The following is a 72,089-nucleotide window of genomic DNA, read 5'->3' as shown; positions in this document are numbered from 1 at the left end:
GATGTTATTAAACATCATAGAGTGGTCTCTATGACAAAATATGAGAGGGCTCTCACACAAAATAATCAGTCCCAAATGTTAATACTGAGAAACCCAGCAAAATAACTAAGACTCTAATGGGAGAAAGAATGTAAACTAGTTGACTTGCACTTTGTTTTTGCCTAGAAAATGATTCTTCTGGAAGGAAGGGAGAAAGGATGGATATGAAAACAAAACTTAAAAAAAAAAACATGAGGGCCAGAGCAGTGGAGCAAGTGGCAAGGCGTTTGCCTTGCACGTGCTGACCTAGGACGGAATGTGGTTCTATCCCTCGGTGGTCCATATGGTCCCCCAAGCCAGGAATGATTTCTGAGCACATAGCCAGGAATGACCCCTGAGTGTCACTGGGTGTGTCCTAAAAACCAAAAAATGAACGAAAGAATAAGGAAGGAAGGAAGGAAGGAAGGAAGGAAGGAAGGAAGGAAGGAAGGAAGGAAGGAAGGAAGGAAGGAAGGAAGGAAGGAAGGAAGGAAGGAAGGAAGGAAGGAAGGAAGGAAGATAAAGTGAAATGCAGTTTTTTTTTTCCCCTTCATTCTATGCTTTCCAACAAGATATTAGGGTGTCAGTTTGCCTCATCTAGGCTGATGAAACCATAAAGAAATGAGGATTTTTTTATCCATGAGGGCCAGTGTTGGAAGATGAGATGAGTTTACAAACACCTGTTTGGTATCATTTTCATGCCCCTGGGCACAGGCACCACCCTCAAAGGATGAGTAGTTCAGCTTTATTAGCTCCAGGTAAGCTTCCCTGTAGAAAGGGATATTAGCCGAGGCAGTGGCATTAGAGATAAGGTGTCTGCCTTGCAAGCACTAGCCTATGATGGACCACGGTTCGATTCCCTGGAGTCCCATATGGTCCCCCCCAAGCCAGGAGTGATTTCTGAGCTCATTGCCAAGAGTAACTCCTGATTGTCAACAGATGTGGCCCCAAAACTAAAACAAACACACAAACAAAAAACAAAAGAAAGGGATATTGGCTTTTGTTGTATAAAACTTGCATATCTGATACTGAATTCTCAGTGGGAGTATGTGACAATTTGAAGCTCTATTCTGAGTCAACAAAATATATTTTGATTTATATAAGTTTAATAATTCAACTAAGAAAGACATTACTTTATATTTTGTTGCAATGAATCAGTAGAGAGATTGCTAAACATTTTAAAGTCTGGTTGCACTTAATTTTTTTTTTAATTTAAATCATTGTGATTTAAAGAGTTACCCATACTTGGGTTTTTAGACTTACAGTGTTTCAGGACCAATAGCACCTACAGAGTCAACCTCCTTGCACCAATGTCCATGCCACCACTCCTGGCCTACTACCATAAGCATCTTTTTTAAGTGTAGTTGTTACAGTTTGGACCTATCGATTTAATTGCTGTTGACTCTGGCTTGGATTTTTAGTTCTACCCTTTCTTAATACCAGCAATGCAACTGAGACCCCATACCTCATTTCATATGTGTATTTCTTCTCCTCCACTCAATTTATTTTTTTCTCCTAACTACTCTGGGTTTCAGGGGTCTCAAACTCAATTTACCTGGGGGCCGCAGGAGGCAAAGTCGGGGGTGATCCTTGAGTGCAAAGTCAGTAGTAAGCCTTGAACATTGGGGGTGTGTGACCCAAACAACTAAAACAAAACAAAACAAAAAAAAGATTCTTCTAGGGCAGGGCCACAAAATGTTGTATGGAGGGCTGTGAGTTTGAGACCCCTTCTTGACAGCCCCCATTTAACCACTGCATTTCTTCATGCAATTATTCTGAATAGCACATATAAGTGATATAATCTTGTATTTCTCCTTCTTCTGGCTTACTTCATTTAACATAATATTTTTCAGTTCCATTTATCTTGCAGCAAATTACACAATTGCATCACTCCTTACAGCTATGTCATATTCCATTGTGTATATGAACCACATCTTCATGATCCAGTTGTCTGCTGTTGGATATCTAGGTTGATTCCAACCTTTAGCTATAATACTGAGTGCTGTGATGAGTGGTGTGTAAACAGCTTTTGGGATGAGTGATTTTTTATCTGGGGATAAATACCAAAATTGGGTTTTCTGATTCATATGGCAGTTCAATTCTGAGTTTACTGAGAACCTTCCATAGTATTTTTTATAGGGGTGGATAAGACAGCATTCCCACTAGCAGTGGATGAGAGTTTCTTTCCACCACATTCCACCAACAGAGATTGTTTCCATTACATTTGATATGTGCCATCCTCACTGGTGTAAGATTATATCTCATTGTCATCTTGATTTGGATATTCCTACTGATAAATGATAATGAGCATTTTTTTCATGTGCCTGTTGGACATCTGTTGCTCTTCCTCAGAAGGGTTGCTATTTATTTCTTCTCATCATTTTAAATGATTTTTTAGATTTTGCTGGGTTAACTTTTGTGAGAACTTTGCATATTCTATCTATATTTATCTGATGTGCTGAATGAAAATATTTTTCCAACTCAGCTGTCTTTTAACTTTAACCTATTTTTCTTTTGCCATACTGAAACTTTTTAGTTTGATGTAATCCCATTTATTAAGAATCGATTCCATAGCCCCTGCCATTTGTACTATATCATTGACTGCTCCTTTGAGGTGTAGGTGTTAGAATGCTCTACCTATGTTTTCCTGTATGTGCTTTATGAATTCAAGACCTTGATTTCAAGGTCTTTTGGTCCATTTTGAGTTGAATTTTGTGTAAGGTATAATATATGTATCTTACAAATATTTCTTACATGTGGTTATCCAATTTTCTTACATATGGTTATCCAATTGTCCCAACACATTTTGTTGAAGAGGCTCTCTATTTCATTATGATATTGGTATTACATTAAACATATCTGAGTTTGATTCTGTGATTTTCATTTTCTTCCATTGACAAAAGTATTTTATAATTTTACTTCTGATTTTGTTTAGGGTTCAGAGACATATACAAAGTTAGTTATATGGGTTTTAAATGATGCTTAATATTATATTCAACTTTGTTCTGTCACATTTAATTTATAAAATTACTATAATTTTAGAAGACTTTAGTTTAAAAATTATTATTTGGTGTGGCAATTATAATATGAAGGCATTTAATTTGGCTTTTCTTAATAAAAAAAGTAATGCAAGATGATGTAACTCTGTCACAGAATCTCCTGTTAACTGATGTCAATATTATCTTTCAATGGTGTCCCAGTTCTATTGATCTGAGTCATTACTCAGAAACTTAGGAAATTTACCCAACTATCTATCAAGGATTCTGGACACCAATATCAAAGGAAAGGACATGTGTTGGCAAAAGACATATTCTCATCAGCTGCCAGCCAAGGCAACAATCCAATGTTTGAGCACTAACCCTGATCATCAGGAAGGCTGAGTTCCAATAGGGCATGTATGACATTGACCCTCTGGGTGTGAGCCTATCTGCTTAACAATTTCATGTAAATTCTGAGTATCATTTGGTGTTCTTGCTTCTCTTTATTGAGTAAATATTAAGAAGAGAACCTAGAAATGCTCCATCTTGAGGACAATTACTTCTTCAAGACAATTTATAATATTAGCCAGAGCAATAAGAAGACTTCAGGATATCTGGCACTGACATTCTAGAAAGCTTTCAACAAACCTGCACTTGGATGAAATCTTCCTCCAAAGCCTCCTTGCTTGCTGCTGCAATTCTTCATTTCTCAGAGGCTTCAATTTACTTCTTGATATATTATACAAAGTAAATAAATAAGAACATTATCTTGATATAAAAGTATCTCTTAAGTTCAGTAACAATTTTAATGAGAGCTCAAAGATAAAAAAATAAACATGTCTAATCTACAAGTCAATCTCCTCTACCGATTATATTTTGCCTTCCTACACAGTCTAAAATTACTGGAAAATTGCCATATTTACTTCTCTTCGTGGACTACATACAAATTGCTTTACTCTTTATTCTGGAACCTCATTCCCATCTTTGACATATGGCATTAAAATTAAAACGAGTGCTCATCTGCTCAGAACTTTAGGTAGCATTGCTTCTGGATCTGACAGAAATCTTCTAGCCAAGTGGGAGTCACTATTGTTTGACAAATTTATAAAAACTTATGATGAATAAGATATTCATGACTTTTTCTTTGTGGAAAACACTATACCAACATGGAGAAACCAATATCAGTAATAATAGTTGATAGCAGAAGAAAGTTGTGGAAGAATTTTAATGTGAAACACCCATAAGTTTGAACCACTAATAAATGAATAGTATTTACTAATGATTTTGGATAACAGATTTACTCCTTGGTCTTCATATAAAATAGGCAATAGTGCAATGATGTTTCTATGTTAAAGATAAAACATATTAATTCATTAAGCATAAAAATTACCTTGAAACAAAACCCCCTAAATTTATTTTCTTTGAAAACTTTGTACTTTGATTATTTTCAAAGGCTAATTACAGTTTTCAATTTTCATTGATTTGTCATTGATTGACAATATCACATACTTTAATGGATATAGTGTTGTATCTCTATATGGCTATACATTTCCTGATTCCCATCATCAAAGTTCCAGCCATCCTACTACCCAAAATAATTCTAACTCATTCCTTCCAACCCTATTCTATTTTCACCCAGAAATAACTAAATTTTTATTAAGTCTAGAGGCTAGTTTTACTGACTTTTCCAATTTTTTTGCTCTATTAATTAATATTAATAATGAATTTAATCATTTGATAATTGCGTTCCAGACTGTAATCTCTAGCTGCCATTTTAATAAACCCAGAACCATGTACTTCTCTTCTTGATCTCCCATCTTTTCAATAATCTTTCAGCAGATATCTCTGGGCCATTTTGGGAATATAAAAACATACATAGTTTCATTATATCTCTACTCATCAAATTTCATACTAGTCACAGTTTTATTTCCTATAACTAGCTTTAAAAATTCAAACTCTAATTCAAAATCCTAATTCAATCAACAGTCCTATGATATTCTAACCTTGAATAATATTACCATTACCTAAAACTTAACATTAACTGTGCTCCTAAATTGCATTATCTCTCTATACCACAGATTAACCTAACACTAGCCCATTTAATATTAACCATGGGACTAAAGTATTCTATATATAATTATAAATATAACCCTATACCTAACCCTAAATATACACTAAATTTTAACAATAACCCAGGTCTGACCAAGAGCAATAACCCATACTTGCTTTATAATAATGTTACCAATTATATTAGCCCTTGATTTAAATTTCATTCACAATATCAACTATAGCTATTTCTCACCATAGCCCTAACCTAACCATAAATATAATATTATTTTAATAAAGACCCAAGCCATATTACTGACTTGAAAAAACACTGCAAATTATATAAAACTTAACTTTAATTTCATGGTATATTAAATATTTTTAATTAAATAATTTTTATTTTGACCAAGGTAAATTACAAATCTTTCACAGTAATATTTTAGGCACATAGTGACATTGAATCAGGGGCATTCCCACCACCAGTGTTGTCCTCCCTCTACTCCTGTTCCCAGCATGCATCCTATATCCCCCTCCTTTGACCTCCGGGCTGCTAGTATAAGTGATCCCCTCTGTGTCTAGCTTGTTGTAGATTGGGTTTCTATATTGTTGTCATTGGCTTTGGATTTCGTGTTTAAGTCTGATCATTTTTTATTTCTACTCAATGTTCATACACCTATTTGGTCTTGGTACCCTCCATTATTTCCCCCTCAATTTGTGAGACAGAACAAGTTCAAGTTCAAGTTATGTGGTTCTGTTTGGAGGGGAAGAAAAAAGAAAGAGAAAAAGGGGGGTAAAAATCAAACAAGAAAGAAATGGGAGGAGTCCTTCTAGAGGCTACAAGGATCAATTTAAGAAAAAAGGGAAAAAAGAAGAAAAACATAAAAACTATACAAAAAAATCAACCAAAAGAACCCGAAAAGCACCACAGCAATAAAGACAACCAAACAATACCCACAGTCTTGAAATAAAAAACAAAACAAAGCACACAAAAAGAGAAACAACAACAATAAAAACAACAACAGAAACAAAAAATAATTAATTGTGCTTTTTTTTTTTTTTTTTTTTTTTGCATAGGCGCAGTAAATATTGGGGAGATTAGAAAGGGAATTCCCTTGGCCTAAGAAATAAAGGGTTTCTCTGCCCTTGAAGAATACTGTCATGGGAATAACTGTAGGCTTCATACATGCTCTTTTTTTCTTCCCTAGATCCTTTTGTGCTGTCTGGAAACTTTCTGCTCAGTCGTGGATGATAAAATCAGGCCTCAGTAGCTAGAGATCTTGTATTTGCTCAGGTCATTGGATATATTGAATCTTAATATCAAGCTTTGAGTAACATCAATCTTAATTCTTAACCTTATCCCTAGCCCAAACCTCATCCCTAGTTGTAATAATAATGCAAATTCAATCAAGAGATCTAAACCATAGTTTTGCTTTGGAATAAACTTACCATCCATGAAGATTAACACAGTCATCCTATATTGCATTATCAAAATCAAACTTTACCCTAACCCTAACAAGAAACATAATTGTATCCCACACCCTAATTCTAGAGGAGTAAACCATGCCTCAGAATAACATTACAAATTACAGAGAAGTTCACATTCACATTTATAATTTCCTTTTTAATATTAACCAAGGCTAAACCTCACCACAATGGTAAGCATAAGCTTAACACTAACCCTATCCCTAACTCTAATCTGAATGCAATTAAACCACTAAATTAGGATATCTAAACTAGAATAGTCCTTAACATTATTAAATAGATAAAAATTAACAATCACCTTCATCCTATACTTTATTCTGAATATCAACCATTAACTGATCCTTGTCTTAACTCTAGCCCTTATCATAATCCAAAGTCTAATTATCGAATTATATCAATAATATTAACTCAAACAAGAGGATTACATCATGCCATAAACTTGGAATAACATTAGCAAATACATGAAATTTACCACTTACCTTCTTCCTAAATTTTACTCTCAATATAAATCATTGGCTAACCCTCATCCTTAAATCCTAACCCTTAAACTAGCCTTAATTGCTACCTTAACCCTAATTTAATCAAGAGGCTCAAACTATACTTTTACCTTGGAATAACATTACCCATTACATGAAATGCAACAATCACCCTCATCATATATTTAAGTCTCACTATAAAATATGAGGTTAACCTCATCACAACTCAAATAACCATCAGAATTCTAATGCAATGACTAGTTGTAACAGTAACCCTACTTCAGTCAAGAGGATTAAACCAGAGCCTAGACTCAGAATAACATTAACAATTGCTTAAAAATTAACATTCATTCATATCCTATATTTGATTCTCAATATAATCCATGGGCTAAATATCACCCTACCTATAACTATAATCATAACCCTAACCCTAATTGTTAATACTAATCCTGAAATAATTCAAGAAGACTAAACCATACTATAACTTTGGACTATCATTACTAACTACAGCAAACTTAATATTCAACACAATTATAACTTTTATTCTTAACATTAATTGCTTTCTCACCATCTTAATCCTAAATTTAAACATAATCCCAGCCTAAACCCTAATGTAATATTAATAATAATTCATTAACCTCACCATAAACCTTAAACTAACCATAAACTTAAACCTTATTGCAATCCTAGCATTAATGTAGTCAAGAGGCCCAAACCACACACTTACCTTGGAATAACATTACCAATTATCTGAAACTTAAAAATTAAATTCATCCCATATTTCTATCTCAATATCAAATACATTGCAGCCATATCTCCAAAGCTAATAATCACCCTAACTCTTTGTTAAATTTTAAAATTAGCCTTACTCAATCAACAGCACTAAACAATACTCTTTTATCATTCGATTATTACCAAATTTTTGTTTTGTTTTGTTTTGTTTGGGGCTACACACGTTGACACTCAGGAGTTACTATGGACTATGTGCTCAGAAATCGCTCCTGGATTGGGGGGGTGCATATGGGACACAGGGGATCAAACCACAGTTCACCTTAGGCTAGCACTTGCAAGGCACACACCTTACCTCTAGTGCCACCGCTCCGGCTCCAGATTATTACCAAACTTAACATATCTCATCCTAAATTTAATTTTCCATATCAACCTAACCATAATTCTAACCCTAAACCTAATTTAACCAAGAGTCTAAAAACATATTCTTGTTTTGGAATAACATTACCAAAAGCATATAACATAGTATTTTTCTTAATTCTATATTTCTATTTTGATATCCAACATGTTTTTATTGTCAGATAACCTTATCTATCCACCTAATTCTAACCCTCATCCTACTTGTAATAGTATAACAATTCTAATTCAATTAAAATGACAAAATCACCTTGCCTCAAAATATGTTAGCAATTAAATAAAAATAATCTTTCAATCACGTATTATATTTTTTCTCAATATCAATCAATGTTCACTCTAAATATGTCTCTAATCCTAATCTAACCCAAATCTGATACTTAAACTAACTCTACTTCTAAACCTAAACCAATGTAACAAGAGGCCTGTTTAGGCACTGTCTTGCCTTGGAATAATATTACTAATGACATTAAACTTAACATTCACTTTCATCCTATAGATCATTCTTAGATAAACCATTTCTGCCTGTTATCCTTTCCCTAACCAAAATCTGAAACTTAACCCTAACCCAAATAAATTAATTTTCTTAACTCAAACAAGAGGAAAAAACCATAATACTGCTTTGTAATACAATTATCATTACACATGCTTAACATTTGATCTCATTTTATCATTCAAAAAGGAAATCACGAGCTAACTCTAATCCTAACTGTAACCATAACCCTCACCATAACTATAACCATAACCATAATCCTAATCCTAATTCAACCCTCACCTAACTTTTATCCTAATTTAATCAAGAGGAATAAGCCATATTAATTTTGGAATAGCATTACCTATACTATGAAGCTAAATAAATAGCACTCTTCTCAAATTAATTCTTGATATTAAAAAAGAGATAACCTTAAAACTAACCACAACCATAATCTTAATCCTAAACCTCATTGAAACACTACCCCTAATTCAATGATTTCATCTCTTTGCCTTGGAATAGCATTTCAAATTACATAAAAATCTCATCTTATATTAAATTCTCAATAGCCACATTAGAAAACTATCATATTAACTCTAAATTTAATCCTAACTATAATCTGAATCATAGTCCTAAATATAATAATCTCCTAATTAAATCAAGAAGTCTAAGTGTACGGTTACCTTGTAATAACATTACCATTAGATAAAATTTAACTTTTACTCTCATCCTAAATTTTATTCTCAATAGCAAGCCAGTTCTAAACCTCACAATGAACCAAACCCTAACCATAAGCCTAAACTTAATTGTATGTAACCCAAACATTAAATCAATCAAGAGAACTAAACCATACTATAGCCATGAAACAACATTAAAATTAAACAAAATTTAACATTATCTCTCATATTACATTTCATTCTCAATATAAATGGATAAAACTTACACTCATCTTCATTCTATTTCTTGCCATAATTTAACCTAAACCCTAATTAAATTGAGAGGCTTAAACTATATGTTTCCTTGGAATAACATTATCAAAGACATAAACTTAGTACTCAACCTCATCTTACATTTCATTCTGAATATAAACCATGGACAAACAGTAATTCTAACCTTAAATCTTACTCTATCCTTAAACCTAACCCTAACTCTAACTCAATTCTTATTGCTAACCAATTGTAACCCTCAACATAATCTAATCAAGAATACTAGATCATAATATACCCTTGGAATAACATCACCATTTCCAAAAAAACAACATTCATATTCATCCTAAATTTGACTCACAATATAAATCATAGAAAAACCCTCATCCTGACCCTACTTCAACCTAAATCTTTCAATTTTGCCCTACAATTAAATATAACCCTAATTCATTCAAGAAGCCAAATTCATACTCATTCATTGGATGAATTTACCACTAACATTAGACTTAACATTCACCCTCATTCTACATTTTCATATCAGTACCAACCATCAACTAACCCTCTTCCTATCCTCAATGTTAATCTAACTCCAACCCTAACTCTATTGTAGTAATAGCCCTAAATCAATCAAGATGCCTAAACTTCACTCTTGCCTTGCAGTGTCATTACCAATACACAAAATTTAACACTCACTATTACACTAAATTTTATTTTGAGTATAAACAATGGGCTAACACCCTCAACCTCACAAAAATCTATCACTAGCTGCAGCTCTAACACCAATTCAATAAAGAAACTAAACCAGATTTTCCTTGAAATAACAGAACAGTCATCATGAAATTTAAATTTTAATAGCATAATATATTTCACTCTCAAACTCAAGCATGCATTAAACCTGATCCCAATCCTATACCTATACTAACCTTAATCCTAACTCTAACATGACCCTATTTTTTTTTATTTTTTTTTTATTCAGGCCACACCTGGCAATGCTCAGGATCCGGCTATTCTAGAAATTACTCCTTGTCAACTTGGGTACCATATAGAATGCCAGGTGTGGGTGTACCTATTTAAGACCCTAGACCCACCCATTTCAGGGAGGGGTCTTGGAAACCGGATAGTAGGTGTAACTTTACCTGCGAGCCCCTCCCATTCCTGGGAGGGGTCTGGGAAAAGGTAGATAAGGCATGGACCAAGGGAATTCGGCTTTTTGGCTCTTGGCCCTTTCTGCGCTCCTGGGCGCTCTGAGGAAGATGGCTGAAAGGAGTTTAGATGCAGGGCCAAGAATAACTAGTGCTTAAAAGGTTATGAGATAGGCCACACACATGTGGTGAATAGGGTATGAATAAAGTTAATGCTTCCTGAAGCCTGACTGTGAGTGAGTGATTTCACCTGGGCCTGGAACTCGCCGGCTGGATGGGGAATGAAGCCACGTGGCTGGGGCCTAAGCACAAAGGCCTCCATCCATCGCCATCCAGCCCCATCGCTAATTATTTAATGCAACAGCCAGGGATAGAAACTGGGTCCACTACATGCAAGACAAACACCCTACTCACTTTACTATCGCTCCAGTCCCAGTGACCCTAATCATAATGATAACAATAATCTTAGTTCAATCAGTATACCTAAAATCGTCTTTCTTGGAAAAAACACTACACAAAATTAGCATTTTTACCTTATTGTATCATTTTAAATATCAACCATGGGCTCAGCGTCACCATAACATTAACAGTAATCCTAATTCTTATCCTAATACTAATGTCACTTTCACTCTCATTCAATCTAGACAACTAAGTCACACTATTGTTTTGAATATTACAAGTTACACAAAATTTAAGATTAATCATGATCCTAAATTTCATTCTCAATATCTGCCACAGGCACAAACACACACTACTCATAACCCTAACCTTTACATACACTAAATCTAACTCTAATTGCAAATCATAACACAAAATAAATCAACAAACTGCCTATAACTTTGCTTTGGAATAACATTGCCAATCACACAACTTTTAATATTCAACCTCATTCTATTTTCACTCAGTATCAACTATAAGATAATCCTAGTTGATATTAAAGTTAATCACCTAACAATTCTAGCCCTTTTGTCAATCTAATCCTAACTCAATCAAGAAAATGAAACCAGCCAGAGCAATAGCGCAGCAGTAGGGTGTTTGCCTTGCACTCAATAACCTAGGTCGGATCCCCTGGCATCTCATATGGTCCCCCAAGCCAGGAGCGATTTCTGAGCACATAGCCAGGAGTAACCCCTGAGCATCACGGGGCGTGGCCAAAAATACAAAAACAAAAAGACATTTTGGACAGGAATGGGAGGGGCATTGGTGGTGGGAATGTTGCACTGGTGAAGGGGTGGGGTATTCTGTTTATGACTGAAACCCATCTACGAACATGTTTGTAATCATGGTGCTTAAATATAAAAAAAATGAAACCATAATCTTGCCTTGTATTTGTATGTCCAATTACAAGAAAATTGATATTTATGTTGACATTATATTTTATTTTCAATATAAAGCATTAGCTTACTATAATTTTGACTCTAAACTTAACCTTAATTGTAACAATAACCATAATTCCATCAAGCGACTTACTTGTATGCTTTGGAACTACATTGCCATGATACAAAAATTAACATTATCCTCAAATTTACTTTCTCAATATCATGATGGTGATATATACAACTTAAACTTTACCTTTTAAAATGTCTTTTATTGTTTCTCTTAGTTGTTATCTATTACTTATATGCCCATTAATTGTATGCTCTTCCTTTTCTTGGTTCCATGATAAATCTAGCCCATCCTGAGAGCAATTGATAATGTTTGTTTTCCATAAAAAATTATTTTATTTCAGGCACTCTACAAAAGGTTAATCTCATGTATTGAAACTCATCGATATAAACTCATCTTAATTACAAGAAAACTGAGGTTTAGTAATTATAAAACATTTTATGGTAAGTTTTTGGGTCTGAAAAAGGAGAATCATGCTAATGGATAGGTAATTATATCATGACTAATTAACAGGAGAAATTTCAGCTTAAATTAATAGAAAATAAGGTCAATAACATGAAGTTATTTCCTATCATGTGTTCATTTGTAATAACCTTCGGGATTTCTGTTTTTCTTAAAGTTTGCAATTAAGAAGTCAAAAAGATAGTACAGCCAGTAATGTACTTGCCTTGAAAATAAATAGCCAAGCCAGGTTCTTTCCCCAGTATCCCATATGGTCCCTTGAGAATTTCCAGGACCAATTCCTGGGCAATTTGTAGAGCTAGGAATAATCCTTGAGCATCACTGGTAGTGTCCCCAAACAGAACAAAATAAAAATAAATTAATAAATCTCTCAATAGTGTAACCTACTCTTTTTTGACACCAGTGAAAATATTCTTCTCACTTATTTGATTTTTGGTAAAAATACGATTTCCATATATCTGAGTCCTGCCTTGGAAACAAGTGATGCCAACCTCATGTGAAAGGTTTTCTTTACCTACTTCCTATTTATTTAGAAAAACAAAATGATACTAAATTTTGTTCATAGAATAGAAAAGTTTATTTTGTGGTATAGATCCCAGTAGGTCCCCTTGAAAAATTTGAAAGAATTCACTAGTAAATTCACCTGGGCCTGGGCTTTTGTTTTGGGGAAGACTTTTGATTATCATTTAATTTCCTCAATAGTGATAGATATGTTCAGACATTTCAGATCATCTTGGTTCACCTTAGGAGGTTGTAGGACTTATATATTTTGTGTTATTTAGTTATATTTTTTCTTTTGACAAATGATGACCTGACATAATTCTTACTTAACCTCGAAAAAAGAGAGAAATTTATTACTTCTCATCTGTAAGTGTTGAGGAATGACTATTTGGACTGCTCTATAGTTGTATGATAACTTAGCCACTCTCAAATTTTCACTCACTTTTTTTGTGATAGCATTTTCTTGGAGTTCTAGAAAACTTATATATTCATATACAATAGAAAGCAGCATTCTCATGGAATTTAAGGCTAGAAGTCTGGGATCTGTTTTAGTGGAGCCAACCCAAGAGGACTGTCTGTGCTCTCTGCAGAAGTTGTTGGGAAAATTCATCTCTTTTTATGAAACATCCTATGAGGTGGACACTGTCTTATGGTGACTCCAATCTTTTCCTGCTTTGTCAGTATATTTAGATTCTTCTTTCTAGAGCAAATCTACTCCCACATTTTCCTATTAGGACATATGTGTGATTGTATTTAGAGTCCACATGAATAATGCAATAAAATCTCCCATACTAAAGATCCTTATCTTAGTCACAATAAAAAGTTCCAGTTTACTATGTAAGTAATACGCACAGGTTTTTGAGAGTAGGATTACTAACTGTATATATATATTCTGTTCTGAGAAAAAAATGAATAAAGGAGAGAAGGAAGGACATACCCACACCCATATAAGAACATGTTTCAAAAATTACACATACAATTTATTTTTATATTCTACTTGCTGTAATTTAGTTATATGGGCACATTTAATTATGAATTAAATTGTGGGTTAATGTTCTTATAATTGATCACAATCTGTGTTGCTAAGAAGGAATGCTAAGACAATAATTATTTTTATATTTAAAAAATTTAAACACTGTGATTATAAGATTGCTCATAATATAGTATATTTCTACAGATAAAGTTGTTATTCTTTGATTTACAATCATACAATCTTCAACAATCTTCACCAGTTACCCTCTCTCCCTCCCTGATTTCCTCTTCCCTCCCACTCACCTTACCCCACCATCTCTGGGCAGGCATTTTACTTCTCTCTCACTTTTTCTCTCTCTCTCTCACTTCTTTTCAACACTATGGTTTACACTACTGTTAATGAAGGGTGTCATGCATGCCACTTTATTCCCTTTTAGTATCCAGTACTTTTCTAGAGTGATCAGTTTCAACTAGCACTTTCATAATAAACCCTTCTCTATTTTAACCACACTCCCAGCTCTTTGTGGCAAGCTTCCTACCATGGACTAGTCCTCCTAATCCTCATCTCTCTTGATTTTGGATATCATCCCCATAATATTTTATTTTCCTTATATTTCATAGATGAGTGAGATTATCCTAATTTATCTCTCACCCTCTGACTCATTTATCTCACAATAATAATCTCCATGTCCATCCATACACATCCAAATTTTATGACTTTATTTTCCCTATTTGCTGCATAATATTCCATTGTGTAGATATACCACAGTTTCTTTAGCCACTCATCTGTTTTCTGGCACCTGGGTTGCTTACAGATTCTGGCTATTGTAAATAGTGCTGAAATAAACGTAGGAGTGCAGAGGGCAGTTTTGTATTGTGTTTGTTTGTTCCTAACAGTATATCCCTAAGAGTGATATTGCTGAATAATAAGGAAAGGCAAAGACAATATACATAGATTATGAAGGATCATTAATCTCTGCCACTTTGGCTACTCATATCTGTATTTCTTAACAAGCCCTTTTTAGTCTTTTTTTTTTTTTAAAGACAGAAATCTATAAATCCACCAATGTTGGATTTCTGAGTTGATGGGCAGTCATTCCTACCAGATACAATCATGGCCCAATGAAGTCCAGTTATGTGTCCCAATTCAGTGTATCTCAGTGTCAAAAATGTGCAGAAAAACAAGCATCTTAACATAGCTTTCAAGACTCAAGACACATCGGTCTTTTGCATCTTGCCTTTGGGTTCTGTGTATTTCTCTCATGTTGTAGCTTGGCTCACAAAATGACTTTTATAACAATGAACTGGGGTGGGAGATAGCAGTCTTCATCTGATCTTGGCCATCAAGCTGGCTCCCATTGTCTGGCAGAGAACACTTAATCTTCAGTGAAGCCTCTTACCTTCTTATCTTCTGTGAGACCATTTTATCTTCTGTGAATCCTGTCCCATTACAGCCTTTACTCAGAAATGCCTCAGTGTATGGTACAAAAGCAATTAGCTGTTTTCAATCCCTAACGCCCCAATTACCAACTGTTTATTATAGCAGTTAGAAATACAGACTTTGGACCCAGAGTGCTTCTTGCAAGCCATATTCTTGTCTCTTACAAGACGTTTAATGGGAATGATACTTGACCTTTGATCCTCCTCTGTAAGATGGGACTAAACACATTCTCTGCTTTATTGTAATTTTTGAGGATGGCTACTTTGAAAAAGAAAGTAGTAGAATAGTACCTGACCATAAATTGTACCACATACTTTGTATTTAGTATTGATTTATTAATATCAGCTTCTGACCTCTTGGTCAGCATGCATTTCAGAATACTTTCTGCTGCCACATTTGAGTTGGTCTCTATTGTAGATTATGCCTAAGCAACAAGAATGGTCAACCATCTGGAATTTTTTTAAATTTCTCCTATCACTGGATCCATAGCTGTAGGTCTGTTTTTTTTTTGTTTGTTTGTTTTTTGTTTTTTGTTTGTTTGTTTATTTTTTGGTTTTTGGGCCACACCCAGTGACGCTCAGGGGTTACTCCTGGCTATGCGCTCAGAAGTCACTCCTGGCTTGGGGGACCATACGGGACGCCGGGGGATCGAACCGCGGTCCATCCAAGGCTAGTACAGGCAAGGCAGGCACCTTACCTCTAGCGCCACTGCCCGGCCCCTGTAGATCTGTTTTTAAGGTACCATAATAAATATTAAATTGGATGTTTTATAACAGGATTTTTTTAGTCCTTTTTTTCCACATCTGAACCCTCAGAATCTACATGTTAGGTGCTGTCATGGATAACACTCTACTTTCATGCCTCAATTTTTGAATTTACATCTGTCTGTTCATGGGAGAGACCTTACATATCTAAAGCATAGACATGCTGCATAGTCAAACCTTTTGCACAAAGTATCAGGCATTGAGGGGTGTTAGCATCCTTTTCTCATTCCCTTTCTCTGTTGTTGTGCAGTAACTGGTGCTCACATACAACCTTGTTTAGAGGGTTTACATTCAACCTCATATTTGACAGTGAGTAAAACACTTTTGTTGTAATGCCTGCATACTCCTGGCTATGTGTTGGAGATTGCATATGTTGTGTTGGTTCCAGAAGTCTCCCAGAAAACAAAGCCACATGGACAACACTGGTGATCAAACTTGGTCTTTGGTCTCTCAGCCACCTAGGGCCCTTATGGTACATGTTGCTTCCTAGTTTCCAAGCTACTATCTTATCCATACAGTTATCACACACACTTCCAAGCAATAGGAAAGAGTGAGGGAAGAAGTAAAAAATATTAAAAATGATAAACAAACTTTTCCAAAGATGATCATGAGGCTACATCTAACAAGGAGTTTGAGAAATATGGTGTTGTTTCCAGTAGTAAAGTGCCAAACCCCAAATTGGGTTTTCTGTCTCAGAGGAGAGAGTGAGAACAAGTTCTCTGGAAATCACTGGAGACCTTGGCCACATGTACTAAAAATGGTTGTTTCTGTAACTCAACACGCAGTCTGTTAAAAAATGCATAACACATGATCCATTCAATATCTATCTCTTTATTCTTCACTACAAAACACTATAAAAAGCAGTGGGTGCATATGTATTCAATAAAATATAAAATAAAATTCAATAGCTTATATCAAATGACAGTTCTATCCTGGAATAGTTTATAGTTTTCCCTTAAGAAATAATTGCATTTTCTAAAATTGGAATTGACTTGCATTAGTATTTTTGAAAATAAAGATAAAAATATTTGCATATTCATAAAACATATGATTGGTAGTTTATTTTATTTATAGAAAGCAAACTTCTATCTTAATTCCTATATGCAGCAAAATCATATTTTACAAAGTATAATGCCCAAGATAATTTGACTTGAAATTAAAGGCATTATATTTCAATACATATATACATTTAAAGAGTATGTAAAATACTAACCATCTCCTTAGTCATTCTTTTTTGAAACTTACCCTTAGGAGGCAAAAAGAGGATTATTTTTTGCTTAACCTTAGGAAGCAAAAACTAAAACTTTGGGTCCTATAATTGCCACAAAATTTCCAACTTAAAAAGAACTCTTTTGTCCAAGTTCATAAGGAGCAAGATAGCACAATGAGTAGGGCAATTGCCTTGCACTTGATCAACCTGGGTTTGATTCCCAGTATACCATACGGTTCCCTGAGCTTGCCAGGTAAAATTTCTGAGCTCAGAGCCAGGAAAATCTCCCGTGAGCAGTTGATGTGGTCTGAAAGAAAAAGAAAGAAAAAAGAAAAAAGAGGAAAGAAAGAAAGAGAGAGAGAGAAAGAAAGAAAGAAAGAAAGAAAGAAAGAGAGAGAGAGAAAGAAAAAAAGAAAGAAAGAGAGAGAAAGAAAGGGAGAGAAAGAAAGAAAGAAAGAAAGAAAGAAGAAAGAAAGAAAGAAAGAAAGAAAAGAAAGAGAGAGAAAGAAAGAAAGAAAGAAAGAAAGAAAGAAAGAAAGAAAGAGAGAGAGAGAAAGAAAGAAAGAAAGAAAGAAAGAAAGAAAGAAAGAAAGAAAGAAAGGAAGGAAGGAAGGAAGGAAGGAAGAAAGAACGAAAGAAAGAAAGAAAGAAGAAAGAAAGAAGAAAGAAAACAAGAATGTATATGTGGTTAATTTTATTTATTTATTTATTTTATTAACTTAAAGAAAATGCATCACATAGTTGACATAGTTGATCATAATACATTTGTTTCCAGATGATTGGAAGAGAAAAAAAGATAGAAAAAAAATGAAAAAACAAAGTAGCAAGTTCATTTTTGACAATTAATGTATTACCAATGAAGTCATCAATACATTGGCTGAAGTTTTAGTAGGTTCTTGTATATGTTGAGTCTGATAAATTGGTATTCCTTTAGGGATGACAGCATCAAACAAATGAAGTTGTCCAGAAATTCAAAGCTACAATACTACAAATTGAAGTGGTTTATATTCAGCTGCAGTGCCTCCTGAAGAAGGCCTGTTTCAAACCTAGTGACTGCATTTGTGGATGTGGTAACAGCTGCCAAGTTTCCCAGAATAAGGAAGATATGGGGGAGGGTGCCTGCACTTGTTTTAAAAAAGCCTTGGTGTTATCAGTCCAACATAAGGCATTTAAATATGGTCAGATCAATGTACCCGCAGGGAATCTGAGAGAGTCAGTGTTGAGGCAGACCATCAGGGAAATAGTGATTCTGCGTGATAGAGACAGCAAACATGACTTCGGCAGGGTGGGGGCTTGGTTCATGTTCTCCTTTGGAGATGACCAACTTTGTGCTATATGGGCCAGTGTAGCCATAAACTTTCATGACTCCACTTACATACCATTAGAGAGAAGAGTAAGTCTATGGAGCTGGTCCGTTTCTAACATGGCAGCTACATTTGTGGGTGTGGTTACAGCTGCCAGGCTTTCCTAGAAGAAGCTGATTTTTCCCCATTCCCCCCGCCCCGATTTTATTTCTTTTTCTTTTTGGTTTTTGGGCCACACCCGGCAGTGCTCAGGGGTCACTCCTGGCTGTCTGCTCAGAAATAGCTCCTGGCAGGCACGGGGGACCATATGGGACACCGGGATTCGAACCAACCACTTTAGGTCCTGGATCTGCTGCTTGCAAGGCAAACACCGCTGTGCTATCTCTCCGGGCCCCCGATTTTATTTCTTAATCAAACATTATTCAACCTGGGCCGAGGCTTCTGTCATTGGTGGTTTTGTTTTATTTTAGGTGATGTAGAGCATTTTGTGTCCTGATAAGAATTGCACTAACTATAAAACAAAATGAAAACACTGAAACCAAGCTGAGCTAATGGCTGAACCAGGAAGATATGTGTATGCACTGCCCTGATTACTGAAAATTTTCTTGTGCCATTATGATCCAGATGTCTATCCATCAAATATCACAAAAGAGACATAGTCTGTAAGGGTTCTGGAAACTTTTAATAATATGTATATTTAATGGAAGGAATTAAGGCAACATTTTACAAGCCCACTAAGCAACTCTAAGACATTTTGCACAGCTGCCCACTTTAGGGGCATGAAAGTGGAAGCAGGACCCAGCCTGTGAAAGCATCTGCTTAGACATGTCACTGGAGATAAAGTGCTTTGCTGCAGCCAGGAGGCATTAACCATTTCCATTTGCAGTCAGCCCAGTTCATAAATAGAGTAACAGCTAATTTATTTTTCTCCTGCATCTTTAGAATACTGAAGTGGGCAACAGATATTCAGAGTTCATTAGTGTAATGTATTTTAGAGCAATAAAGGGAATTCCTCCAAGTTTCTGTAAGTCCGAAATGAGACGTGATCCATTTGGGCTAGTTAATTCTTATTTACATCTGACTTAACCTTGACCTGAAAGGATTCCTGATAACAGACTAGAACTTTCCATTTAACTTTATAGCCCTTACCCCCACCCTCCACCCCATGCCGGAGATTTAGATATCCATGAAATGGAACCTTTTCTAGGCAGGTTTTGATTTTTTGCCAATATGAAAAGGAATAGACCCTTGTGGACTTTGTTTTGAAGACTTCTAAGATTCTCCTTCATTCACAGTCATGTTGTTCAGTGTGATGTGTAATTTCTTGCTATTCTCTCCTCCTCCTGCAGCTAAGTTTCATTTTTCCTGGTAGTATATGACAAGTCACAAGCAACTTTGTGAAATAAGATATCTCTAACATGTTATATTTTATTTATTTACTTTCTTTTGTTTCTGTTTTTATGGAGAACTCATCTCTCCTGCTAGTGGCACTTAGGGGTCCAAAGGACTACCCTGGTGATAGTCTATCAGCCGAAAGACAGTTTAATACTTGAGCCAACAGGATGAAATGCTTCTTAAACCCAGAAGTCCCAGCACCACCAAGAATAACCTGGTGTTGTTCAAGGCATGGGAAGAGAAAGGGGGTTCTAATACCTTAGCAGCAATGTTCAGGAGACCATCTCATACCAAAATCTAACTCTGAGAGCTTCGCATGCAAATTGACTGTGTAACTATTTTCTGAACTTCATTTCTTTTATTTATTTTTACTTTTTAAACCACACACTGCCAGCTGTACTTGAAGAACACTAGGTGTTGAGAATTGAACCCAAGAATTCTACATAAAAACATGCACTGAAGAATATTTTAATGAAAATAAAGAAGCTCCACATGGAAATAAAATACCAATAATAGTCAAATGGGCTTTAACCAGTGGTCATCAAACTATGGCCCGCGGGCCACATATTGTATTTGTATTTGTTTTTTTTCTTCATTGCAAAATAAGATATATGCAGTGTGCATAAGAATTCGTTCATAAGTTTTGTTTTTACTATAGTCAGACCCTCCAATGGTCTGAGGGACAGTGAACTGGCCCCCTGTTTAAAAAGTTTGAGGACCCCTGATATAGACCGATTTATCATTTTGCTACTCTTCGTGTACACTAAAATATTACATTGACTTTTAGAAACGTTTTTTATTTGAATTATTTATTTTGTAATTTATTTGACATATTCTTGATTTGTAAAATTATTTTTACAGTTATGTAGAAAATACTTGAATAGCTGAAATTAATTATAGTTGGATATAATAAAGCACAAATGGCATTATCTCATTTTTTGGGGGGTGCGATACCCAGAGGCTTTCAGGGGTTACTCCTGGATCTGCGCTCAGAAATCGCCCCTGGCAGGCTCAGGAGACCATATGGGATGCTGGGAATCAAACCACCATTGGTCCTGGGTCAGCTGGTGCAAGGCAAACACCCTATTGCTGTGCTCTTTCTCCAGCCTCCGTATGATCTCATTTGACAAAATCAATAATATATGAGGATGTATAGAAATCATATATAAGTACCTAGAAGATATACACCAAAGTATTGTGTATGTGTGTGTGTATTTTGTTTTGAGGAGGAGGCTACACCCAGCAGAGCTCAGGGCTTATTAATGGCTCTGTGCTGAGGGATCAATCCTGGAGGTTCAGGGAACACTATAAAGTACAAGGGATAGAATCCGGATTAATATATGAAGCAGACCTCTACCTGCTGCTCTAACCCCTCAACAAGATTTAACATTTATTTTGCCATAAAGAGGGTTTAAAAGACTAACGTCTTTGAATATAGAAGGCCCAGGTACTACCCCAGCACTGAATAGTGTTTTGGGCCCATCATGACATACTACCTACACAGAGCTGAGAGTGGCACTGCTATGTAAGAGCCTCCTTCTAACAACACTCAAATTAGCAGTTCTCTAGGAAGAGGGAGAACGATTGTATTTCTTGTGTTTACTCCTCCCTCGAGAGGTAATAATTCAGTGAATTAAAATAATAGAAAAACTAATTATGCAGTATTAATTTTTATTGGTTGAGACTTTACTGTTTGTGTGTGGGGAAAAATGGTAGCTTTTATTTTAAAATGGTCTGTATTAATAATCAATGATTCTGCCAGAGAGACATTTTAAATGCTATTTTATAAAAAAATCAAATAGGAATTAAAAGACAGTAAATTCAAGTTCAGGGCCATTTGTGACTATGTCCAGACATGAAATTTTCATACAGCCCCACTATGTTCCTAAATAGTCAGCACACATCTTGTTGCTTAATATTTAAGTTGGGACTTCTTATTACAGATAGCTCCAGGAATAAATACAAGGCTGGGTATGCTTTTAAATGATTTTTAAAGTAATTTTTCAACCAGTTTAGAGACAAGTTATCTACTATTATCTGGTGTCTGTAGGTCTTTATTTGACATCCTTTGGACAACCTAACTTTATTTTCTTCAAATGGGTCAAAGGAGGATTTAAATCTTGATCTTTGCCTATGTCTGAACTCTGTTTAGGATCTGCTTAGGAACTTATATGAATTTTCAACATCCTGACTCCCCAAATGCTTCCATTTCTCCCCTGAAGATGAGGAGCAGTTAATTGCACCGTTTTCACTAATCCCAAATACTTAACTGTTATGAAACAGGCATTGGTCCATCAAAACAGAGCCAGTGTGGTAGTAGTCCCTGAGCACAGAGGTTGAATATCTATTACTGAAAAGACAACTTTGTGTAATATCCTACACAGGTACCTAAGTTTCCAGGCGACAGGAGCAAACTGGTATTTATTTATGGTTTAGTTTTGTGGTGTCAGAGCTTAAACCCAGGGTACCACACATGAAGGACATACATTCTGAGTCACAATCCTGACCATTGATATTTAAGTTATCATCATACCATATGTTGTCTGCTAGAATTAGCAAAGCATATGGAGCAAGGATCAGGCATAGACACTTCTTTCTTTGAACTAGAATACTCAGGAAACTCTTATCCATGATAAAATATGTGGTGATTTATAGAAAAGGTATTTTGGCTGCCTGCCTGGTTTCTCCAGATCTGGAAAAAGAGCAGAATGTATCATTAGTGTTTCCTAAATGTAGGCTTCTTTGAAAAGGGGTCTAAGTGGGAATCTGAAAATTAAATGGTCATGGAACCCTAAAAGCAAAAGTGCCATGTCCAATCTGGCAGTCAGAGCTGACATCTCAACTTGGCCAGGCATGAGTAGGAGAGTGGTTTGAGGTGAATATGACCAAGTCCCATTGCAACACCCTTTCCTTCACTCTGGAATATTTGGACTCAGATGAAAGGTATTAAAAAGGATACTAAACAAGACAAAGACAAAACAAATTGTGTGCACTATGGATCCAAACATTTCTTAGTAAGATCACACCTCTCTCAAAGTCAATGGAGCCTCCAACTTGAGGAGAGGGAACCACCAAGATTCAAGGTCAGTAGAAAGAAGTTCAGAGCACAGGCAAAGGCCAAGATCCAAATAGTCTTTTACTGCATTTGGAGAATATGAAGCAGTCTAAGTTAAGTCATCTAAAGGATGCTAAATAAAGAATCAGATGACAGTAGGTAACTTGTCTCTAAAGTAAATCAGTTAAAGTTATTTTATAGCCTCTAGTCAATCAGGAATAAATTATAAATGTATGAAGTTGTTTACTCAAATAAACAATGTTCTAGGAGCATTGAGAATCAAATTCCCCAAGGGTAAGTGAGGACTATCAGAGAGCTACTGCATTATAGATCTATAACTAGTATAACAATTTCCTGTAAGCTGGGTGACTTAAAATAATATGGTTTTTTTTTTTTTTTATAGTTCTGCAAGAAAGAAGTCTGACTTAATACTCACTGCTTAAAACCAAGCTGCAGGAGCTAGTGAATTTTGTTACTTTGTCTTTACTTGCTGCACATTCTAGAGTCTACCATGACCCCTTTCTAAAGCCAGCAATGGTGGGTTAACTATGTCATCCCTTGCATCACTCTGTCACTCTGACTGTTTTTGCCTCCTTCTTCCATTTAAAGACTCCCATGATGACATTGGCCATCTGGAAATTCAGATTAATCTTTTGCAAAGGGTCAATTGATTATCCATCTTAATTATATCCTTAACCTAAAGTCTCTTTTGTCCTATACCACAGCATAGTCATAGGTTTGAAAGGATTAGATCGTGGACATGTTTGAAGGCATATTATCCTACCTGTCACACATGACTCAGCAAATTATACTCAAAAGGGTAAGCACAATAAGAGCATGGGGAAGAATTTTGCTCTGCTGAGCCTGGCTGGGGCACAAGTACAGAAGAGGTCAGAGGAACATCAGACAATGAAGCCGAGGGAAAGCAGCAAACAAGCAATGAGAGCAGCAATGAGGGAATAAGGTTGTGAAACATTGGCATATGACGTGACTCCAGGTGAACAACTCATTTATCCTCTTCATGCCACCACCACCACACACACAGGATTCCAGAATTTAGACAAGAAAGGCTGCAACCTTGTATTCTAATACTTGGAAATTAATCCAATGGATCTGTGGACAACTGGAAATTATTCTTACCAATAACCTAAATATTGGTAATGACTCTACAATAAATACTTCCAGGGCTGAAAAATATGATTTAAAGAAATTTCTTGGTAATAGCTTGCTAAATGAACAAATAAATAAAAGATCTAATCTCAAGGCAGAATTTGGCAGAATGGATAAATTGTTTTTGCATGAGATTATAAATGTAATTCTGAAATCAGATTTCTATAAAGACTAAGTTTCTCTAGTTTTGTAAATTAATCTCCTTTGGCACATTCACTTTTTCCAAAATTATTTCATGTTAGGAAACAAAATTTAATTACATTTATAATTTCTTCCTGATTGACTAGGTTAGAATTTTTTAAGAATGAGTTAACAATTTAGCCTATGAAATAGAATAGAAAAGAACAACTGTTATACACAAAAAAATAGGAAACAATTTTTGATTTTATAGCTTTATCAATTTTATTCACTGAAATGAATTTAATCAAAAAATGAACTTCAGTAAAGCTAATAATATATAACCTAAGTAAGCCTCTTTTTAATTTTAATTTTTGGGTCACACCCAGAGGTGCTCAAGGCACTGTGCTTTAGGAATTAAACCCTGGTCAGCCTGATGCAAGGCAAGAACCTTTCCGTTGTGCTACCTCTTCAGTCCTGATCAATTTAGTAATTTTAAACCTAATGTCATATCACAAAAAAATCTTGTAATTGAGCATTAAATAATAAATTATATAAAACTCTATGGAGGATATTTTTTCTCAATTGTGGATTATGAGACAATTCATCTCTTTCTCAAAACTAAAAAATCTAATAATCTTTGGAACTAAGTGATATTTCTTTGTAATTCAGGCCTATCTCTTGCAATTTCTTCACTGTTAACCTTTGTCAAGGTGAATTGTAAGTGTTCTCAGCAGCAGGACAGTGAGATGAATAGTTAAATGCATTTATTCTATTTTAGACAGGTTAGTATTCACTTGTTCTGAGATATTTACACAAGGATTAATATAATAAAGAGCAATATATGCAAACAGAAATTGGTGTCATTCAATTCATGGATCCAAAAATATTTTTTATTTTTATACTGGTAATTTTCTTGGTTGAGGTAGACTATTTATGTTCTTTCTTTTCCCATAAAAAGCTCACATTCAAGGAGAGAACACAGGTATAGGTTTATACATTACACAAAGCAAAGAGAGCATAGTTTTCTCAAGCAATTCATGATTGCACAATTTGGATCTAACTTTAAATAAGCTTTGCTTTACCAACAGTCTAATTTGATAAGTAGCCCTGTGAGAGGAACTTAATATGAGCTAAGATTTGCCCATGAAAAAAAAATTAGGGACAGGGAAGTAAGTTCTTTATGAATCTAATCTTTTACAAATAAGTTTAAATTCATCTGCTCATTTTCTGATCGTACAGAGATAGTACAGTGGGTTGGCTTTTGTCTGGCATGCAGTTATTCTGAGTTTTATCCTGGGCATCTCACATATTCACCTAAGTACTGCCAGGAGTAGTTCCTGAGTGCAGAGCCAGGAGTAAATCCTAATTGCTAGGCATGGACTAAAAAAAAAATATATGTGATATATACATATACACATATACAGCTATGAGAAAAGATGAGATCGTACAGGTTTCTGCAACTTGGAAGAAACTGAAGGAAGTCTTTCTAAGTGAAATGAGTCAGAAAGAAAAAGACAACTATCTAATGATCTCACTCATATGCTGAGTATCAAGAAACAAAGCAGGGATTAGATAATCCTGAACAGAAACAAACACTGAGATACAGCCAATAGAACTGTGATCTGAGGGTGTGAAGAGTGTTGGGGAGGGAGGGCCTGTTCTAATGATGGAAGGATTCAGACACTTTGTGGGTGTTATGTAATAGCATATATGTATAAAGCAGTAATAGTGGTATTAGTTAAAAAGGAAAAAGTAAATACATTTTAATTAAAAGTAATAAAATAAAGCTCTCCTTCCAGTTTAAAAATTATCCACTGTTATAGATTTAAATACAAATACTTTCACTATAAGTAAAAATGCAGGTAGGTGATTTTGTAGTTGTGTGAAGGTCAGCAAAGTGTAATTAAAAAAGGAGATGGTGCCACACCTAAGTCTGTGTATTATACTCTACTGAAACCACTATTATATATGTAGTCAACGGTGAATCAAAATGCCATCAAGCAACTCATGATTTATGTTACATCAATTAATGCAACCACAGTTGACTGTCTGTTTTAAGAAAAAAAATCCTTAAAAATTTTTGATTATCATGCAAATTATTTTATATACAAAGAATGCAGCTTTAAATCATATGTAGTTCAGAAGACATTTAAATATTACTTCCATTCATGTTTTTTATTTTAGGGTCTCAAAAATCCATTTAGTATTTTGGTGGACTTTGCTAGGATTTGCTGCGATAAAAGTTAGAAATATGAAGATAAAGACTCACAGTTAAGCAGGTGTCATACTTACTGAAAGGGACAGAGGAAGGAGGAGGACAAAGTTGCATTTTGGAGATCAGCTGTGGCTGGGCAACTGGGTCTGACTAAATGAAGACATAGGCAAAGCTGTAAAATTGCTAGTAGAGTGAGATGCAGACCAGAGCACAAAAGAAAATATCACCAGGGTCAAGATTCTAAGTGTAGTCAGGTAGATTCACATCATTTGCAACCCAATGTTTGCCAAGTCACAATACGTCTCTAAGTTAGTCTCCTTTTCTTTTACAACAAAAATATCAATAAAATATCAATAATAATGTCTCGGATTTTTGGTAAGGATTTCATGGTGAACTGCATATACAATGTTTATTTCAGTGTCTCTGACTAAGCAAATCTTCAGTGAAAATTGCACTACTTTTGAAAACACTACTTATATAGGAGGAAGAGAAGGAAGGAAATGTAGAGGAGAAATGGGAAAAAGGAAGGTAAAGGAAAAGCCAGGAGAAGAGAATAATATTTAGAGTGCATAATTCTAGGATGAGATAAATTAGGGCCACCCCCTAGGGCTATAGTTCCTGAGATCATCTTCAGGCATTGGAGAGAAATGTTAACAGGAAGGAAAATGTGCCAGCTTATATAAAGCTCTAAATTACTTTAAAGATGGAGATCAGGGACATGGAGCTCATTAAAAGTTTTAAAATAGGGGCCGGAGAGATAGCATGAAGGTAGAGCATTTGCCTTGCATGCAAAAGGACGGTGGTTCGAATTCTGCCATCCCATATGGTCCTCCGAGCCTGCCAAGAGCGATTTCTGAGTGTAGAGCCAGGAGGAATCCCTAAGCACTGCCGGGTGTCTCTGAGCACTGCCGGGTGTGACCCCTCTGCCAAAAAAAAAAGTTTTGAAATAAACCAAGAGAAGGGATGAAAGATACTTCCAAAGAGTCTGGACAGGGATGGATATAGTCATTTAGAGAAACTGTGGAACACATAAACCAGAGGATCTGTAAGAGCACCAAATCATTCTTTCTGGAGAGAGATCATCCAAGAGATTGTGAAGGCATCCATATTTGACCTATGTGGTGCCCAACTGAGTTAGGAATCTGACTATGACTTATTTTGTAGCAGATAATCACCCAGAAATGTTAATTCATTACAGTCCTTGGGGAAATGAAAGACATAGAACAGATCAAGAAAATAAAATGATATACTTTAGCACAAATATACAACAAATGTTGTGGGAACCAAGAAAAAATGCAGGTGATTCTCTTTGGGTGGAGACAAGAAAAGCTTGGGACAGTAGAGAACTTGTCTAATTTGGAGGATGTCATCAGGAGAGCAGAGAAGGGACATCTAAGAAAGGGAACAGAATGAGCACGGGTCCATGGGATTAAAAATGGCCAGATATGACACCAGGTATGGACATAAGGGTGAAAGATAACGTAACCTATAGAACATTTATAACATAACAAGACAAAACAGTATCAACAGGGAAGGGAGAAAAGTCATGCCACAAGCACTGCTAAATCAACTTTTAGATTGATGGTTCTCAAAATACAGTTTTCTGTGTAATGTAGCAGAACAATTATATGATCTTATATATACCAATATATATGTTTTATGTTTACAGAGTGTCTCCATTCCTATTTAATTATAGCTGCATAAGAAGATAAGTCTTATTATTGTATTTTAACAAATGAAGACAAATTCTTATAAGTGAGGATTATAAGTCACATATCCTTGGTTTGCTGCATTTTTATTGAAGTCAGCTGCCCTTCAGTATAACATCCAGAATAGGATAGGGAAATAATATATTCAAATGGCTATAAATTCAAGTGGATATACAGAAAGTAGAGGGAAACTAAGGCGTAAACAATAAATTAAAATATAGGGAAGTAAAAAGAAACTAAGAAAGTGCATGAAGGTTCATGCAGAATTATGCACAGAGGGGCAGGGAAGCTGCCCAGAATAGGTGTCACCTGAACTATGAGTAGGTGTTTTGGGGGTGGAAGAGAGAAAAATCTGTTCCAGATATGGGAATTTTATGTACAAAGCCATGGAAATACAAAAGAGCACAATCTGTGGCCAACCTGAGAAAAGTTCAAGGAGGAACTTTTTAGGGTACCGATAAAATGCATAGTGGCAAGATTTTAAAACAACCTTATAGGTTGTACTCTGTGACTTGAATTTTCATGCTGTAGGTGGCTGGAATCCACTGGAGGAGTTTAATTGTATGAGTGACAAGATCAGATTTGTTATTCAGAAAGCACTCTCTGGCAGCAGTTCAGTGGGTGGAATGGAAAGTGGTTACCCTGGAGACGGGCAGACCCATTAAGAAGCTCTGAGAATAACCCAGGAAAGAGAAAATGAGGATAGTGGTTGGAGAATGAAGCAGATTCAAAGATATTTTTGAAGTACCATTGAGGGTCAGGCGAGTCATTGCTGAATGAAAGGAAAAAATCAGAAAAGATGGTCAGGGTTTCTGGCCTGGACATTTAGGTAGATAATCAATAGCCACAAAAGCATATTATGGGGTAGCTGATTTGGAAAATAATTTTATGAGTGTAGGGGAAAAATTTGATTTGAAATGTCGCTGAGATTTTTAAGCAAATATGCACATAATATCTATTTGATTAATATCTATTTGGTTAATATCTATTTGATTCAGAAAAAGAGACTTAACTAACGATACCTTTCTGAGTAATTCAAATGGCCCATTTTAAATGTCTCCCAATCTACAAAATCTGGTACCACTGCTTCTATCCAATTCATTTGCATTGAAGAGAGTACTAACTTAAGGTTTGTTCCAAAGTACAAATTAGCATAGCTACTCAGTAAACAATGTCTCTGAGTTTCTGGAAAGAAAGATGTTCAGTCACCATAAGGCTCAGAATTAATGAAAAGTCACCAAATAATAGCTCTATTCTTCAGTGGCTTTTGAACCTCAAATCACCCTTTGGCAACAAGGTATGAATTTACAGAAACTGCTGAAAAAAATTCTGGTTAAATAGGGCAGCAAAAAGAGTTTGTGTTTAATATTTGTTTTAAACCATATATGTGGTTGCATTTTGAAACTGCTGGCTCACATTCTTGACCTGAATTCCTTTTCTAATTGGAAAGTCAATTTTGATTTTGATTGTAGGATATAATTTCTCAAGAAAAATCTCCTGTGAGGATTAGTTCCTTCTCATATGTTTTTTTTTTAACCAGATAAAGTTGCAAGAAGCAAATGAAAGATGCTATGCAATAGACACATTTTTGCCTATATTTTAATTAGAAGATAGCTTTTGGAGGGATAATTTTTTAAATTTTTTAATATATATTTTTACTGAAACACCATGGTTACAGGTTGTTCATAATACAGGTTTTTTCATAGATAATGTTGTTTATGATTGAGCTACAGTCATACAATATAACAATCTTTGCCAGTGCACATTTCCCAACACCAATGTCAACAGTTTCCCTCTTACCCTTCCTGATGCCCTCTACCCTCCCACCCAATCACTCAGACCTGCCCTGACATTTGAAGAAGAATTAGTTTCTTAGCCATGACCAAACACCCATAAATTTAAATGTTAAAAAAGTCTTTATGTTGGGAAGTCATGGTTAAAATATTAATCAGAACATTATCAACATTAATGCTTGAGGAAACACTGAAAGCTGAGAGATATGAAACACTAAGTCTCATTATTTCCCCCTTACCTTTCTCCTATATCCTAACTGAGGCCACAGAAAAAGTGGAATATTCATTAGTTACAGTATTTGTTTTGTCACTAGCCTGAATATACAATCTATCTACATATTGAAAAGAAAGGAAGAAACTATAAACAATGCTTCATATATAATCTTCGTACAATAATTTTAATAATAATCCTATTTTGAGATTTACAAGACTAATATTTAAAACTATTAATAGCAAAGTGATAAGAGTAACAATTATTTTATGATAAATGCTTCGTAAGAATTTGCTAGTACTGCAACTAATGAAACACCTCCGTTTCACACCCAGGGAGTTCTATACTCTTTACCTAAATTAATATAATTAATAAGGGGAAAGGATGGGAACTCTTTAGATCTTACAGTTTTTTTATTGCTCTATACTAGTTAGTGATAAATAAATTTAATTCTTATTATAAATATAACTTTCTTTTAATATATTTCTGAGCACATGTTTTGCACCTGGGATGTCTGGGCTAGAACCCCAGTATCACATGGTTGGGTGTGTCTCCTGAGTCATGTCAGAAGACACTTCTGAGCAGGCGCCAGGAGTAGCCCTTGAGTACTCCAGGTGTGACTCAAAAACAAAAAAGAAAGAACCGAGTTTACAGTTCCATACATTCGGAGATATTGCTTAACTTAACTAAATTAATAAAACTAAGTTAATTCGATATGCTTTCTGACTCTGTTATCAATCTTAGAAAGTGCAATGATAGATTCCAAAGTAAAATGTCAAAAGGGGTTCAGAGAATATAAATGTTTTCCTCTTAGAAAAATGAAAAGTGCAGCATGTGGAATTTTTGATTTCTTCATGCAAATTACCTTTCAAGTTACTGAGTTACATACTTATTATGATGGGCAAAAACATATCATCTGCTTGATAAAGGTGATAATATGACCGATTACCTTGCTGCCTTTGCCTGTAGCTAGACTTCAAAGTAACTAGCGTCTATGATTTTTAAACAGAGTTCTGAGTGCTACTGGTTATCTGCCAAAAGAACACTAGGTAGGATTCGTGAGCTGCCTTCATCAGCAAGCTTGACTTTAACACAGCAAACACAGCCCTCTTTGCACCAGAATTGCCCTCTTTGTAATAAGTAACTAGTGTCATCTTTCTCTGGTACTGGTTGGCTCTGCTGCTAGATCAGGTAGCACATGATATTCCAAAGGGAAATTGTGATTTCTGGCTTCAAGATGTGGGCAATCTACTTGGGGAAAAATGAAGCTTGAAGTTAAGTACCTGGCAGCTTCCTTTGCAGTTGGAATGAACAGTTGGGTCTTGGATCACCTGGACTAGCACTAGATACTCAGTGCATGTTAATCAATATTTAATCCGAGTGAGAGGTCACAAAAATCTCAGGTTTCACAAAAAGTATAGCTTCAGCTATTAAAGCTGTCAGGACATTGGGAATTGTCCAATTTAATAATTTTGCTCTTTATTTGGAGGGGCATATCAGTGGCTCAGGGTTTACTCATGACTTTGCATTCAGGTACTAAACCTGGTGGGATCAAGAACCATATGAGATGCTGGGGATTAAATCAAGGCCAGCTGCATGCAAGATAAACACCATGCCCACTGTACTATCACTGTGACCCCCTTATCATGTAAATTTCTTTAAAAAAAGAAAATATTTACCAAAATATATCTACCAACATGGTAGAGAAATTAGGATTAGAGTCTCATTAACTAACTTGTTTTAGAGAACCGTGGATACAAATGGACAAACAACAATTATTTTCTAAAAAGCATTTTTGTTTCTCCATATTATGGAGAAAATATTCTGGCATTCCTTCATAAGTGTTTGATCTTTTAGAAATTCTGAAAATTAATAAAGAGGTAACACAATAGAATGGCTTCTTCTATCCTTTTTTGCTCTAACCACGTTCCAATTAGGTGCCAGTCACCTTCTTATTTTTTTATTATTATTATCTTTGACAATAACCTTCCTAACATGTTTTCTTTTCAAGAATCAGTTCAAGAAAGAAGCTCATAACCTAGCTGCTATAGACTATAACTCTTGCAACATTTGTAGGCTGAAATTCAAATGTCCTATATGCTATTAGGACAGTATTAGCCTTTAAACCGTGTGAATAAAGTCCTCACAAGTAGATAAAGACCCCCAAAAAACTCTCTTTTTTTCCCTTGACCTCATACAAGTCTGAAAAATAAAACCTGGATGAACTAGAAAGTAGATATTCACCAGATGATGACCCATCTGGAGTTGAGGTCGTGGATATCTACCTTAAGACAGAAAGAAAAAATTTTGCTTTTGAGACCAATCTATGGTGTTTACATTGTATTTGTTTGTTTTTATAGAAATAACACTCTTTATATTTTTTCAAACTTCTATAGATTAGAAATCCACAATGGATATGGTAGTGCTTCTCTGAGATTCACAAGCTACAATCACAGTATTGTCTTCTTTTCTAGATTTATTTATGAGATGAATCTACTTTAAGACTTTCAAGTTGTCAGAATTCAGTTACTTAGAAACATGTTTGTAATCATAGTGCTTAAATAAAGATATTATTATTAAAAAAAAATTCAGTTGCTTATGCCTGTAGGACAGAGCTTGCCATTTCCTTTCTGATTGTCAGTCAGCTGACTGACTGATTATCAGCCAGTCCTTTTTTTTGTGACTCCATTTCAATTACTTAAAATAGTTTTTACTTTTAATTGACATATAGCTTTATATTTGATTTCGATATCCACCTTATTTGATATTTATATGTATCATAGAATAAAAATATAATAAATTTAATACCTATTAATATGTAGAGTTACAAAGTAGTTTTTCTGTCATGGGCTTTTACAACTTTCAAATATTTAATATTTTATTATTAATTATAGTCACCATGCTGTGTATTACATCCCTGTGACTTATTTATTTTATAAAATAAGTTTGTATGTTTTGATTTCTTTCACCCATTTTGCTTATCCCATTTTCCCAGCTCCTGGCAACCTCTAATTTGTTCTTTTTAATTTATGAGATTTTTGTGTATGTAATTTTTTCAAATATTCTAATTATAAGTAGGATCATACTGTATTTATATTTTTATGTTTGACTTATTTCACATAATATACTCCCTCACAATTCAATGGGCTATTACACAACTATTTTAAAAAAAGATGAAATCCTGCAGTTTGCTGCAATTTGGCTGGAACGTGAGGACATCATGTTAAATAACATAAGTCAGAGAGAGAACAAATACTAGATGATTTCACTCATCTGTAACATATAGAGAAACAAAGAAGGGAAATACACAGTATAGGATGATGAAAAACTCTTGGCCTTTAACTACAGAACTCAGGTTGCCAAGTAGTTGGGGAAGGAAAAGGCAAACTAGAAGTAACTTAGGAATGAAAGTGAAGAGTCTTGGAACTTTGGTGGTAGTGGTGGTTAGGTGTAGTAATCATGTACATCAAAATATAGAAGGAAATATTATTGTAACCAATATTATCTAACTGTAATACTGTAAATACAATTTTGAAAAGATTTAATACTTTTATGGCTAGGTAATAAAACTCTTGTGTTGCAATGCAATTTTTCTATCCATTTATATATTGATAGAATGATTTCTGTATGTTGGCACTAATTAATTAATAATGTGATATATGTTAATAATTAATAATGTGATATATACATTTATGTTTTTGTTATTGAGTTTGTTAAACTTGTATTTCCTGAAAACAGCAAGAAATAGATTGTGATATAAAATACTAATTACATTTTTAATTGATTAAAGTTTATAGCTTTTCATAGTGGGTTAGCAAGTTATATTTTCACCAAGAGTATACAAGGGTACCCTTTCTTTTATATACTCACCAATAAAAGTGAGTTCTGTATTTTTGTTTTGTTTTTTGGCCACACTTTATTGATGCTCAGGAAATACTCCTGGCTCTGCCCTTAGGAATCATTCCTGGCAGTGCTAAGGGGACCATATGTACTATTTCTCTTGTCCTCACTTGCCGTTTTGTAAAAACCATTCCAACAAATATGAAGTTGATACCGCATCATGGTGTGTTTACATTTTGATGAGTACTAATGATATTGATATCTTTTCACAAACCTGTTGATCATTTGTAGCTACTCTTCACAAAAATAACTACTTAGATATTCCATGTTATTTTTTAAATTTAGGGAGACATTGAATTAAGTATTTTTATAGTTTGGATATTAATCTATGTCAAGTGGCAATATGATTTCTAAATATTTCTCCCATTTAATAGTTGTATTTTCATTTTACTGATGATTTTCTTTGATGTTTGAAGCTTTTTTTTTGTTTTTGTTTTTTTGTTTTGTTTTGTTTTTGGGTCACACCCGGCAGTGCTCAGGGGGTTACTTCTGGCTCCACGCTCAGAAATTGCTCCTGGCAGGCTCCGGGGACCATATGGGAAGCTGGGATTCGAACCTATGACCTTCTGCATGAAAGGCAAACACCTTACCTCCATGCCATCTCTCCAGCCCCTGATGTTTGAAGCTTTTATGATACTTAGTATAGCATCTTTGACAGAGACACTACCCTTGATTTTCTTTTAATTTTATATTTTTGAGGTTTGGGGTCATACCTGACTGTTTTTAGAGCTTACACCAAGCTTTCTGCTCAGGTATTACTTCTGGTGATACTTCAGGGACCATATAAGGTGCTGGGAATAGAACTGGATTTGACAACAGGTGAGGCAAATACCCTCCATACAATCTCTCCAACATATCATATGTATTAAAATAAAGTTTGCTCAGCCTCTGCCCATCTTGATGCACATACTTCTCAGTGTCATTATTACTAGTTCTATTTTTGGTTTGAATAGCAGCACGAATGTAAGAGCTTTTTGGAAAAATGATTGTGCCCTCTGTCTCAAATAGAGAAAAGCAATTACTCCCTGGAACAAAGAACTACATCATTGAATCTGTGTAGTGTGGGCTTTTCTCCTATTGCTTACTGCCTTCTATCTTCTCTATCCAGCTGTATATAATCACCAACAGTCCACTCTACCCCATGGTAGTCTTTCATTCACAGCTGTAAATGAATAGAAGATGAGAACGAATATTTATGGTCATATGATGATGGAGACAGACATATCTGGTTTGGAATCAGTCTTCCAGAGCAAAGAAAGAAAGTGGCTCTAATATTATGTTCTGAGACTTAAAGCTGCTTGATGTGGTAAGGAAATATAATTTTTCTAAGTGACTTGTCAATCATGTCTTATTATTCTGTATTTTCCCTCTGACTTTCTCTCTCAATAGATAGGTATGTATGTAGATAGGTAGATAGATAGGTAGGTAGATAGATGATAGATGATAGCTAGCTAGCTAGATTGATAGCCAGATAGATATAGATAATAGGTAGGTAAGTAGATAGGTAGGTAGGTCGATGATAGATCAATAGATACATACATATATGTGTAACATGATTTCTTTTCCAATCCATGACAGGATGATGGGTCAACCAGACATTCTGTCCTTCTCACACACTTGAAATAGCTCAGTATTATTTTTATGTGTTTTCCCTTTTTCAGTGCTGCCTTTGATGTTCAGCAGAAGCTAATCTTACTTGGATGAAAAAAATCATGAGTTAGAAGACTATCAGAGAAGAACTATACTGATTCTAGAATTTCCAGGAAAGGTCTAGATTATAAGATTAACATGAAAGTCATTTAATCTGCTTTGAGTCAGTATTTCCATCAGCCTAAACAAAAAGCTAAATAAATAAATAAGCATGTTTCTTCTCATTGAGAATTTAAAATACTGTTACAAAATTTTTGTTTGATAAATAAATTGAAGGAATAATCACAAGTGGAAATTACATCAAGATCTAACAAGATCATTATTCACCCAATTGTACATGATTGATAAGTTATCTATTTTATAGTATAGATAATCTCCAGGGAAGATTAAAGAGCAAAAAAAAAAATGTATGGGTTATTCTTTTAGAGAACTATGATACTACTTGTTATCAATGCTCAGAAGAAATTCAGGCACAAGAAAACATTTGAATATTAAAATGTAAAAATATAGCTGTAGATTGCCATCATTTATCAGGGGTCCTCAAACTTTTTAAACAGGGGGCCAGTTCACTGTCCCTCAGACCATTGGAGGGTCTGACTATAGTAAAAACAAAACTTATGAACGAATTCTTATGCACACTGCATATATCTTATTTTGCAATGAAGAAACAAAACCGATACAAATACAAAATGTGGCCCATGGGCCATAGTTTGAGGACCACTGATTCTAGATAATAAAAGTTGAATAAATGCCTACTATCCAAAGCAGAGGTAAAATACATTTTACTGGTAAAATATTAATGTGGTGGAGTAAACTTATGCTTCTGGCTATTTCGTGGTAGTTTGTATCAGACTCATCCTCTGCCAAGAACAACTGTAAAATATGTATTTTTTAAAAAGGAATAACTATTTTAACACAGTGCTTGTGGATTCAAGATCCTGAATCCTTGAGGAATCAGCCAAGATTCTAGAAAGAAGGAAGATACTTTGAGGTGAGTCCCATAAGCCCTTGGGGAATAGGTTGATTTTTGGCACAGAACATGAAGTCAAAACAGAAAACAGTGGCATAGAGTTTATAGCATTTTCACTGCACTGCAAGATAAAAATCAGTTTTAATTGAGGAAATGAGAAAATATTTGGAAATGAGTGACATGTGTGCAATGTAGAAAGAAGTACTTAAAGGGGAAATTTTAAAGTCTTAAATGCATTTATTAAAAGAGGCAGAAAGAATCTTGAACAAAAGAACAAATTAAACACAGAGAAAAGGTGATAAAAAAAGAATTATCAACTAAAAATAATGATCAGGTGATATATAAAAATGTGATATTTAAAAACACTAACATAATTTACAATTCTTTAGAACTACTTCTCAAGAAAAACAAAAAAGAGAAATATTAGAAACATTTTATTAATATTAGAAATAAAAATTAACTATTAAACACATTAAAATATGGCAAGAAATTATTGATAATTTACATCAATTATAGCTATGTAACTAAATTTCTTGGGAAGAAAAAAAATTTCCCAACTTGACAAAATAGAAAATATTATGACAATATGTTTTTAATCAATGAAATAGATTGATTTTAAAATCTACAAACCTCCCTACAAATAATACAGTGAGTCCAAATGTTTCATAGGAGAATTATTCTGGATAACCAAAAAAAGTTTTCAATCCCAAAAAAAGTTTTTAGAGTTTTATATTGAAAAAAACATTTTCCAACTCATGTAGAGCCACCGTAATTTTGATAGCAGCCCATTCTAGCATAAATAAATAGAAAAGTACAGATTAGAATTTTTGTGAACAGAAACATAGGCACACTAAGTTAAATAGCAAATTAAACCCAACTGTATGAGAAAGGTTAATATGGCCTCAGAATGTTTTGATAAAACTAAGTACCAAATTTAATTTACACTCAAAATGTAATATATTGATTAGCCACATTGACATTTTAATGGAAAAAAATGTAGTAATTTTAATAAAAGTAAAAATAATAGTAAACAAAGTTTTACATTCAAAATTGAAACAAAAATTCAACAAATACTTCTAAGCAATCAAATTGAAATATCCTAAAATGACATGGAATATTAAAAACTACAATAAAATAAAATATTAGAACATTTCTTCTCAAGATAGGTTATCTGAACATATAAGTATAGCCTTATCATTTTTCCCATTTAACACTGTCCAGAGGAATTTCCACAACAATAAGATAAGAAAAAGAACACACATGGGCCCGGAGAGATAGCATAGCGGTGTTTGCCTTGCAAGCAGCCGATCCAGGACCAAAGGTGGTTGGTTCGAATCCCGGTGTCCCATATGGTCCCCCGTGCCTGCCAGGAGCTATTTCTGAGCAGACAGCCAGGAGTAACCCCTGAGCACCGCCCGGTGTGGCCCAAAAACCAAAAAAAAAAAAAAAAAAAAAAAAAGAACACACACAAAATGTACATACAGATTGAAGAGAAGGAATGAGAGTCTAAAACAAATTAAAACATTAATTAGGTTCAAGAAATACATTTATCAAAATAGGTGTAAAGTCAATATATAAAAATAAGTTATATTTTTAACTTATACCAACAAACAATCAGGAAATAATATTAAAAATAAAAATAACACCAAGAAAATAAGTATTTAGGATTACATTTCTTTTTTTTTTTTTTTTTTTTTGGTTTTTGGGTCACACCTGGCATTGCTCAGGGGTTACTCCTGGCTGTCTGCTCAGAAATAGCTCCTGGCAGGCACTGGGGACCATATGGGATACCGGGATTCGAACCAACCACCTTTGGTCCTGGATCGGCTGCTTGCAAGGCAAACACCGCTGTGCTATCTCTCTGGGCCCTAGGATTACATTTCACAATTAATGTTTAAAAAGAAAAATTATAGGAAACTATTATAAAAAATTAAGGAATACGTAAGTCAATGTGTCAACTAATTAGAAGGTAATGACATTTTTATTTTTCTGGCTGAGCTATAATTTTATAAGTTCTTTTTTTTTTTTTGAGCCACACCTGTTTGATGCTCAGGGGTTTCTCCTAAGTGCTCAGAAATTGCCCCTGGCTTGTGGGGACCATATGGGATGCCGGGGGATCGAACCAATGTCCTTCCTTGGCTAGCACTTGCAAGGCAGACACCTTACCTCTAGCACCACCTCGCCGGCCCCTTATAAGTTCTTAATCAATATCTTTTTGGTAGAGTTTGAAAAACACTTGAAATTGATAGGAAAATTAAAAAAACAAACATAGCCATTATAATCTCAAAGAAACAGAGTTGGGTAGGTGTAAAATCAGATATTAAACTATAAAATAAGAAATTAACTGTTCATTTTTTATTATATTTATTATTGACAAAAGAATATATGATAAATTTAGTGAATAAAAATATTACAATATAAATTCACACATTTATATAAATACATCATTTGAGACAAAGGAGTCATCACAAGCAGGCAATAAAAGTTATTTTGCTTTTTCTCCCCTTTGATTGCTATATAAATTAGACAATTACAAAGGGGAAAGAATAAATCAACCTTGAATTCTAGACTACTATCTTATATATAAAAATAAGTTTTAGATGAATTTCATTTTAAAATTAAAAATTTTATAGAAAAAATGCAAATATATTAATGAGTTTTGGATAAGAACAAAATCTTTTATACAGGACATCTATTATGATAGAAAAATAGATTTTTATTAACTGGAGTAGTAGAACCATTGGTGCTAGATGCCCCTTCTATGTTTAAAAGAAACTAGAAAAAATTAAAACATAAAAAATTATAACTATCTGAAATGTTTAAAAACCAACATCTGGATAAATTAACCTTATATATTTAGCAGAAATTTGTGGTCTAAAAAATAAAAACATTAACTATTTCAACTACACGGAGTCTAAGTAAATATGTAAAACAATTAAATGATTGTAATCCACTTAATCCTGTTTCAAATGATGCAGTAGTGGGCAAAAAATTAAGTCTGTTTCACAGAAAGCATTTTAAAATTCAAAAGTGGTTTAAAAGGAAAAAGTTAATTGAAATGTCTGTGAACATCTGGCTTCACTCTTTTTTTTTTTCCTGTTAGTTTTTTTTTCTTCTGAAATGCAGTTTTGACAAAAACAAACCCACTGAGAAACAACTGAAACTGGAATGAAGGAATCTCTGTAAAACTGTCAGAGGGAGAGCGACTGAGGGTATGAAACATGCACAGAGATGCTAGCTCAGAACTAAGACCAGAGGAATATATTCCTAATGGAAGTTAGACCTAGTACTCTATCTCACAACATTATCTGAAGTGAGTAAATCATGTTTTTAAGTTGTGTGTGTGTGATGAGTAAAGGATGATACAATGCTAAGACTAAGAATAGAGTAAGTACAATGCTTTACCATCCACAAACCATTAGGCTATAAGGATATATAAATCTCTAAATGAAATGTTAGACTCTGCAACTGACAAAAAAAAAAAAAAAAAAAAAAAAAAAGGACAGGAAGCCTTCATTCCTGCCATTATAAAACAGCACAGGATTGCAAAATGATAGGCCCAGCAAATAGGATTGGCAAATAATTTGTGAGGTCCAGGGCAAAATGAAAATGAAGGGATTCTTTTTCAAAAATTATTAGGAGTTCCAAAGTTTAGTGACAGCAGAGCATTAAACCAAGTAAGTGCAAGGCTCTTCTGGGCAATTAGCCCTGAGATGGCTTCATGAGGCTGACCCTGTTAGCTAGCAAAAAAAAAAAAAAAAAAAAAAAAAAACCACGAAAAATTAGGCCTTTCTTCCACACTTGCCAACAGGGGAAGCACACACTATTAGCGGTACTTTCTGTGTCTTCTGAGAACTATGATGAGTAGGTATTGATTTAATATGCTTTTCATGGGAAGTTAAACCAGAGAAGGTATCTTCACAGTGTTTTTACTTTTGAAAAGGGGAACTTTTCGCATTTAAAGCTGTGATTTTTACAATTTATTCCCATTTCGGTTTCTAGTCTCGTGTTTCATGGACTGCCCAGAAAGAAAGCATTGTATGTATGATGATTTTTTTGAATGCCTCAGTAAGCATTCAAACTGGGTCAAACATAAATTATGCATGTGCATAAATATCTAGTTTGATTTAATTTCATCAATTAATATAGAGAACAAGGCTGACACTTTGGAATATTTAATACAAAGAACAAAAGAATGCTATTACGTGAAAAATGTAAGAACTAGTTTCAACTGTGTGCTATTCCATCCTTCTTTATCCAGCCACTTTATCTGCATGGATTTCTTCCAGAAGATAAATCTCTCAATCTCTCAATCACTTTTTTTCTTTTACTTTCTTTTTTTTTTTTTTGGTGAGCTGTAGTTGTGTTCTGTCCAGTTGTGTATCAAAATCAGAGGTGAATTTTCCCCTCTAATGCCTCCTAAACTACAAAAGGGCTTACAAAGCACGAAATCTTAGATTCTATATTCCTTTTACATTGAAACATTAAAGTAATGATAAAAAACAACATTTTTTTACTAAAGAGAAAATATCTATCTCTTGATATGTTATCCAAATATATAACAAAGCATAGACTTTGTATTAACTGAAGAAAAAAATAATAAAATAATTAAAAGTTACATTAGGATAGGGATTGCTATTTTTTAACTATTTAGAAATATACTTTCCAAGTCAGAATCTGTTTTCTTTTAGATTTATAGAAGGTAAAGAAAGAAACCCAACTACAAACATGTTTATCATCATGGTCCTTAAATAAAGATTTCTTTTAAAAAATAAAAAAATAAAGTACTGTTATTGAAAAAGTAAATAAATTTATAAAATACAATTTAAGAAAAGAAATAGAATATGAGAAATGTGATTGGAAATGAACAGAAAGAAAAATTATTCATGATTAATCTTTTGCAGTTCATCTTGGGCAATAATAATGAAGCCAGAGAATCAACAATATTAATCAGCTTTTATATACTTATATATAGATAATATTAAATATATAATATAAATATCAAATATTTAAATTGTATTTCACATATAAATATAAAAATAAAAATATAATATAAAAATATAGCTCTTATATGCTAGAGCACTGCCAGCTCAGATGGTAGAAGCCATCAAGGAAACTAGAATACCTTAATTTGTAACTTAGGGAGAGTTTGTTATTAGAAAGACTTAGCTAAAATGTGTTTATTGTGATGGGCTATGAATGTGGCTCAGCAGAGAAACATAAGCCTTGCATGCATACAACCGGGGAACAAGAGATGTACAAGAAGAAGAATCTATGAACAAAAAAAATGTATAGAGTAAAAAACTAGTGTTCTGAAATATAAAAATAGTATATGTCTTAGTTGGGGCTTTTAAGAGAGCTAAAGTGTCAGCAAACTCCTTGCATAATTTTGTGATGCTATCTCTCACCATTATCGTTCACTTTACTATGGAATCTTTCCATTTTGGATTTTGGTTTACTGCTATCATATCTTAAACACGTTTTTATTTATATGCTAAGTTCCCTTCCAACCTTTGAACACTTCTAGCACACAACGCAAGGGTCACTTTCTTTTGCTGTTCTTTTAACCAACTAACTTATGCTGATTTTCCGGTTTCTATTGGAATATTGCCCTAACTCCAGTCTTCTTCCCTTTTGATGAGCCACTCAGAGAATTTCAAAATTCTCTTTTTTGAATTCAGATTTCATCTTGTCATTTTCCTAGAGTCCAGACTAAAATCTTGGCTCCCTTTTAGACTTATAGGAAGTCTGCAGAGTCCCAGGGGCTAAAGGAGGGGAAGAAAGAGTTAGCCAAGTTCATGTACATTTAATTCCTTATCCAACATCTGCACACCAAAGGCTAACCCCAGTGCTCATAAATACATTAAATGATGTTTTCTGTTCAGTGTAAAGGCTCTTGCAATCTCTAGAGATTGCTTAGTATTGCTGTGACATACCTGGCTTCCCACCATGTCAAACTTAGGCCAAGAAAATATGCTTCCAAGGAAAGAGAGATTTGGACAGAGCTAAGGAACATATGGACACTTATTTTAGGTGTTTTTCTCCACTAATTTGTTAAATATATTTTAATGAAGTAACATACTGATAAATGAAATTTATGTTGATGCTTTGGGTGTACAAAGGCACATGTTAAAGATTGAACTACTATCTTTTCACTTCTACAGCCTACTTTCCCTCCCCAATTCTCATAAACATGGTAACATCACTTCTGTTAAGGATTTGTTTTCATTGGAGATGATCCATTACCTTGCTATGTTTCTTTCTATACCACAAATGACCAGGCATAGTTAATCTACAAGTTCCAAAGTGATCCTCAAGGGGAAGTAGATAAAACAGAATCCTCGCACTATTTAAAGTTCTACTTGTAAACTAAGGGCAGTCGAATGACAAACTTACACATGTGGTACAGGCATGACCAATGGGTTCAGAATTTCACTGGGCTTTGGGGTCTAAGTCAATAGTAATTGTGTATTTGATTGAAATGCTTGCTTTGTGATACCATTAGCAATATAGCAGAGTACTCCTTATGGATTTGGGGATTCAGATTCCAGAAAAAAAGTCTATCTGCCACAGTTCATTAACAAAAGCTGTCTAATATCAATAAGAATTGAACTAGTTTCCTCTAAGGACATCAGATGATTTCAGTGAACAAGAAAGGGTAAAAACCCAAATAGGAAGCCATGTTGCCCACATCTGAATTTTATTTTTTGTTTTCTCCCAATCACATTTTAATATAGTACTCATGTGGAGGTTGAACAGGATATTGAATCTCACTAAGACCATAGTGAATTATTTAAACATTACTCTATGTGCAATGTGAAGTCAAACCTTTCCTATTAATAAAATATTTCTTTTTTTAATGAAAGATTTTTTGTTTACCAAATTCCCATAATGAAGCTATTTATGGTATTTTCTAAATGAACTGGGCCACATCCTTCCCTAATGCAAAACTGTTGCCTTGTAGCCTTAGGAGATATTTCTTATTCTGTACAGGGTTGCATTTAAAAATTAGTCTTTTAACAATTATCTCTTTCTTAATATTTTAACAACTTTACAGACATCTTGGGGTGTGGTGTTACACTGAAGCCTCGTCAAGCTTCACAAGAAATGGATATAAAAACTTTCAGAACTATTCTCAGAATCAGATTAAAACTTCATGGGAGAAATGCAAATCATATGATAACATACAGAACACCATTTTCTCAGTATTATGTCAGGATTTTAATACAAATCGATGTTTTCCTTTGTTTGATAACTTTTTCTTCAATGGCAAAAGGTTTAAAAATGAAAAAAGACAAAAAACATATAAAAGAAAGCCCAACTTACAATTTGGGTTAGAAATTTAATAGCTGACAAGAAGACTTCATAAAACCAAGTAGATACCGGTTTTGACATGAAAATACTCCGTCAGAACATGAACTCTGATCCAATACATGCACAGATACTGTTTCCCTGATACTTTTTGGCGAGACTTCACAAGGAATTTGTTTTCATCATCTCAGTCACTTAAAAATGAAGAAAAAGTTAATGCAATTGAGGCTGCAGAGCTCAGAGTTCTGACAAATGGATAAAATGTTCCTTTGCTAGATTTTCAAAAAAACTTTAAAAATGTTTCTGACATCCTTCAATGTGTGCGTGCATGTACCTCCAGCAGGAAATCCAGCTCCAACTTGTTGCTCTGAGAGCCCCTTTAATCTCTCCTCCCTCTTTCTGGCATTAGCATGTTTTCCATGAAGGCAGTGTGAGTTCTTCTAAGTGAAGGTGCTGACATCTGCCCTCACTTCAGGGCCTTCTTCCTGTTGTCTCAATATTTTTGGAAATCACAATTGCCAAATTTCTTGACCACAAGTATCACAAGATAGAAATTAGGATGTAAAAACTTGAACTTAAATAATTTTATAAATAGTGTGTCATTATTTGCTAAGATGCTAAGAAGCACGAAGGAGCCTCAAGCTGCCAAATAATGGCTCCAGGGAACACTATGATGATGTTTTGAAAAGCAAATTCGGTTGGGCTTAAAACACAGTAAATACAGAGCAAAAATAAAATCCTAGCCATTATAAAAATAAATATATACAATTAGTTAAAATTGTATGTATAAAACACAATTGTAGCCCATATACTTGGTATCTTTCGTGACCATCTTGAGATATCATGTCAAGCACTTCCATGGCTTGATGACATTAAGATATCAAAAGTTTCTGTAAAAACATATTTGGAAGAATTTAGGAAGCTACCATCACCATGAACCCTCATTATACGAAAGCCACTGAGAATAACACCAATGAACAGAAAAGTACAGTGAGTTATACCACCTTGAATGAGGCAACCTGCAAGGACCTAACTTAGACACAGACAAGGCTTGTTACTTCCCTCCTGAGCATGGCAATATATTACATAGTAAAGAAACTCTGATCCAGGCTCTAGAGAATCTATGCTTACAGTTTTAGGTAATTATCTTTAAATAAAAAAGGATAGTTTGTGGGTAAAAGAAGCTTCCAAAGTTATATTCACTAAGTGGCAAGGCTGTATGAAGAGGAATAGAGTGCTAAAGTGGAATGACAAGGGTACAAACAGAGCAGTGGCTGATAACTCAGTGTCTCTAATATCTGAACCATTCTTGTCTTGCACCAATGCCTAGAAATCACTCAACAAAGACATTGAGTGGCTTCTCTCTGTGGCAAAGAGAGACCTGGGGACAAATGTCTCTAGTCTGGTTCTTGGGGTCACTGGATAATAGGTTAACAGCAGATGGGTCCTTAGGGACAGAATGGCTTTGGAGAAGGGATTAGTGTGAAAAAAGACAAATAACCACATCTGAGGGTGAAAGCAATCCCAATGCTTTTGGTGCTTAAGTGGCATGAGTAATTTTTACTTCATTCACATCAGAACCAAATTGTAAGGTTAGGAAAAAAAGAAGCATTAGGGTGGGAAGAAATATTTAGCATCCTTAGACCATGTAATTGGAGATTTTTAAATAGGGTTTACTCAGAAAAATTAATATATTCAACATGTTGATTTCACTAGCCTTTCAGTGACTTGAATTTATCTTTGGTTATACTTCATAAATATCCAATATTGTTTACAAGGAGAAATTTTATTTAAAATTGTTATCCTTTATAGCATAATGAACAGTTGAGACCATAATCTCTTGCAATTTGTTTCTCTATATATTATAAACAATTCGACATTTTGAGTTCATTATTGAACACAACATCTTTTCCCAAAGCCTTTCTCCTCTTTTTGTGGTGTTCACTGAAGTCACTGTCACCATATTAACTGAGTAATCCAAGCAAACAAACCAATACTGACTATCATCTTCTATTCCTATTTAACTCTCCAGTCATCTATTAATACATATATTTCTTTAACCATTCAAAAATAGTTTGGAATACTATAAGCATGCTCAGTGGTATAATGGGTGCTGGGTTAGGTGACTGAAACAAATACTCTCCCTGTAACTATGGGACCTTATACATGAAATTAACAATCAGAATCTTTTGATTGATTCTTTTAAACATCCATTTCATTTAGCCATTTCATTCTAGCTTTTCTGCTGTAGCTTAGCTTATGACTAGAAATGTTTGTGGGGTGGGGGCTATCATGTGCATTTCAGAATTTTTAGAAGAATCTTTCTGGTCTATCCACTGTTATGGATATGTCAGTTATGTCACTGTTATGGTGTCTATCCACTGATATCACTCTTAGGGCACCCCTGTTGTGACCACTATAAGTCAGCCAGACATTGTCAAATAACCTTTGGTGAATTCTTCATCCCCACCTCACTGAGAACCGTTATTGTTTTTTTGATGTTACTGAAATGAACATTTTGGGATTTACTCCTGGTTTGGGGTTTGCTCAGGGTTTACTCATGACCCTTGACTCTGTGCTCAGGGATCATTCTTTGTGATATTAGGAAGCATATGGGCTGCCAGGCTTCAAACCCAGGTTGGCAATGTGCAACGCAAGTGACCTACCTGCTGTACTATCTCTTTAGACATGAAATGAAATCTTTACTTATTTTCCAATTGTCTACTTATCAAGCTGTTTCTAACTATTATTCTACCAGATAAACAGGGTTGTGGTAGTGGAAAACCCTTGGAGTGGTTTTTCTTCACAGTCATAGAGTAAAGAAGAAATCAGAATTCAAAAGTAAGTTTAGAATAAAACTAAACAAAATAAAATGGTGTCATTAACAAATTAGCAATAATTCCCCAAGTATTTGCCCTAATGGTAGAACTAAATATGTTTTTAATTAAATGGCTTCCCATGGCCTGTATGTTGTACTAGGTCTTCTGAATTTTGTGCCATAGTAACTGCTCTACTTCCTTTAGTCACATCTACCCCTTATATCTCTTTAGCTTCTATTCTACTGAGTTTGTGTTTGTTTCTCTAACATATGTTTCTCTGGCTTCTGAAATTTCCTTGATGCTCTTCTGTCTTAAAAACATTCCATCCATTGTTCTCATATATAAATCTTATCCGTTACTTAGTGCTTATATCAGGCTTCATCTTCCCAATTATCTTTGTGACTACCTCAGATCTTAGTCTATGCTCAGGGCACAATTGCTGCCTCTTTGTCACATTGCGTGAATATCGCTATTAAATCTGTCAACATATCCATCCATTGTTCTTAGTTCCCATCGTCTTTTCTCAGGGGTCCTAATCATTTATATATATGACCCGAACAAGTCATAAAACCAATCTATGTCTCAGTTTCTTTACTTGTAAAATGGAAATTATTGCAACTTTATTAGGTTATTATCAAAATTAAATGAGCTACAGTAAGTCTTCCAAAGAATGTCTGGCAATTATGATTGGTACACTTGCATTAATTGTGAATATTTCAATCGTCAAGTCAATGGCACCATGCTGCCCTTTGAAAAGTGGAAATCATTGACAAAAATATACAAAAACATTTCTGTCATCTCAGAATAATTCTTCCCTGGAAGTTCAAATATTCAGACACATAATGCTCCTTGTGTCATCATACTGAGAAGACAGAGCTAATTAGCTCATACAAGAGCTAGGGTTAGACTAGACCTGCAGTGTAGGACAGAGAAGTTCTTCTTTATGTCCCATAGTGAGCCTGGGAGAGACTAGAATATTGCCAGGCAGTGTTTGGTAGTCTAGGTCAAAGAAAGATACGTCCTAGATCTACTGCCACAAAGAATCAAAAGCAATTCAAAGAGGTCTGTAGATGTACTTATCATGTGGAACTGTTATTTTTCTCTTAAGGCCTTTCTACTTTTTTATATTTCTCCTCCAGTTCTTAGAAGTCATTGTTTTCTTTTAAACTTGTATGCCTTCAATTTCTAGGTTTTTTGTGAGCAGATCTTTCTGGGGGCTCCCTTCAAACAGAATAATTTTTAAATCCAATTATTATTATTACTATAGAAACTGCTCCCCAAACTCAATGTCACTACAGACAAAAACATCAAACTGCTCACCAAATTATTTGGAACAAGAATTGGCTTGGGGGGACACTAACAGACTTAGTTTCATCAGAAAAATGTCTTGTTTTTATCTTCCAATAAAAAAATTCTGTTTCTCATGGAACACCAATTACATACATAGTTTTACTGTCTGTATTTTTTCCCCTTCATTTATTATACTCTCTACTGGAATGGCATTGACAAGTTTTAAGGAATGATGCCATTTAAATGCAAATCAAAGCCCCTAAGTCTACACAGATCCATTACTTCCCATCATATTTTATTAAATTGCCTGAAGTGTCAAATAAAAGATTTCATTGTCCTATGCTAAAAGGAACTTCTTTCAAAAAACAGAATTGTACACTGGGGAGATGAATTATGATTTTTTGGAGAACAGTAATTCTGAATTTTCAGAGTTGGTAGTAATTGAAGCCTTATTGTAAACCTGATATTAAGATAGTTTAGGGTATTAAAATATATGTTTTCTTATTTATTAAGCCTCCTTTAAAACATTTCCATACCAAAATGACTTTCGTAAAACCTAATGCTTACATGCTTGAAGTTAGACAAATGTACTTTATTCTTAAAAATTAGGGATGGTCTGGGTTTGATTTAGAGAAATGCAGAGCATATTGGCCTTAATAGTTTCACACGTAATTCTCCTTTTGTCATATAAGACACTGTTGGACCAAATCCCTTTTGAGGACTATCTTAGTCCCTTTTTGAGTTAAAAAGAGGATTGAGTTTAGCTATTACTCTAATAACCATAACATTTATATATTTTTCTGCTGCAACAAGCACATAAAATTTAAAGGGAAATCATATGTGATTGTGTGTATGGACAGATTTTATATGTAATTTCTACATGCATATAAACATTAGACATATATATATACTTAAATTAATTACACATAAATTATATTCTTATGTCCTAAATTAAAAGACAACTTTGCTTTTGTTTGTTTGCTTTTTCAAGTTTAGTTTTTGCCTTTATCTGCAAAGTTCTTAGCTTTACTGAGTAGTGATTTTACTGTTATAGCCTACCATCAAAGCACAGCTAATAAGGGAATTTGATATGTGTGTCTGTTTACATAAAAGATAGTTGCTGTTTTTAATTGGATGTCATGCCGTGGCAGCAGTTTCTATTTTTATTAGTGTTTATTTTAACCAAGAAAGAAATTAGAAAACATAACTGGGATTTGTATCTCAGTGCTGAAAGTCATGTACATGCTTAATGATGATCTAGTTTGAATTTTGTTTTTGGGTCACACTCTGCAGTGTTCAGGATTTACTCCTGTTTCTGTGCTCAGAGTCCACTCCTGAAAGTGCTCAAAGGACCAAATGAACCAGGGATTAAATCTGAGTTGAGTATATGCAAAGCAAATGCCTTACTCACTATAAGAACTCTCTGAATCCTGATTATTTAGTTTCATGAAACTTTAAGACACAAAATTAAGATCTTTTTATCCGTCAGACATTTACTATGTCTCAAACACTATACCAGATATTGAAGAAAATTCATAAAATTGTTTTATTTGGGGCCAGAGAGATGGCATGGAGGTAAGGCGTTTGCTTTGCATGCGAAAGGACGGTGGTTCGAATCCCAGCATCCCATATGGTCCCCAGAGCCTGCCAGGAGTGATTTCTGAAAGTTGAACCAGGAGTGATTCCTGAGCACTGCCCTGTGTGACCTCCCAAAAAATAAAACAAACAAACAAATTGTTTTATTTAATTTTTGTTATTGGGCAACACTCAGAAGTGATCAGTGGCTCTGCACTCAGGCATTTTTCCTTTAGGGCTTGGGAGAACCATATGGGATGTCAAAGATTGAATCTGCCTGAGCTATGTGCAAGCAAATACCCTACTTGTTGTCTGTCACTTCAGTCCCAAGACAGACTCTTTTTTTCTCTCATATAATTTGTAGTTTCTAAGGAGAGAGAAAGAGAGCGAGAGCGAGAGCGAGAGCGAGAGAGAGAGAGAGAAAGAGAGAGAGAGAGAGAGAGAGAGAGAGAGAGAGAGAGAGAGAGAGAGAGAATTGTATGAGTAAAGTGTGATTTGGACTCTAAGCTCTTAAGGAATATCAGAAAAAAGCTTTTCAGAGAAAACAATATTTTTAGCTGACATTTGAAAAGATAAAGAAGATTGTGTTGATAGATTTGAGGACAGTAGAAGGCAGGAAAAGGGAATAAGATATTTAAATATATAAAAGAAAATGACAGTATGGAGTGTTTTATAAAATGAATTTAGTTACTTATGCATTTATTTAGTTTGGAGGAAATATTTAGTGTTAGTCAAAACTTACTCTTGACTGTGCTGAGGTTCACTCCTGGCAGAACTAGAAAATTCGTATGTGGCTTCTTTTATTTTCTTGAGTTTGTCCATGTGCTTATTTCCTCTATAGACAATATATGAGTGAAATCATAGTGTCTTTCTCCAATTGACTTATTTCAGTGACCATAATATCTTTTAGGTTCATCTATGTTACACATATCAGGGTTTCAATTTTTAGGGTGCGATAGTATTTTATTATGTTTCTGTTTTCTAATCTATGGACATTGCCAGTTTTTTAAATTTATTTCTTTATTTTTTAAGTATATTTAAGCACCATGATTACAAGCATATTTGTAGTTGGCTTTTAATTATTAAAAAGAAAAACCACACACACCCATTCACCATAACTAATGCTGCCATAAACACAGAGATGCATATAGCTCTTTAAATAAGTGATTTTGTAATTTAGGTTAAAACAAACGAGAAAAGTTATTTTCCGAATATAAATCCAGAATTAGATATGATGGTATTTCTATTTCTAATTAAAAAATCTCTATGCTATTTTTTAATGATGGCTGAAATCTACATTCCAACCAACAATGTATACAGGATACTTTTCTTTCCACATCCTAATGTATTCATTACATCCTCTCCACATCCTCTCCAATATTTGTTATTTCTGTCTTTTGGATAAAGGCCATTCTCACAGGTGGGAGGTGATATCTTATTATTGTTTTGGATGACATTTCCCTAATAATATAAGATGATTAACATTTTTTCATGTATCTTTTGGCCATCTGTATGTCTGTGGGGCATTATATATTCTTTTCTTCTGCCTATTTTCTAATTAGGTTGTGTGTTTTGTTTACTAATGAGTTTTAGGAGTCTTTGTATTTTTAGATAGACATCCTTATTGCATGTATGATGTGTAAACATTTCCTACCATTAAGCAGAATTTCTTCGTTTAGATGAAAGGCTTTTTGTTACAGTCTTAAAAAACTACAAAAAAGTGGTATGACAGAAATACAGAGTAGTATGGAGAAAGATTATAGGTAAAGCAGGAGATATAGATTAAAGCAAAGACATGACTAGCCTAGGAGCCATATTAAATTTTCTCTTTGTCTTAGGAATGCTGAGAAAATTCAGTATTGGTGTGAACTGAGGCAGAGATCCATTGGAGAAGTGACACAGAAGGTCATTTGGCTGTGGTATGAAAAATAAATCTCTGTGAACTAAGAATGAACCCAAATTAGATGTCATTTTTCGGGAGTTTTTGGTGAATCATAATAATGACAGAGACTAGGATAGTGGCAGAAATGCCAGAGAGAAGAACAAAATTAAACATGATTTTTGTATTCACTGTTGCTGACATGGTGACTAAGAATTGAGAGAAGTCATAGAGAAACAGATTTCTACTTCATCATTCACTGATAGTAATTGCTAGAGCCTAAGACTTTAAGATGATGGTTTCAAATTTTTAAGTTCAAGATTTACAAATGACTCCTCAGAGCAAGATGTCCAGCAAGATGTTGGATATGTGACTCCAGATGTCTGAAGAGTCCACACTTAAAATATAGATTTGGGGAGACATTTTAAAGCTGTTGAACAAAACCCCCTCCCCTCATAAGATAAAAAATAAACTACATTTTCCTGAACTCTTTAGAATAAAAAGACACTATAAGATTGAAATTTAGATAGAGAAAAACAAAAAGAAATGTTCCATAAATGGTCTATATCTATAACGACCACCATCACCACCACCACAGGGACACTGGTCCAAAGTTCTTTTCCTTGCTCATTTGTTATTTATTTTATTTTTTATTTTTTTGGTTTTTGGGTCACACCTGGCAGCGCTCAGGGGTTACTCCTGGCTCTAGTCTCAGAAATCGCTCCTGGCAGGCTCGGGAGATCATATGGGATGCTGGGATTCGAACCACCAACCTTCTGCATGCAAGGCAAATACCTTACCTCCATGCTATCTCTCGGCCCTTCATTTGTTATTTTTTAGTAACTTTTTTTAAAAAAGCTGGTAGGGGGCCAGAATTATAGTACTATAGGTAGGGTGCTTACCTTGTGTGAAGCTCACCTGGGCTCAATCTTTGGCATCCTATCTGGTCCTTTATGATCACTAGGAGTGATTCCCCAGCACAGAGCTAGAAACAACCTGAATACCACCAAGTGTGACCCCAAAACAAAAGCAAGCAATCAGAAAAGAGAGAGAAAGAAAGAGAAAGTGAAAGAGAAGGAGAGAAAGATATAAAAAAGAGTGAGAAATAAAGAGGAGTGAGGAGAGAAAGGAAGGAAGGAAGGAAGGAAGGAAGGAAGGAAGGAAGGAAGGAAGGAAGGAAGGAAGGAAGGAAGGAAGGAAGGAAGGAAGGAAGGAAGGAAGGAAAGAAGGAAGGAAGGAAGGAAGGAAGGAAGGAAGGAAGGAAGGAAGGAAGGAAGGAAGGAAGGAAGGAAGGAAGGAAGGAAGGAAGGAAGGAAAGAAGGAAGGAAGGAAGGAAAGAAGGAAGGAAGGAGGTTACAGTACTTGCCTTACACATGGCTAACCTGGGTTTGATCCCTAGCACACATATAGTACCTTGAGCCTCCAATAGAAGTGACCGCTAAGCATAGAACCTGGATTTAGTCCTGAGCACAATCGTTTTGGGCCCAAAATTCATAATAACAACAGTAACAATAATAATAATAATAAAATAAAAGACGTTAGCATCTTTGTTAGCTTGAGGGACTGAACAACTGAGAAAGGTGCTTCTGCTAAACACTTTATCTACTCAATTCTGCTAATAGAGCAATGCCTTAATTATAACAAAGACATTACCTATTTAGGGGAGAGACTTGTTACAACAATGAGGTTAAACATAACAAATTCAAGCACCTTCAGAATAAAGATGGATAAAGAATAAAGACTTGAAATTTTAAAAATGATAGTCTTGACAGGAGATTAAAAAATAAAGGAAAAAATGATAGTCTTGGTTTTTTTTCCTATTGCTTCTTTAGAAAATAATCACAAATAATATAAATTTAGTCACTTGAAACAAGACAAATGTGTGGCCTTATTATGTAAATACAAGGTTTAAAATGGGTCTTAAGCTTTAGGATGTGAAAAAAGAATGTATTCTTCTGGAAAGCTTAGGTGAGAATCTACAATCTTATCATTTCAGCTTTTATAGAATGTATGCAGGGTTTAGACCTTTGCTTCTATCATATCTTTCACTAATTCTTTGTTTTCCTCTCTCTCTTTCTCTCTCTCTTTTTCAATATTCTCATGAGTATATTGGAGCAATATAGATAATTTAGACTAACCATCCTATTTCAAGGTGCTTCAATTATTCCTGCATATTTCCTTTTGCAATTAGCATGTTGACATGCCTGAGGAGTTACTATTATGTCTTCTATAAGATAAAATAAAAGCATCCAAGCTACTTTGTATATTGAAGTAGAAAATACAAAAGTATGTGTCTTAAGAAGGAGAAGGCAATCAATTGTGTTTGTATCACTGTGAGAGATCCACTAAGATAAGACTTAGAAATATTCTTTAAGGGCCCGGAGAGATAGCACAACGGCGTTTGCCTTGCAAGCAGCCGATCCAGGACCAAAGGTGGTTGGTTCGAATCCCGGTGTCCCATATGGTCCCCCGTGCCTGCCAGGAGCTATTTCTGAGCAGACAGCCAGGAGTAACCCCTGAGCACCGCTGGGTGTGGCCCAAAAACAAAAAAAAAAAAAAAAGAAATATTCTTTAAAATTTAACTACAAGGAAATCCTCAGTGGCCTATTAAAGATCTGTTTGAGTTGAACAATAAGAAGGAAGGAATAGGTTAAGTTATGTTTGGGAGGGTTACTCTGAAGATATCAATAAGCACAATTACTACAAGAATATAGGTTATAAATATGAAAAATAGTACCAAGGGAAAAACAGTGTGAAAGACAAGAATTAGAAGCAAATGCACCCCTTTCATCGGAACCTCTTCCACAGACACACTTATATAGGCAAGTGTCAGATACTAAATATGAAAAATGTGTTGAAAAAAATCATATCCCTAATAAAAAGGTATGAAAAGATATGGAAAAGGTATGAAAGGGGTATTAAATAGCATCATTTCGACCAGGGAGAGAAAGAGAGGGTGAATTTGTATATAGGTAAATGACAAAAATTACTGCTTTATGTAAGATAATAGATAATATCAGAGCTGTTGTAAAATAATAAAAGGAAACAAGTATTGTAAGGTTGCATTTTTGAGAGATATAGATGTTCTATAAAATACCACATGAAATGGGAGGATGTTGGCCAGGGAAAAGATCATAGTGTCAGAGAGTTGTAAGTATCTCATCAATATCAGAAACATATAAATCTATTGGGCACTAACCTTGATGACTGTGCGATCTTTTCTTTTGCAGCATGCAAAAGCAGAGAAGGTAGAAATTGAGAATTACTGTTATGTAAGATTTATTTTTTTCAACCACTATATTAGAAAGATAATAGAATATGAGGGTTTGGTTGGTTGGTTGGTTTCTTTGTCTTTTATTGGTAAACATAGAGATACTGAAATAAAGGCTTGTCTAAAGTGCCAAGTGAAGGTAGGAGGAAGCTGCTACACAGAGAGACAAGAGGCTCTAACACAACGATACCAAAGAAGTCAAAGGACCAGTGTCTGGGAACTATAATTCAAGAACAAATAGATGGTTAAGAATGAGTGTGGATACACTAAGTGGAAGGTAATACAGTCCGGATGTGACAAGGTCTAGGGTGTGACTCTGGAGCACTTCCAGGGTAAAGGACAGTCCTTAAAGGTGAGATGGGGATGGAACCTTGAGGCAAGGTTCTTATATTGAGTCACCCAGAATGATGTCAGACCTAAGGGTGGAGAAGATGACTGTTGGCCAGGTGTGGAGTCTTTCAAGAGATTTTCTGACCATACTGTCAATAAACATGCAAGAACTAAAAACTCAAAAGCTGCCCACAAAGGCAAAACAAATTTATGCAATCATCTGAATCATCCAATTTAATATTCTTCTTGGGCTTTTTAGGAAAAGGAGTTTGCTTGCAGTAGCCTAAGTGAATCCAACTAATCATTTGTAATGTCCCAAACAATTTCTGTCTGAGCAGCTAGCAACACACACACACACACACACACACACACACACACACACATATATATACATATATATACACATATACATATATATGTGTGTATATATCTGCATATATGTATATATATATGTCTGTGTCTATGATGGCTCTATTGAGTCTTTAGGAATGCTGGCATCTTTCTTCTGTTCAATCAGGCATATGACAAAGAAAGCATTGTGACGGAGAAGGTATAATAACACTAAAAGCATCTTTTGTCCAACTTTGCATTTTTGTCCTTTGAATTCCAAAGGTCATATTTGTTCCATCATTCACCATTATTATACGATAGTATTTTTTTAGGTCATACATTATACTATTTAAAGTTCTCTGACTTGCAAGATAAAATGGCACTTTCCATATCTTCTAGGAATGAACAATTGTATGCATATCTTTATCTACCTAAATAATAAATGAAACGAATGAACTTAATTTCTAGTTCATATGAGGGACATTCACGTAAATAAGATCTAAGAATCATAAAGAAGGACCATTTGGGTGAAGGATGAACTACTTATGAAAATGAACATAATACAGTATACACAGATGTAACTTTAAATTTTATATAGTTACAAGTTTTACTGTTATAAACCAAATAGTACCTTTCTTAAAAAGTTAAGAAAAATTAAATGTCCCATTTATTTTTAAAAATAATATCACCATTTTTCAAAATCCAAGCGATGATAACATTTATTTATTGAATATCTAACATGAATCTATAACTAAGAAAGCACACAAAGTATGCACACATAAAATATGTTTCTGACCTTGTTGGTTTGTTTGGAAGACATTTAACACATGTAACATTCATAAGTCATAATAGTTATCCATTATAAAATATGGAACAAGTAAGATGTATTATTAGAAATCTACATTCTGTTCATTCAAAAAATAGAAGAAATATGGTTTCTCTTAAGCTCCTATAAGGAGCTGGGGGTGAAAAACTATGTAGTCCGAGGCCGGAGCGGTGGCACAAGCCATAAGGCATCTGCTCTTAGCACACTAGCCTAAGACAGATGGTGTTTGATCCCCCCATGTCCCAAGTCAGGAGTGATTTCTGAGCGCATAGTCAGGAGTAACACCTGAGAATCACTGGGTGTGGCCAAAAAAAAAAAGATAAACTATATAGTCCCAGGTAAAACACAGAGTACTTCCATACATTATATCAGAGACTTAAAAAGCATAGAAGAGTCACTCAGAGAAGTTAGGACATTCTCTTGGATGAGTCTTGGGAACTATGTCAATGAAGGTGGAAGAAAGATGAGTATCAAACTCGCTAGTTTGTGTTTTATTTCCCAAGTGGATTTCTCTATCATTACTACACATGATTTTCTGCCTTGATATTCCTTACTCCTAGAAAGTTTTGAAATAGAATGAATATGTTTTAGAAATTCCATGATTGAGAAATTTAGTGCTGAACACAGAATACCAGAATTTTTTGAAAAATGGCTTATCAAAACTTATACAGCTCATGAGAGAACAAACTGGAACTCAGGAAATTAATCAATGTCTGTGGAACAAATGATCACACAGCCAACCCATGCTAGACAGACTCCAAAAAAAGAGGGTAAAATAATGGAAAAATATTCTGTCTTAAACAGGATTTTTTATGATTATGATAATATTTATTGAATTGCTTTTAGGATTTTGCTACATGCTATTCAAATAGGATAATAATTAAACTAGGCATAACGTGGTGAAAGTAGGCTTTATTGTCCTGTTTCATTACACAAACAGACTTGCCTGTTTATGGTATTTTTGTAATTGCAACTGAGTCATTTATGCTGGGTAGGGAGTGACCCCAGACCCACAGTGAGCAATTGTTTACTGGAAGGGACAGGCAAGGCAGAGTCATACTCCATGGTGAAACCTCAGCTGCCTCATAGACTATCAGGGTTTTACTTTTCAAGCTTATAAAAGCAAGAACCAGATGTACCAGACCTTAAACAGTAATGTCCCTAATGACCAACATTTTCAAAAATGGAAAAATCTAAACCTAGTGTACTATAAGTCAGAGATGGTCAAAACTGACCAAATTCACAGATGATGTGGAGGAAAAGGGTATTTCCAAAGTGCTCACAGTGATTTTATTATGGTGTGTAAGGTGTTTAGAAATTCCAGGGACTGGAGCGGTAGTATAGCAGGTAGAGTGCTTGCCTTGCACACATCCAACCCAAGTTTGATCTCCAGCAGTCCATTTGGTTCCCCAGAGCCCACCAAGAGATATCCCTGAGCATCGAGCCAGGATTAATTCCTGAGCTCTGTCTAATGTGTCCCAAAATCAAACAAAAAAGAAATTGCCACTCAAAACTAAAACAAATCTAGAAGTTTGATCACTATTATTTGTAGTTTGGAACTTTAACAGTACTTTGACAGAAATAGGCAAATCTACCAGGGAGAAAATTAGTGGGAGTTACATTCAATAACATTATCTATTAACTGCAAATGATGATATAATATTATTTATATTATTATGGTATATATAGATAATATATCTATATTATGATAGATAGGTAATATAGAAAACATTATATTATTATAGATAAATTCACTCAAGAATTTATATTGTTTTTAATTCACATAAAATATGTACTAAGGTAGATCACATTCTGTAGTTAAAAACATTTAAAAGACAGAAATCATATAATTGTTTACAGATCAAAAATCAAACTAATAATTAGTAACAGAAAAATAGTCTTAAAAATTCCAAAATAATTGGAGATAAATGCCACAATTTGAAATAGCATGGTCCTAAAAAGAGTAATAGGCAAGATGTATTTAAAATATTTTAAACTTAATAAAAGTAAAATAATAAATACGTGAGGTGTAATGAGAACATTTGTAAGAGTGAAAATTAAAGTATTGACCAAATGTTTTGTAAAACATATCAATCTATTTGTCTAAAGAAGCTAAAAATTAAGATGTTTAAAGTAATCAGATGAAAAGAAATAATAAATATTAGAGTAAAAACCAAATAAAACTGAAAATAAGAAAATTATAAACAAAATCTAGCCCCAACATTAGGCCCAGATTTTCAAATGTGTGCATGTGCATTTCCCCAACCAAAATGGAAGGACTCAATGGAAGCAAATCATTGCATAAACCAAAAACATGAAAAAGCAAGACACAGTTCAGTGACAAAAGCCTTGAACAGAAGGATGCAAGCCTGAGTTCTAGGTTCAATTTTTTCAATAAATGACTATCTCTAGGGATTCGTCTCTCTTTGATCATCATTGTATTCGATAAATTGTTATTTATTTTATATTATCATTTATATTACCTAGTTATTTATTGCTATGATACTTAAGTATTATGTTAGGCAATGTTTTAAATACATATATTTCAACTAAAGAAATGGAAACGCGGGCCCGGAGAGATAGCACAGCGGCATTTGCCTTGCAAGCAGCCGATCCAGGACCAAAGGTGGTTCGAATCCCGGTGTCCCATATGGTCCCCTGTGCCTGCCAGGAGCTATTTCTGAGCAGACAACCAGGAGTAACCCCTGAGCACCGCCGGGTGTGGCCCAAAAACCAAAAACCAAAAAAAAAAAAAAAAAAAAAAAAAAGAAAAGAAAAGAAATGGAAACGCACAGGAAACTATTACATTTGATAATTAAATTTAAACTATTAAGAGAAAACTATCACTCATGCATTAAATAATACGTAGGCCAAATTCACACTGAAAATCAGAGTTGAAGCAATAGTACAGCAGGTAGGCTGCTTGCCTGCAGCCAACCCTGGTTCAAACCTGTTTCTTCTATAATCCTCCAAGCTTTTCTAGGAGTGATGCCTGAGGGCAGTGCTAGGATTAAGCCTGAGCACCACTGTCTGTAGCATTAAAGCATAAATAATTATCAGGATTGGAAACCAGTCTTGTTTTTTTTATTTATTTTTCTATGGTTTTTATTTTTCTGTTTGTTGATATGCTGTATTATGTTGATTGATTTTCGTATGCTAAACCATCCTTGCATTCCTGAAATAAAACCTACTAAGTCATGGTGTATGACCTTCTTAATGAGGTGTTGAATCCTATTTGCTAGAATTTTGTTGAGGATCTTTGCATCTTGTTCATTGGGGATATTGGTCTGTAGTTTTCTCTCTCTTTTTTTGTTTTTGCAGCATCTCTGTCTGGTTTTGGTATCAAGGTGATGTTAGCTTCATAAAAACTATTTGGGAGTTTTCCTGATTCTTTAATTTCATGAAAGAGACTGGAAAGGATTGGTAGTAGAGCCTCTTGAAAGGTTTGAAAGAATTCTTTAGTCAGTGAATCCATCTGGGCCTCTGCTTTTGTTTTTGGGAAGACTTTTGATTATTATTTTAATTTCCTAAGTAGTGATGGGTCTATTTAGATATGCTAGATCATCCTGTTTAAACCATGGAAGATTCTGAGTCCAAGAATTTATCCATTTTCTCCAGGTTCTCATGTTTTGTGGCATAGAGTTTCTCAAAGTAGTCTCTGTTTACTCTTTGAATCTCTGCAGTATCTGTAGTGATCTTCCCCATTTTATTTCTAATCTGGTTTATTGTTTTTCTCTCTTCGTTTATTTGTGAATTTTGCTAGTGGTTTATTAATCTTATTTTTTCAAAGAACCAACTTTTGCTTTTGTTGATCTTTAGGATTGTTTTGTTGATTTCCACTTCATTGATTTCTGCTCTAAGCTTTGTTATTTCCTTCTGCCTACCTATTTTTGGTTCCTTATGTTGATCATTTTCTAATTTTATAAACTATGTCATTAAGTTTCTTATATAGGCCCTTCTTCCTTTCTGATGTTTGCTTGCAAAGCAATAAATTTTCCTCTTAGTACTGCTTTTGTTGTGTCTCATAAATTCTGGTAATTTGCGTCTTCATTGTCATTTGTTTTCAGGAATGTTTTGATTTCCACTTTGATTTTATCTCTGATCCAGTCTTGTTTCTTTTAAAGACTCCATGACCCAAAGCCTGATTCGGTATGAACTTGAACTGCCCCCAAAAAACCAACCTTTAGCCAGCCTGACTCTTGCTTTGCGTGGTTTTAATCATGCTATATTGCTTTTCTGAGAGTTAAACCACTATGAAACAAATCTAAAACCTCTTGCCTTCCTTGTAGGCCTTTCTCTCTCTCTCTCTCTCTCTCTCTCTCTCTCTCTCTCTCTCTCTCTCTCTCTCTCTCTCTCTCTCTCTCTCTCTCTCTCTCTCTCTCTCTCTCTCTCTCGTTTTTGGGTCACACCCGGCAGTGCTCAGGGGTTATTCCTGGCTCCAGGCTCAGAAATTGCTCCTGGCAGGCACGGGGGACCATATCGGACACCGGGATTCAAACCGATGACCTCCTGCATGAAAGGCAAATGCCTTACATCCATGCTATCTATCCGGCCCCTTGGCAGTTCTTCTTAAATCACAAATCCTATAAGGAACAAATAAAGTTAAAGTTGTGAACAACTTTCTGGGCTATATTGGGGTGGGGGGTGTAGTCCAGGGGAGAGCCCACACTTCACGTACTCAGGGCTTATTCCTGACTCTGGATTGAAGGTTCATTCATGGTGGTGTTCATCTGACCTGGTTCAAACTAGAGATCAAATCAGGTCAGCAGCATGCAAGACAAACACTCTTTCATCTAGGGTAGCTCTGACCCTTCTGGAGATTACTTTGAGGTCACTATGAATATTTGAAGATTGAACACACTGTTAGCACTAAAGAAGTGCTTAGATAAAACTTGGCCAATTGAACTACATTCCTACGTAGTTATGGATTTAATAAACTCCTTATTTCATATGACCAACTTTTCCTTTACACTTATCATGTCTTTCCTCTAGTGTACTTCCTTAAATTACCACTGTTCAAACATTTCAGTCAAGGAAAATAATTTGCTGCAAATTTCACTGTTTTTCCTCTGCTGCCTTACTCAGTCCAACTCCACCTTGAATGTTCACTTTTCTCAAGTTGTGAGTTCAAATCCTATTCACAATAAAGATTCAACTCAACTCAGAGCTTATCTTTATTCAACAAAAGTAATTTGTTTATCTCAAATATCCTATATTATCATAGTTGGATCTTTATATGCCTTATCTCCCCACAGAGAGTTACTTTAGTTGATATGTCATTTCTACTTTATTTCTCTGTCCTTGTTAGTGTTTATATGGTAAACAGTGGCATCCAAAAAGATAGTACTATACTGACTATAGATGAATAAACTTTTACTAATTCATTTTGTCAGCAGGATAGCTCAATAATTAGCTATTTTCCAGCATACTTTCAAGTTGTTTTTTTCATATTTATTCCTCTATTCATGATAATATGTGCCTTTTCTAGCTTTTATAGGTGCACTAAGGAATCCTTTAAAACAGTGGTCCTCAAACTATGGCCCGCGGGCCACATATTGTATTTGTATCTGTTTTGTTTCTTCATTGCAAAATAAGATATATGCAGTGTGCATAAAAATTCGTTCATAAGTTTTGTTTTTACTATAGTCAGACCCTCCAATGGTCTGAGGGACAGTGAACTGGCCCCTTGTTTAAAAAGTTTGAGGACTCCTGCGAGTTTAAAATATCCTAAAGATCAATTTTATCTTATAATCTTTGGATATTTTAGATTATTGTGAAAAAGAAATGTGTAAACATACATCAAAATCATATTTAGGTTTATTTTTGGTGAAAATGTATTTTTAAATAAAAAATCATGCATTCAAAGCAACAGTTTAATTTCATGTGACATTGATTTGAGCTTAAAGAAAACTCAAACTAATACTTATATATCTACTTACAATATATTCACAACATTTATAAATATTCAGCATAAATCATCCTATCCCAGAGACACTGTATTGAAAATTAGACCATATGGTCAGTTCTGGAGCCATAGAGATAATACAAAATAGATAGGACTCCTGCCCTGTACACAGCTAACTTTAATTCAATTCTCACCACCCTATATAGTTCCCTAAGCCCTACCGGAAAGGATCCCTGAATGCAAATCCACAAGTAATTCCTGAGCACTGTTGTCTGTGACCCCAAAATAAATATATATTTTAAAATAGCACCACATATATTTACAACTTTAAACTCTCTCTTTGAGGGGAGTTTGGGTCACACCGGCAGCGCTAAGGAGTTCCTCCTGGCTCTACGCTCAGAAATCGCTCCTGGCAGGCTCAGGGGACCATATGGGATGCCGGGATTCAAACCATGGTCCTTCTGCATGCAAGGCAAACGCTTTACCTCCATGCCATCTCTCTGGCCCCTAAACTCTCTCTTTTAATACTTCAATAAGCTCATTTTTTTTAAATCTTCAATTCTTTAGGTTTCTGAAATTGCTGGGACCCACTCACACTCATTCTCCTAGAGTTTCAACTATCTTCTTTACTATTTTTATCTTTATCACATAAAGATAAAGTTATGTTTTATCATAAACACATTAAATAGATATATCCATGTCCATATGCACATGTGTGCTCGCATACTTATGCATATACACTCACAAACCACCCACATAATACATAGGTCCTGGACAAAATTTTTCTCAGCTCTGAATTCCTTAGGAATGCTCATGTGACTTTCATTCTTTTCTTCTTCCATGGAGGACTAGGAGATAGTGATAGTAAAAAGGAAAGTGCCTATAAACATATGATTTATTAATATTTTCCTGTCACACTTATCCCCACTATTAACAATGATAATGTATACCCCATAGCCTGGGCTAAGTTCATATCAGTAGGATGTTAGTTGAATTAATTTTTCCCTTTGAAAGTAATGTCCCATTTTTTAAAAGATTTTGTAAACCTTTGTTTTTAAGTAATGTTTCAACATAGTTCTAGATTAACAAAAATTCTTAGAATACAGCAATAAGTGATATAGGTATCACATTTTTAATCAGTAACATCTTATATTATGATGAAACCTTTGACATAATGAATAAAACACTAGCATGTTATTATTAATTAAGATCCATGTTTTAATTGCATTTCCTTGTTTAAGAACACAAAATATAATATATGTATTCCAGGATATCATCAAGAACTATTTATATTTTGTTATGTATACATTGCTGTTAGACTCTATTCAAGTCTAATAATTTTGGACTTCTTAAATTTTCCATAGGTAAATTTTTTGGACTAGATTTCGTGAGCATAAACATGAATCATATAGCAGGCTTCATAGTACAAGATTAATTGATACTATTTTTAAAAAAGGCCGACCTGAAATGTTAAATAACAAAAAATTGGCAGAATTTTTCCCAATTAAACTTTAGTTTGCTTTCCAAAATTTTAAGGCCATGTCAGTATTTGGCTCCATTTCCTGAATTAAACTATATACAATTTCAAGTAAGGTCCAGTCATTATAGTAAAGATTTGTTACATCATTTATATTCAAATGATTAAAATGAGAATAAATTAGACCTCATTTGAAACAAAACAAAGGTATAATATTAAACATATACATACACTTATACACAAAGTATCCATAAAGAAAAGGGGGATAAATCAGTCTAAGTTTTATTGGAAGTTTCCCAATGCTAACAGCTAAATAAAATGTCTTTTTCAATAGTAAGATAATTATTTTTCTTCAAAAGCACTATTTATAACATGCATCATTTTGCTAAACTAAAATTAAAACTGAAACTATAAAGAGCTAAAAAAGTCACTCTATTGTCCCATCCTTTCACAAATTCTCATAACCCCTTTTATTTTATTATTTATTATTTTTTCATCTTTTTTTTTGTTTGTTTGTTTTTGTTTTTGTTTTTGGGTCACACCCGGTAGCACTCAGGAGTTACTCCTGGCTCTATGCTCAGAAATCACTCCTGGCAAGCTCGGGCGACCATATGGGTGCCGGGATTTGAACCAATGACCTTCTGCATGAAAGGCAAACACCTTACCTCGATGCTCTCTCTCCGGCCCCTTTTTTCATCTTTTTTTTTTTTTAATTTTTTTATTTGAAGACAAAGATGCAAAGAAAGGACAAGGTGAAGTTACAATGGAAAGGCAATCACCCATAAACAGAATTCTCAAAAGAAATCCCCTTGCTGATACCTTAATTTTGAACTTTCAGCCAAAAAAAAATCATTAAGAAAAGTAAAACACATGCACTTTTACTTTTTTCTTTTTTTAAAATGTAAGTATCATTTTAAAATATTTATTTCAAATGGTTAAATATCACAGTGAATTGAAAAACAGCTAGTGACTTTTTTAAAGTGGTCTCAGACTTTTAAAATTCTGAGTTTAAATTGAAATAAGGTCTTAGACTCTGCTATTTTATTTGTACTGAGTTGTAAGTAATATGACATTAGCAAAACTTTTGCACTGGTGTGAAACCACAGTAGGATTAAGAATTGACTCTTAGGGGCCGGGCGGTGGCGCTGGAGGTAAGGTGCCTGCCTTGCCTGCGCTAGCCTAGGACGGACCGCGGTTCGATCCCCCGGCGTCCCATATGGTCCCCCAAGAAGCCAGGAGCAACTTCTGAGCGCATAGCCAGGAGTAACCCCTGAGCGTCACAGGGTGTGGCCCAAAAACAAAACAAAAAAAAAAAAAAAAAAAAAGAATTGACTCAAATGGGCAGGTTCCCAGAGTTTTTATCTGAAAGGTCAACAAAACTTACTGGAATAAATCAGAAATATGGTGTCAGTTAACTCAGGTTTCTTCATTCAACTTCTTAAACAACTAGAGGAATAAAACTACCTTGAATGAAAATATTTTTTTAAAATTCCATTGATAGGTTCTTTATAAAGAGTACAAAATTGTCTGAAGACCTGCAAATTTTATAGTCTCCGAAGAATTTTTAAGTTAATGATGTAAAACCAATCCTATTTTACTAAGAAAAATTTGACTTAATTTTAGGAGTTACTCTGCTTCCTAAAATATTGTATGATATGTGAAATAGCACATAACAAAAACATGCATTAAGTTCCTTATTTTGCTTTATCTATAGGACATGTGTATTATAAAGTAGCATGAATATAGATAATACAAAATGGAAAGACACTATGGTATAGAACGAGAAGTCTCCCTTTATCCCCTGCAACCCAGTTGCCAGCTTATTACTCAAATACAATTACTTGCATAAATTTCAGGAGAAAGTTTATACATTTCTAAACATATAAGCATCTTTATATCATAGTACCTTGTTATATTTATCTATATACTCATACATACACATATATTGTTGCTTGCTTAGCTGTTCTTTCATTAAACCATTTGCAAGAATTTTCTAAAGCATAAATGTGAACATTCATATTTTTAAATGACTCACATTATATTCTTTATATTCCAATATTTGGCCAAACCACAAATTTATATAATGTCCTGCTGATTCAAATTTAGTTGCTTATAAACATTGGTTTATAAGTATAAGTAATAGATAGAACAAAGATATTATCATTAATCTTTTTATTTGTCTTTTGGACCACACCTGTGCTCAGGGCTGTTTCCTGTTACTTCAATCAGGGATTAGTCCTGGCAGGTTCAGAGAACACACAATGCCGGGTTACTGAACCCAGTCTGCCATGTGCATGATAAGCACTCTACCTGCTGTACTATCATTCTGGACCTTATCATTAAACTTTATCATATAATTTTATTCCTATTCTATAAAAACCGTTGACAAATTCTCTATTATACCTAATTTGTATTTATTGAAATCCTATTTATTTATTGAATTTATTACATTTTATTTATTTATTGAAAGTTTCTCTTCAGACATCAAATAATATTAAGCTAATATTGATAGAACTAGTAATTTACCTGTTGAGGATTCTCACATATTCCAGTTTAGTCTTGGAAATTTTAATAAAATTTTTAAGATGGTCCCAAAGTACCTGAAATATAAGTCATGCTACCAGGTCAGATACAAAGGGTTTCATTAAAAGGATTTATTTAGGCCAGAGCTATAGCACAGTGCATTGGCATTTGCCTTGCATGATGCCAACTCAAGTTCAATCCTCCGCAACCCATATGGTCCGCCGAGCACTGCCAGGAATGACCCCCCGACCCCTGACTTCAGAACCAGAAATAACCCCTGAGCACCGGTGGGTTTACCTAAAACAAACAAAAAGAAAATTAAACATTTATGTATGTAATCATATTTTTAAATACTGGGAAAATAACATTTATTTTTCTAAACAGTTTTAAATGATCAGTTTCTTGAAACTGGGACTCTGCAAGGATTCCATGGCTTAGCATTAATATCCACGTAGGTATAAGGTAAGTAAAGAAAGTGGCAGCATTTGATGTGCTAAATTATGAATGAGAAAAGTTCTTCCTCTCTATCTAGGTAGGGTTAGAATGAAAGAAAACTAGTGTCAACTCTTAATGACCTCTATTTGCTATAGATCAATAGGCTTCTATCAATAGAAAAACATTTCTTTTTTTTTTTTTTTTTTTGGTTTTTGGGTCACACCTGGCAGTGCTCAGGGGTTATTCCTGGCTCCAGGCTCAGAAATTGCTCCTGGCAGGCACAGGGGACCATATGGGGCGCCGGGATTCGAACCGATGACCTCCTGCATGAAAGGCAAACGCCTTACCTCCATGCTATCTCTCCGGCCCCAGAAAAACATTTCTTACCTGAGGGGCTGAAGTGCTATTTCAGAAAAAAAAAATCAAAACATCTTTCTCATTAATGTTGATTTTTTATTCTGACATGAATACACAAGTGAAAAATCTGAGAAGATATCTCACAACTAGAGCAACAATTTTCAATAGAAAAGCATAGCAGTCAAATAGAATATTTTTGGAAATGATATTTTCCTAAGTCATCCATATCCAAATTCTAATGTGAGATACCTTGAAGGAGCCAACAGTATTTGGTTTTTATATTCAAAGTTATTCTTACCAAATAATCTATATAACAATCTTTTTGTAAGGAGTTTGAATTTGTTACTTTTCTGTTTTTAATCAAGTAGGTTTCTTTTTTTTTTTTTTTTTTTTTTTTTTTGGTTTTTGGGCCACACCCGGTGACGCTCAGGAGTTACTCCTGGCTATGCGCTCAGAAGTCGCTCCTGGCTTCTTGGGGGACCATATGGGACACCGGGGGATTGAACCGCGGTTCATCCTAGGCTAGCGCTGGCAAGGCAGACACCTTACCTCTAGCGCCACCACGCCGGCCCCTCAAGTAGGTTTCTTAAGAATACCATTGAATATGATAAATGCATAGGTTGTATTTTAAGAAGTTGTGAATTAAAAATTATTTTTAAAAATTTGCTCTCACCCCAAGATTAAAAGAGTCAAAATGCTTTTCGACTTTTTATAGGCTTTTATGGGGGAAAGGCTTTTCCACCCAGTAAGTTAAATAAATTATTCTTTAGCACTTAAAGTAATATTTAATATTATCAATCATAAGAAGAGGGCAAATCAAAATTATGTTAAGATTCTACTATGGAACCACTTGGATGAGGGAATGAATCAGATAAAAACAAGTATGGACAATGATCTGGGGAAATAAGATTCCTTGTAAACAATAAAATAATATAAAATGGTAAAGACATTTGAAAGAACAATCAGACAGATCCTCAAATGATCAGTTATATGATTGAATGTCCAGAAATTCTGCTCCTATGTGTAAACTTAAGAAAAATAAAAACACATGTCCACAGAATACTTGTACATGCATGTTTAAAGCATCACTATTCATTAAAGCTAAAATATGGAAGAATTCCAGTATTCATTGGTTGATAAATGAATCAACAAAAATGTGACTTATCCATGTGTTGTGATATTATTTGGCTATAATAGAAAACATATTGCAGCATGGATGAATTTTTCAAAATAAAAAAAACAAAACAAAAACTCTTGAAGTTAAATTGCTAGTCATAAAAGTTACATATTTATTATTTCACTCACATGAAAGTTCAGAAAACGGAAAATTCTAAAGACTAAATTAATATTAGGTTAGGTCTGGGAGAAGGGTAAAATTGACAGCAGGAAGTGATTACTAAAGATATTTGTTTTAAAGGCCTCTTTTTTAGTCAGTCTTGAAAAGATGACAGTTTTGATGGCATAGAAAACTAAAAATACACTGCCTTTTATATACATAAGTTTTTGTACACTTTAAATATATCCTCAGGCTGGAATTGCTGAATCATCTGGTACTTTGGTTTTTAATTTTTCCACTCCAAAGAGTCCAAAAACTCTGAACCAGAAATATTTGTGCACACCTATGTTCATTGAAGCATTATTTGCAATAGGAAAGGACTGGAAAAAGCTTGACTGTCCAATGTCAGATGAGATTATAAAGGAGTTGTGTATATATGCACACAATACAATACCACTTAGCTATAAGAAAAGCTGGTCTTGTCCTTTGCTGCAGCATGGATAGAACTGCAGGGTTTTATGCTAAGTGAAAGCAGGCAGATAGACAAGGACAAAAACTGGATGATGCCACTCAGTGGTATATAAAGAACAAAGCAAAGAAATATCAATGTCCCATGAAAATAAATCCTTAGAAGCTAACAACAGAACTGAAGTTGCTAGAGAAAGGGAAGGAAATAGGAAGGGTCACAGTGATAGAGGTGGAAGGATCTTGGCAGTTTAGTGGTGGGGCATGATGGGGCACCATTTCGGGCCTCCAAAATACACATTTCCATTCTTGTAAAACAGCGTTCCTTCAATACATGAAAACTACACTAAAAATCAATGTGGGCCTTATAATGCATGGGAATGGTATCAACAAAACCTTTCTTAAAAGGTCACCCACCCACAAGCACCCCCACCAGGAATAAAAATGAAAGGTAAGAATCCTGCCTTGTTACATAATACTGCTTCTTTCCTGGCTTATTTAGATAATATCTGGTTTCTGGAAGAATTAGCAGTTTGTAATAAGACAAGGACAGTTTTACAAAGAAGGAAATAATCACACTGGTCTTTTTAACCTTCCATATAATCAAGCACCATTGAACATTCAGCATCTTACTGTCAGAAGCAGCTTCTGCCAGCAGATTGTAGAGCATTTATGAAGAACAAGCTACACTGATTTCTGCATTGTCACAGGGAGAAAAAGCACAGCTGTTTTCAATGGAAAGAAAATTAGATTGCAAAGAAAAGTGGCAAAGAAATGTTCCTATTATTTGTGAAAGTCCCTTCCTCCTGAGGTTGTTTGAGTCCAAGGGCTAATAGGAAATTAAACTCTTAACCCGATACTTCTATCTATCAATTTAAAACTCTGTCTGCTCTGCTCTTAAAGAAAAATTAGGGAGAATGTCTTCTTATCTAAATCACGAGCAAAATGTAGTACTTTCTTTGAATGCAATCTACAGGACAGTACAAGATTGTTTTAGAGAATAGAATAGAACGTTTAGATCATTAGTTAACAGCAAAACATGCCAAAAATATTTCTTTCTTCAGGGTAGAAATTTTAGAACCCAAGACCCTATATCTGCATATATTATAGATAGCAAATTAAATGCTGTAAACAGATTCTCATTTAATTAAGACCAACACAACAAGCAATTGTGTTAGCATAGACTTTTTAAAATATATGACAATATTGACAAAATACTGGGTACAAATATTAGGTACGAATATGGGTACAAAATACCCATAAACGCAAGTCTTGGAAGCAAATAGGAACAAAGAAGGTAAATGGAATTGATAGTAGTTGTTGGAAATCCCTAAAGCTGGAAGTTTAAGGTTTTTCAGTTTGCTTTTGTATTTTAAAGACAAATGCTTCACTTATTTTCTCCCTTCTCTTTGTTGTTGTGGCACTATTTGAGGGTTGACCACTTGGTTGTGGTGCTTTCACATTCTTTTTAGTTCACCAAGTATCTCACAGAGAGTGCTAGTGATCATACTCAGCGGTATGGAGTAGAAACAAGGAATAAACTCTCAGCTTCATGGCTGAGGCTACAGGGCCACATTTCTTGACACCTGGAGATCTAAGTGAGAAAGTGAATTTCTGGAGATGTAGCCTTTGACCTAAAAAAGGTAGTAATAAGATCTAAAAAAACTTTCTGCATAAATTCAGAAACTGAAGAGTAAAATTATAAGTAAAAAATGTAATAGAAAATTTCACCTAAAAGCAAGACATCTATTAAATAAATAACAGATTAATTCCAACTTAAAATAGGTGGGAAAAATTCCTTGGAGATTTTATCATCAAAATCCATTTTTACACAGGATTGAGATTCAAAGTTAATATGAGTTATGGTCTATTTAAAACCCCAAGCAGAAACAAAATGGTACCAAATTTAAGTATTATCTCGCAAGAGAAGATAGAAACTCTTTAGAGAAAGAAATACTCTCTTTACCAGGTCTTATGTAATTGCCAGATATAGAGTTCAAAAAAGATGGATTTATAATCTACAATTATAAAGGCACATGCCCTATAAAGTTAATTTGAGAGACACATTCAAAGTCATCCGAAAAAAAACCTGCTTAAATGCAGAAATGATCAATTATAGAAAGAGAGGGGGGAGAAAGAGAGAGAAAATGAGAGAATGAGAGAAAGAGAGAAAGAAAGTAGTTTCATGGTCAGGGAGAAGGAAAAAATGTACTCAGTTAAATAAGTTTCTAAGTAATATGTATTTAAAATATTTGAGACATATGAAAAGTTTGACCTAATAGATGTAAAGATACTCTGTTCCCAACAAGAATAAACATTCTTATCACGAACATCCTGAATGTTTATGAAAATTAACCATGTGTCAGATCATATACAAATGTCAACAATCATCTCAGAATAGATATTATACAGAGTGTGATCTCCAATATTAATTCATGGAACTAGGATCGTCAACTTGGCTCTAGTTCTCCTCAACCACAGTTTGCAGTTCTGCTGGCAAAGATACCCAACAGGAAACACTCAGATACACCTCTGGGGGCCTTTAAAGGGCTCTTTGCTGAGTTTCAACATGTCCAGCCAGAGATCCTGACTAGAAACAGTCCATTCATGTGTCCAGTACTACAAGACTCATTCTTTGATTGCTCTACCATTGCAAAGTCTTCCAAGATCAGATGAAATCAGTACATTCAGAGTATAGGGCTGTAGACCTGTTTAGCTTATTTTTGTACTCCCCCCCCCCCAAAAAAAAAAAGCTTAGTATTGCTTTTTCTACTGTCATGGAAAATGTCATTGGCCCTTGAGCATGCGAAGTACGGACCCTGTCTTTCCCTGATCTCCAAAATCTGCCTCCACAAGAAAGACAAGAAAAATAAATGAAAATGTCATTGGTGATTTGGTCAGAATTGTATTGACTTATAGGCAGATTAGGATAGCATGAGAACTTTAATAAGAATAATAACATTTACATATGCCATGACATATATAACATAAGACATATATAATATACAAACATATAATGCATATAAATATGATAAACTAACAAGTTTTTCAAAGTCAATATATCATTTTATACTACAGGAATAATTTATGATATTTATCATTTATTATA

This window comes from Suncus etruscus, chromosome 8 (genome assembly GCF_024139225.1).
Source record: "Suncus etruscus isolate mSunEtr1 chromosome 8, mSunEtr1.pri.cur, whole genome shotgun sequence".
Taxonomy (NCBI): Eukaryota; Metazoa; Chordata; class Mammalia; order Eulipotyphla; family Soricidae; genus Suncus; species Suncus etruscus.
This window is presented reverse-complemented; position numbering follows the sequence as displayed.